Source organism: Astatotilapia calliptera, chromosome 19, assembly GCF_900246225.1.
Source record: "Astatotilapia calliptera chromosome 19, fAstCal1.2, whole genome shotgun sequence".
NCBI lineage: Eukaryota > Metazoa > Chordata > Actinopteri > Cichliformes > Cichlidae > Astatotilapia > Astatotilapia calliptera.
The window spans coordinates 7,962,955-8,018,689 of record NC_039320.1 but is presented as its reverse complement, the minus strand read 5'-3'; the positions used below and the strand labels follow the sequence as shown (position 1 = coordinate 8,018,689).

General features: G+C 42.4%; 2 protein-coding genes across 7 annotated transcripts; both read left to right on the top strand.

The window, feature by feature from the left end:
• Nucleotides 1-215: 215 nt before the first annotated feature.
• Nucleotides 216-10,476, top strand: ipcef1 (interaction protein for cytohesin exchange factors 1). 4 transcript variants are annotated; one of them, XM_026151636.1, is made up of 12 exons: nt 2,169-2,214; nt 3,082-3,109; nt 3,893-3,946; nt 4,339-4,378; nt 4,833-5,002; nt 6,091-6,164; nt 6,292-6,363; nt 6,468-6,532; nt 7,531-7,655; nt 8,140-8,482; nt 8,763-8,953; nt 9,062-10,476. In XM_026151636.1, the coding sequence occupies exons 3-12, from the start codon at nt 3,923-3,925 to the stop codon at nt 9,260-9,262; spliced, it is 1,305 nt and encodes a 434-aa protein (XP_026007421.1). In that variant the 5' UTR covers nt 2,169-2,214; nt 3,082-3,109; nt 3,893-3,922; the 3' UTR covers nt 9,263-10,476. The 4 variants fall into 4 exon arrangements, with proteins under 4 accessions (XP_026007419.1, XP_026007422.1, XP_026007421.1 ...); XM_026151634.1 differs by lacking the exon at nt 3,082-3,109 and having other exon boundaries at nt 216-2,214; XM_026151637.1 differs by lacking the exons at nt 2,169-2,214; nt 3,082-3,109 and adding an exon at nt 218-2,126.
• Nucleotides 10,477-10,884: 408 nt separating this feature from the next.
• Nucleotides 10,885-36,397, top strand: scaf8 (SR-related CTD-associated factor 8). 3 transcript variants are annotated; one of them, XM_026151683.1, is made up of 21 exons: nt 10,885-11,101; nt 12,008-12,091; nt 28,331-28,375; nt 28,487-28,648; nt 28,880-29,036; nt 29,143-29,270; nt 29,372-29,548; nt 29,904-29,983; nt 30,087-30,198; nt 30,295-30,426; nt 30,586-30,695; nt 30,820-31,013; nt 31,129-31,229; nt 31,477-31,590; nt 31,751-31,907; nt 32,225-32,355; nt 32,535-32,697; nt 32,776-32,823; nt 32,939-33,160; nt 33,260-35,009; nt 35,647-36,397. In XM_026151683.1, the coding sequence occupies exons 1-20, from the start codon at nt 11,072-11,074 to the stop codon at nt 34,993-34,995; spliced, it is 4,083 nt and encodes a 1,360-aa protein (XP_026007468.1). In that variant the 5' UTR covers nt 10,885-11,071; the 3' UTR covers nt 34,996-35,009; nt 35,647-36,397. The 3 variants fall into 3 exon arrangements, with proteins under 3 accessions (XP_026007468.1, XP_026007469.1, XP_026007467.1); XM_026151684.1 differs by having other exon boundaries at nt 32,556-32,697; nt 33,260-36,397; XM_026151682.1 differs by having other exon boundaries at nt 33,260-36,397.
• Nucleotides 36,398-55,735: the final 19,338 nt, after the last annotated feature.

Here is a 55,735-nt window from a genome sequence, read left to right as displayed (position 1 = left end):
GTTACACTGCACACAAAGCTTAGTCTGCACTGCAAAGCTCTTTGTTTTTTATTAATATGGATGAATCTTTCTAAGTGTCTCGATTTTTCCTGCATCTTAAATTTGACATTTGGGATATGAAATAAAATTCAAAAAGTGTATTTTACGTAAAACTTGGTGAAGACATTTATGTTGGGGATAAATCGTGTCCTTGACAGGTTAATTTTTTTTATTAAACTACAAAATCCTAAATTAAAATTTGTGCTAAATCTCTAAACTAACGTGGTACAGATCATCTTTATGTGTTAGCAGTATCACTTTGCAGAAGACTGCATCTCTTCGTTCTCTGTTGAATATGCTGTTAGTAGAAAATTGATCGTGCACCTTCTAGCTTTAGCATTTGTGGAAATGAGATGACTGCAGGGGTTAACTGAGGACGCACACAGTGAAACCACACACCCCAGTACCACGGGTTACTGTCAATCCTCCACAGGGGTAAGATGGCTGGACACAGGGAGTCCACGCCGATGCAGGCGTGGTATATGGGAGGCCATCAACCGCTTCCTTTTAGACTATTTGTGTCTATATAGGTTTATATGTTGCAGACCAACTTCTGATTTAAGTTCTTTCAGTCTTGAATTCAGAGCTTTGTGCACCAAAATCAAAATTCAGGACATGATCAGCGGCAACTGCACAGTCAACAACAGCCGGCGAGGGGCATGCAGCGCCATCAAACTGAGCGAGCGAGAATCTGATATCATCTCCAACCACTGCACCCTTCCCCCTTTACACTGTGTGAGAGTCCCCTGGTAAATAATAGCCACTCTGTTTGACCCCCCGCCCCCCCCTTTCTGTCTCACACACAGTTTCTGGGTGGGGGTAAGTAAGTGCCATGACAATTCTCAGCACGGATCATGATGGGAGATTGAGTTGGTGTGACCAATCAGCACTCCCTTGAATCCTTTGACATGAGTCGCAGGCCAGATTATCTCACTTCCACCAATACATAGCTCCAGTAGAATGCACAGAAATGAGACGGGCGTGAATTATCATGAGCTATTAAGTTTAGTTCAGCACGTTTAATTTAAATATTAAAGGCTTCTGCGAGGTTAAGGGCAAATCGAGGAAGTCACTTGATACAGATGAGAAAGATAGGGTGACAGCGAAGCAAAGAGGAAGCCACAAGCCTGCGCGAATGTGAGCGAGATAAAGAAGGCCTCCTCGTCACTTCACACCACTTTCTACTGTACAATGGCAAGTGGAAAGAAATACGAGGCCCCTGTCTATTTAGGCTTAGTAAAAATGGAGACTATAATAACGCAGGACTCAGGAATGTGTCTGCTGGTTTACCGCCAAACGTGGCCCAGAACATCCAAGCCTCTGCACAGATACAGCTCAGGCAGTGATGCTGTGGCTAAAAACTCGCTCCCCACTGAGGCAGCGAAGGGTGTTGATAGCCATGGAACAGCTTCCCTAAGCAACGAGTGGATGGGTGTAAACTGAACCGCTTATATTTCTCATTCTTCTTGCAGGCGGTTGTTGGTGATTTTTATCAACTTCTCTTAAAGTAATAAAAAAATATTTTAAAAAGTGCTTTGTAAGCATCAGTGCGGACTTCCTCTGCATTCACCACATGTGAAATGCTGCTTTTCATACTCAGCGTGAGTTACTGTGAATGTCACAGCTGTTTGAAACAATGATACAATGATGTGTTTTGAATTACACAGGCAAGTCTGTGGAACAGTCCCGTCTACATTTTACGCGTCAAGTACAACAACAGCTGTAAAGACAAATGTGTGTGTTGGGTAAAAATGATGCTTTTATGACGCTCTCACTGAGGTTCCAAGGCTGTTACACAGTTGGGATTTAGCGACACCCTGCGGTCAGGTGGGGTAACTGCGAAAACGAATGGATTTTACTGAATTTAATGAATGAATGAAAGATGCGTGGGGAAAGTGGGGGGGAACATGAAATGCGAAAAATTAGCCCTGTAGTTATATCTGAATTATTGGGGGGAGTCAAAAATATTTGTCACTTTGTCAGTTTCAGTTTGGGTGGTGCCTTCTTTGGAGGGTAACGCCCAGACAGGACCTGAACTCACCTGAAACCAGCCGGCGTCTCTTTGAACGTGCTCTTTGGCTTTCTGCGTATGTTCCTGACATGTTTGGCAAAGTTTGGTCAACCTTTGAGCAAAGGTTTCGAGACAGACTACTTTCTCTGAGGTTATGGTGGAAGGTACAGTGTTTGTTTTACTGGCAGCTCGGACTAATTCATTTGTCCGCAGGCTTCTTTGACTTTGTTTCGCCATTAAGCTACTGGACAACAAGCAGTCAGGCTACTGCTGAACTACACTCAGTAGTTACAGTCAGAAAATCGTTATTTAACATTTAACCAAATTTGTCTTAAACTTCGCAAAATAGTCCTAATAGTATGAAAAGTATTTGGTTGTAAACACGTCACATTCCCCTCTATTCTTTGTGAATGTCATTTCATTGTAAGACGCAGATTTTTTTTCGCTCTTTTGAAATTGTAGGTATTTGTTTCAGGTAGTGGTCGAGAAATTGCGTCATTCTTTTTCTCCCGAAAGCTTACTTTCAGAAGAAAAATCTTATTTTTCAGGTGAAGTGTCAACTTCCTCCTTTAATGGTGATATAAAAGAGCATCTTACATACAGAGAGAATATTTCATTTTTCATCTCTTGCTGCATCTAACCTCAAAGAATAGTTGCGTAAATCTGCAGATAGGTTTGTTCAGTCTGGATCTTGCCACTAAAATTACACATGGTTCTTAACATGTGCAAAAGAGAAAACTCCAAGAGGAAGCTAGTTACTAAACACAGGCAGGCAGTCACTCTCAGTCAGGTTTGGGCAGTGGTTTGTGTGGTGATAGGCATCTACCTCCTACACTCAGCCTCTCAGCTCTGACACCCGGAAAGCAAAGTGATGATACATTTGTGTTGTGCAAGGCACAAATGTACAGAAGTATTGATGAGAGCTTCTAGTGATGGTTTATTATCACTGTCAGAGGCACAGAGGATACTTAGCTGTTTGGACGAACCTTTTAAAGAACCAGGTATGAGTCTTTCTCTCTTCATTGTTCTAGCTGGGGACTTTGGCGAGCTGTGGTACCGGTAAGTGGCTAAACTTGGACAGCTGCAGCAGGGCTCAGGACCCTGTGAACAACTCGCCGCCTGGTTTTGCCACCGAGTCTAAAAATGCCTGTGGGTTACACGTTTCAGAGTACTCTGAAATGTGTAACCCACAGTGTAGATTCTCATTTTCTCTAACTTCACACCCAGTGGGGCAGCACGGTGCTTAGTTTTGTCTCTGATGTTCTTTCTCTCTAACAGTTTTGGCATTTCAAAAAAAAGGAACTTAACCTAGAGGAAGTTGGTCAATAAAGGCAACTTAGATTTCACAACGTTACTGTCCATTTATGAGCTTGAACTGCAAAGTGAGAAAAATCTTTCTGATTCTTTGTTTGGGAAAAAATAGATTTTTGCACGATGTCGTTTTGCAGAAGAGTCCTTTTCATTTTGCTGTGAGACAACTTTCTGTGTGTGTCACATATTAAACAAATCTGCTGACACTGATCATTGTGACACTTGTGCTGTGACTCAGTGCTGATCATGAGCATTAACTTTTTACGTTTTTAACCTTTCTCTGAGCTTCTGCTTCCACAGAACTTCTGCTGTTTCTGAGCATGTTCGATTCAGTTTTTTTCCATCCTCTGAAAAACAAAACAACAATAAGAAAGAGAGAAAAAAAAGCTGATTGGGAAACATTGTCTTTGCTGTACCCGTGACGCCACATCCTTTTGTCACACTGAAGAAATTTTTTTTCTCCTTTTCTGCTCATTTCTGTTTTGTTTTTTTCCAACCTACACATTTTGAATAAGGTGTTTCTTTCAACAGGCTGCTTTCCCCATATCCGTGACTCCTTCAATGGCTGCCGATGACTACAACCCTGTAAGTAGCTCTTTTTTGTCTTTTTCTAACATTTACTCGCTCTCTCTTTAAAGGATTAGAAACTTCTGCTTCCCTATTTATCAGTAACTAATTTGAATGTAAGCAGTATACACCCAGAGTTTAGACACCACCAGGTGGATGTTTTGTTTGACTCACTGGGGAGCAAAGAGAGTTACAAATAAAAGGAGACCAATAAGAAACAAGTCACAGATGCTAATGGAGGTGTTAAACAGCATGTAGAAAGATAGAGAAAATGCACATGACACTCAGTGTGAAAACAGGATGTTTCAGACAGCCTCTTCTTCTCAGTTGTGTGGTCTGAAACTGCTGCTCACCCCCTTGCCTTTTTCTTTTTGACCTCCCCCAACCCCTCCTCTGCACTCCTCTCAAAGGTCTCCCTCCGACACAAATCCAAGAAGAAGAGCCGAGGAGGTGAGTCCTGCCTTATCACCATGTCACTTATCTCAGCCTACAGCTGCAATTAGAAAGCGTAGTGGGTGGATGCGAAGCAGCGGTGCACTTGGCGTGTGCAGAGGGATTTTAGACGAGTTCAGTTACTTTCACTTCACTTCTTTTATTTCTTGGCTCTGTGTAGCCGTGCCTTTGGGTTCTTCTGAGACTCTAACTAATTTGTATATATACTGTTTTTGCTGACTGACTCATATCGGTAACGGGTAGGATGAAGGTAGAATAGCACTTTTGATTTGACTCTTCCAGGATGCTTCACGCGCTTCTTAGTTTTAGAGGTCCATTTGGTTATCGACCAAACTCCGGGAGCTCTTTAGACTGAAATGGAAACGTTTTGGTTGTTTGTGTTTGGATGTTTAAATCTGTAACGTTCTGCTTCCTCTGATGCTGTGACTAAATGCGCTGTTGTCTGGTTAAGGCAATGGTACGATGAGCAGAAGACGGATCTCGGTCAAAGAGCTCGGCCAGCCAGACCACCAGGGCTGGCTGTACAGGAAGAAAGAAAGCAAAGGCTTTCTGGGTATGAAATGGAAGAAGTACTGGTTTGTGCTGAAGAAGACTGCTCTCTACTGGTATACCAACCAGCTGGTGAGTAAAACACCCTCTGACTAGAAGACTAATGTGGGTTTTAGACTAGCTGGTTGCTATTTAGAGATTGCACACAGCGAGTGTACAATTGCACAATCCCTGATAACAAAAATATTTAACACAGATAAGTCTGCTTCTCTATATCAGTTGCATGCTTTTCAACTTCTTCAATTTATCTTGCAAGATTATAAGATATAATGTAATGATGAGAATTATATCAAAAGAGAGAGGAAAAAATAAGGAAGCTATTAAAGTTGCACCTCTTTCTTTTGGTTTTCCACCACTCTTTGGAATATTTTGTGTGTCATCCTATCTGTGTTGCCCTTTTTAAAGAGTATCTTGCATATCTTCTTTATTTTTGCTAATTTCAGGAAAAGTTACAAAGTACAACAGTGTTACACCCAAGTCATCAAAAAAACGCCTTAAAAGAATCTTAAAACTGTCTGATGATCTTTTTTTTAATCATCATAAAATAGTTAAAAATAATCGGGGTAGTTCTTGAGAACTTGTATCAGCTGCAGATTAAGTGCTGTAATCACTCTTTACAGCAGCAGGATGGTGGCACATACACAATGTGTACTTTAGTTTTTGACTGAACATGTAATCCGGTGATTGATGTGGCTTCATGTGTTTTTATTTGCTTTTATGCTTTTTTGTCTCACGCTAACAATAGCAAAAGATGAAACATGACTAAATTTTATTACAGCTTAAGTAACAGACCACAGAATTAACACTGGGTGAGTCACAGATGTGCGCTAGGCAGTCAGGGCTGCAGGTTAGTCATACTGGTTTCCTCCACAGCTGTCTCCTTGCCAGTCTGTCACTGCAGGAATCAGCGAGCGCTGGTGACACTGCGCTTCCTGAATGTGACCGTGTCACTAATAGCCCGCTGCTACATATATGTCTAATCTACATCTGTTTGACTTACTGGCACGATAACTTCAGTCAGACCTGCTGTACGTCACCACCACTCAGTACGAGGAAATTAAAGAAGTTGCCTGTTGCAATTCAGATGCGCACGTCCGTGTGGGGAAGTGGTTTGAAAGTTGTGTTCTAATACTCACTGTTGTTCAATCTGTGCGTTGCAGGCAGAAAAAGCTGAAGGCTACATCGACCTCACAAACTTCATGATCGACAGAGCCATCGAGTGCAAGAAGAAATAGTGAGTCCTCACAAACAGTGCTGGGTGTGATCTATGAAATCACAGTTATAACAGTAAAACTGTCTTTTTTTTTTTTTTTTAACCCTCGAAACACTAAACTGCTGTTCGTCTGTCTTTCCCTATTCAGTGCATTCAAAGCTTGTCACCCGCAAGTTATGATGTTTTATTTTGCTGCCGAGAGCTACGAGGACATGAACTTGTGAGTCAAGTTAACTAAAACAGTGTTTGGAAATGTATACATTTTATGTGCATTATAATATTTTATCAGAATTGCAATTAAGTTGGATCATTTCTTTGTTTCAGGTGGGTGAATAAGCTTGGGCTGGCCTCCATTCAGTATGAGCAAACAGAAGTAAACGCTTCGGCCGGTGAGCACCTGTTTCAGTTCCCCGCCTCTGTCACTGAAGCTTTCCAACATCTCACTTTGTTTGGGTTTTAGTTTAAGAAATTTACTATTTAAGTTTTTAATCAGCAACGGAATCGTTTGTTTTTAATTGTCATATAGCTCTTCAGTACTTTCCAAGCAAACATGCCCACTTCAGCCCCGTGTGGGGTTACTATGGGCAGACCAATATGAAATGTATGGCACACCTGGGCCCCACAGATTTTTACAGCAGATGCTCATCCTGGCACAACCCTCAGGGGATCTATATCTCTCACTCTCAAACCACTTGATCCTTAGATCAGATAAACTGTACTACACTGTGGATCCACTTGCTCTCAGAGGAGAAAAATGAAACACTAAAGTCTTATTAAACCAAATATGGCCTGTTATAGCTTTCACTCATTGACTTCTTTTGCAGTGTAACCCCAGTTTAACTTCCGTTGTACTGAGGTTTTGAACCAGCCGCTTTCTCTCAGCCTCATATTTCTGACAGTGTAATAAAACATGTTCTATGGTTGTCTCTTCTCCACAATATATTTTCTTTTTTGATGCTTCCTTATCATAAATAATGTGTCAGCAAACATGCCCGTGTGGGCCCACAGTGTCTAAATGTGGAGCTGTGTGGGCAAGGCAAGCCCAAACTAATCCCACCTAGATCCTGCTGCAGTTTTGCCGTTCGGGGTCCCTGTAAGACAACTGTTGGTTGCCCACAAAGTTCCCTCTTGGGGGCCCAAAAAGAGCAAAACTGCTGTAAGCCCCACGTGGGCTTACCCACAGAAAACCCATGTAAGGTCCCCAAAGGGCACAACTGCAGCAGGATCTAGGTGGACACGCCCACTTGGGGTAAGTGTGGGTTTACAGCCCCACAGTTCACCAACAACTACCCACTGTGGGGCCCCACAGGCATTTTTCCTGGGTTACATTTGTTGGTTACATGTTTGAAGTTTTTGTTTCTTGTGTGTCTCCATGTTTCATGTTCAGAGTGTTATAGTGAAGCTAGTGATCACGAAGAAGCTGAAACCACAGAGATACCTCCTCCACCGTACTCTGAACAGACCCTGCGGGACTCCTCGAATGCCTCCGGTCCGCCTGGTAGCACACATCAGGTCAGTAACGGTTCTGGCTCGACGCACATCCATCCATAAGAGCCAACATTTATCTTTTCATTTAATATAAGCTCATTTTGAATTTGATGCACATCTGTGAAGGCATCTGCAAACCTGTACAGGTTCTGGAGAAACATGCTACCATCAAGCATGTTGCTGGATGCTTGCTTATTTCAGCAAGAAGATGCCATGCTACTTTGAGAACATTAGAATGACTCTGTACTAAGTGAGGTCACGGTAATAAACAGCCTGAATGCAGTCAATGCAGCCAAATTCAAAATGAGCATATAACTGCAGTTTAATTGTTAATGTTCAGCAAAGATTTACATTCTGTTTAGATTAAACACACGGTCACAACTTTTGCAAAGGCAGCTGTGTCTTTAAGGGACACTACATGTTTTATTACAAGTAAATAAAACCAAGTGGAACCAAATGGGATTAATTAATAGAAAAAACTCTTAACTTAAATGTATTTGTATTTCAGGGTACCCTTCCTCCCCCTTACTCCTCTGCAGTCCCCAGCGAAGCTAACGGTTCGCTCTCCTCACCTGTCAGTACGATCACATCTCAGAGCTCCGCCTCTTCGCTCACCAAGCAAAGACAGTCCTGGTTGGACCTCGTCTCGCAGGCATCTCCTTCTGCTGGGGAAACAGCAGTGGTGTGCTCAGCCCAGGTCCACTCGCATCAGCCTCCACAAAAGGAGACGGCAGAGGAAACAAGGCTGGAGAACTTGGCCACCCAGGACTCCTCGGGCACTGAATCTAATGAGGAAACGCCTTCAGCTGAGGGGGAAGATCAGAGGGAAGTTCTAAGGACGCAAAATAAAGGTGAATATTTAATACATGCAGTTTTTTCTCGTGGCCCACTTCCAGCTCTAAGAAGCAGAGCACGTTTCCTGTTTCTCAGAACTTTGATTAGCATCAGTGATCAACAGAATATACGACTGTTAACATTCTTATTCCTTTTCTGAGCTTTCTATCTGTGACTAATCTAATTGACTCACCTGCATGCCATTTGAATTAATTTAGCAGGCATTTACTCAATGCAACCACTGCATGTAGGATGATGATGATGATGATGATGATGAAGTGTGTTGTCTTGTTGCAGGCAATCATGAGAACGGCTCCGATGAGATGGAGAAGCTGTATATTCACCTGAAGGAGGCCAGTCTGTCGCCGATAGGAGAACGTAAACCATCCACGAAAAAGGAATTTAGGACCTCCTTCGTAAGACGCTGCAAAAACCAGGCTGTCAATGACAAGCTGCACCTTATCAGGACACTCAACAGCACATTAAAGGTACATTTCTCACCTCCCTTTTTAGTTTTTAGTTTTTTAGTTTGCGAATAGCAAAAAAATACAGTTAAATAATTTATGCATATTCAGTTTTTCACTTTTTTTGCCCAGGCGAAAGAGGCGGACTTGCAGGCAATAGAACAGATCCTGTCTGACCCGGAGCTTACCTCAGACAAGTTCAGAGAGTGGAAGGAGGCCAACGGACCTCTGGTGCAGGAGATCTGTGTCACACACATCCAGCAGGTGGCGTCAGAGGCCGCAAAGGCTGAAGCGTCGGTCATAGCCGCTCCTGTGGTAGAGACCAGTTTATAAAGACTCTTCATGACTTTTTATGGTGTTCGGACTCTGAGGACCTCACAGTCACATACATCAAATACACACACACGCACACACACACACACACACACTGCTGTTGGTTATTCACTTGAGAACTCTGTTTATATTCAAGTTCTTTTCAACTAGTAGTTGGATGAATGAACTGTTGTTTTTAGTTCCATGTGGAGACGGTGTATGATAAGCAGCACACATTAAAATGTGAAATGTGTCGTAGTATTATTTTTATTGTTTAATTTGTAGGTTTAGCAATTTTTACAGCTGTTTGTTTTTATAATTTTATGAACCTATGTATAAACTGTATATTTGGAACGGTGGAGTGCATGGAAATAATGTCTCTGTTGTTCTCTGCATGGAAACACTTTGAATTTATCTGTAGTGAATTTTGTTGTTTTTAAACTATTCACAGTCAGTTATTGGTGCCATGCACCTTCAGTGCCTGTTACACATGTGTTACAGAAGCTTTTTCAATAATGTGTGTATGTCGTCGCCCTATATTCATGCTTATTAGGAAGACTTTGCTGACTGAACACTAGGGCCTGCACTAACAGAATAAATGTTGGTCTCAAATCAGAATTTCTTCTTTTTTAATACTCAAAAGTGTCAAATTCATGTGACTGTAATGTAATTTACTGCTGAAATGTAGCGATCACCTCGTTTTTTGTGGAAGATTTTTTTTTTAATCTTCTAAACCAAAACAAACTTTTTAAATTATTTCAGCTACACTGATTTTTTTTTTTTTTTTGGTCATTTCTGCCCATGAACATTGACAGTATGAGGCAAAATCTTGTCTAAAATGTGACAGACTTTATAACTGATAACATCTGTGCATACAGTATATTGAAGTAAAGTGGGGATTTAGCAGTATTAAGGATAACTCTCAGGAAAACGCTCCTGGAATCATACAAACAAGTCTGAAAGACCTGGTACAAGTTAGATAAGTGGATGGTTATAAATAAATTCAGACATTATGTGACTGCACAGTAGGTTTGGACACCTCAGGCCGAACAGGATTTTAATATATGACAGGACCTACCAGAATACAGAGGCATTTTCCCCCTTATGTATCATCTGTTGTATAAGTTAAAAAAAATGTAAATAATTGTGAAGGGATGTGTGATGTTTGTTCTTAATTCTGGAATGAATGTGTTTGTTTTGTATACAGGGAAATAAAGTCAGAAAAGTGAACTTTACTCTTTGTATGGGGTTGGTGCTCTTTTTAAGGGTCGTGTCACAGCTAATCATCTACCTCCATCTCACCCTATCTGCAGCATTCTGTCATACTAAACATGTCCTGCTTCATCCATATATTTTCTCTGTGGTCTTCCTCTTCTCCTCCTGCCTGGCAGCTCCATCCTCGGCATCCTTTGTCCAACTTGACCACTTTCTCTCCTCTTCAAAGCATCATCGGTTGAAACCATTTCAGCCATGCATCCCCAACTTTGTCTCCAAACCGCCCAACCTGTCCCCCTGATGCACTAACCGAATCTTCTCCACTGTGGTCAGTCACAATGAAAATCTTAACACCTCCAGTTCAGCCTCCTGTCTTTCTGTCAGTGCCACCGTCACCACACATCATATCAGGTCTCATTATACACCAACATTCCGTCTGATACGACTCGTTGACGCTAGGAGTCGCCGGTTTCTCTCCACATTCCCCGCTGAGGTTATGCGCCATATTGGCAGTCTCCTCCATCTCAGCAAGCGTCGGGCATGCACGCCTCTAACCGGTTATCGAGGAGACGTTTGTAAATATTTACTGTGGTCTGCCAGTCGAAATACAACACTATGGAGGCGGTCAAAGCCTTTAACAATGAGGTTTGTAAGAGATTCTCGCTAAAAGATTTGAGTATATTGAGGATATGTTGTCTAATTCACAGTCGCGGTAGCTAGTCGGCTAACGTTAGCATCTTAGTAAAGAAGAGGGTAGTGTTTGGCAAGGCCGCTGTTTCTGCACAGCAGTGCAGCGGTAACGTAAAGTCAGTGAGTGTGTACTTCGTATAAACTGGCCACACATCATGCAAGAAGAGAGTTAATTTGTTAGTACAGCCCTAATCAGGGTTAAATTCTGTGAACAAATATAACCCAGCGGCTGCCAGTAGCGCTAAATAGCTAGCTCGCTAGCTAGCTCCAAATTAGCAAAACCGCTTGAGCTAACTATCTGATGTGACCATGGGCAGAGTAGCGCTCATTCACCTGGGAAAGAAACAACAAATGATTGTGAATCAGTACTTTCCAAATTACAGTTAGCTTCCCGGTATATGCAACCTAAACAATGTGAAGTAGCAGCGCATATCCACACTGTTAAGTTTAGCCTTAGCTATCTGAAGCCTCCAAGCGGAGACCGCAGCCGTCATTTGTCTACATAACACGAAGTCTTTGCTTTAGCATGATGATCATTGTAAATAACACCTGCATTTAATCCTAGTAAAAAATCAATCCGCTGTCGACCGCAATCGAATTGTGAGTGTTTGTTTTAATGACGATACTAACGCAAATACCTGAGTCAGAGGCAAGCCCCCGACGTCGCTTTATTGTGAACTTGGGGTCTCTCTGAGCCCCATGACAGCGAAAGCCAAGGTTCTTTAAATTGTTAATAAAAGTTTGTAGTTGGTGAAGGGGGGTACTCATTTAGAAAGCTATTGGGTGGCAGTTTACGGTTCTTATAGGATCACTTCAGTATTTAAACAAGCTGTTCTCTGTCTTTTTCCTTTCATATTTCAGCTGTACTCATTGAATGAATACAAGCCCCCCATCTCCAAGGCCAAGATGACTCAGATCACCAAGTCTGGAATAAAGGCTATAAAAGTAAGTATGCAGTGTTATAGGATGAGGCAGGTAATAGAGGAATAAAGACATGATTATTAAAGAGAACTGTTCCTTGGCTCCCAATGAATATAAACATATGCATGGTCTAGCAACCAACATTATTCTAGTTTTGTTGAGTTGCTCCTACAGTAGAATAGACCTCAAGTAATTTTTAAATCTCAATTTAGGTCACAGCCCACTAGAGTTGTGGTATGTTAATGTTATCCAGTATGAAGATGGTAAAGAAAATGTGGGACCAAAATTGAATTTTTACTCTCAGCTCATCTTCAGTCACATTCTGGTTTGGTCTTTAAATCAAGCATCCAAAACAATATGTGGTTATTGGTATTTAAAGGAATAAAGATGAAAATATAAATGTTGACTTTTACTACAATGGCAGTGCAGGTGGTTGTATGCCCTTTGGCTTAACACACGTAAGACCTCCAATTCTAGACAAAGGGAAACATACGGTAATACATTTGTGCGTAGGAACAGCATGTGGAGTAAAATATACCAAATCAAATATGCTGTAATGACCACGTGTGAATGAGGGAGCAGCCAAAAGAAGCTGCTTTAAAAAAAAAAAAATCTTATGCTAATCTTATGCTGTTTACTGGATAAACTACAAAGGAATGTAGGGTTATATAAACTCAACAGCAGTGTGTGCAACTCATCTGCTCTGCTGTAAAACTGTGTGGTGTTTGCATAACTTTTAATAATAGAACAGTTTAATAAAAGCCCAGGAAAGCTGAATTACCTAAGAATTAAAAAATATATGAGGTGTTGCTCTTCTGCTACCTTTTATGGTTTCTCATCAGCCTTCCGGCAATAAGCAATTTTTTTTTTAATTGATTTTTTTTCATGCAATAGAAATGACTTTATTGATTTATATGTGTGGGAAATATGACGATTAGAGGGGTGCAGTGAGACTGAAGTACCTCGCTAGCCAAACATCCCAGTTTAACAGGGAGTTTCAGCAAAGTCGAACACCAATCAAATCTATAGGTTTTTATCAATTTATGTAGTTTTCTTATAGTATATTTCTAATCAGACATTTGTTTGTTATGTGTTGAACATGGTAAAGTTAACATTTTGAGTGTATGAAAAGTAACTGAACCCAGTGATGTTGAGTTATTCTGTTTTCAAAAACAGGTCATGTATCACATCACACTGAGGTTTTTTTGCCTGCTTCAGTTAATGTCTACATATCAACGTTGCCTGTTACTGCACAAAGTTCATTTATGTGCTAGGCTGTTAGTAAATAACATTTTCAAGCTTGAAGAGACATTTTTCACCATCTGTATTTATAAGTCTCTTCGTTTTAGTTATAGAAGTTTTTTTTTAAATAAAACTGACTTTTCGTTGTGTAAAAGGCAAAGATGTTAGTAACAAGTATAACAGTAGCTTCATTCCTGAGCAGTGAGCCAGCGTGCACAGTGCCAGAAACTCGGGAATTAAAGTAACAGTCATTATTTTTATTTATATAAGTCTGCTTTGTAACTCATCAAAGTTATTTTAACATATGAGATAATTGTTTTATTGCTGTTATTTGAAATCATGGCTGAATTCACAAACTGATAACAGATTTCTTTTATACATTGGAAATTCTACACACGTTATTGTGAATACAAAGTTTTTAAAAGGCTGCATTTGATCAGTTTTTACGTATATTAACACATCAGCAGCCAACAGCAGTGCACAGCGGCTTTAGCACTTCTTGTGGTCTGGAAAATATAGATGGGATGCCTTGAGTAAATCGGTTAGAATTCTAAATAAAACAGATGTTAGACATAAAACATTAAGGTAAATGTATTAGGTGCCAACAGCGTATTAAGCCACATTCAGACTACGGCAGCTTGCCACTGTGACATCATTTAAAATGAGCGTTTTAGCCTTTGTTATCTTACGGGTTTAAAACCCGAAATGATGAATGAGGAGAGCAGGACCTGACTGTGAACCTGTGAACTTTCTCATTGGCCAACAACTTGCCAATCACAAGTTTAGTATACCCTGGTTGTGTCATATAATCTCCAGATTTTACTGATTGTGCTAAATATTCTGGAGCAAATTCGTCCCTTCTGCTGGCTTTGATTGATCTGTGGTCTGATGCATCACTCGGTCAAGGCTCTACAAATGCCTAATCTGACCACTGTAACAGATTTAGACTGATCCCAGTATAAACCAGTCCTATTGGAGTCTTTTGTGTATTTTACACAATTACAACAAACAGAACAATCTTCAGTCAGCAGTTTGTGTTGCGTGAGCATCAAATAAGGTGTGGACGATTTTAAAAAGAATACAGCTTCACATCATCTGCCTTATTAGTTTGGTTTTTGATCATTATTTTCCTATGATGTAGCACCATAACTGCAAATCCTCTGATTAAAAATGATACGCAACCAGTTGTTATTCTGACCTGATTATGTTCAGTGGTACACGTGTAAAAGCTGCAGTACTTGTTTTTTTTTAATTTTTGTTTGCAATATTCACATCTCATAATAACAAGAGCCGAGTGTTATAATTAGGCTGAAATTAAATTTGATAAAGATAGAGCTGGTTATTAATCTGGCTAAATTAAAGGATACATGGCAGTGAATTTGTTTTGGGAGGCGTTTCTGCCCACTGAGACTGAGCTTGAATACTTTTCCATGTGTGGGAAACAGAGTGTAATGTTGTCATGGAAATAGTGAGTTACATTGCGGGATGCAACCAAATTAGCTTTTTAAATATATCTTACTGCTGTCTGATTTTGAATCTATGGACAACTTCTTAGAATGACTTTGATGGAGGAAAGATAAAATCCTACAGTGAGTTCCGACCTCCGCTTTTATTTTGTAGTTTTTTCTGATTTTGAAAATAAAGTGCAGACACATGCGTAGCTGTATAGTTGTTAGCTGTTATAGTGTTGAAAGTAGTTGGCGCCATTTCTGTTCTTGCGTGCTGTTAAATGCTTTAAGCTCTTGTACTTGACTATTATTAGTTTAGCTGAATTTGTAACTAGTTCTAACGTCACAAAATGAACAAATAGCAATAAAAGTCTCACCCTGCTTACTCAACAGTAACTGTGCGTCCTCATGTTGCAGGTGGACCGTTATATTTTAGTAGTTTTGCATGTTGGTTCCTGTTTACAGGTCTGTCAGTGTATCATAAACACATGATGATTCATGGGGATAAATGGGCCTTAACACATGGCATGTAGCCAATACACAGAAAAACCTGTGTGTCTTAAAAACCCAAGCAGAAAATGAGACTCTACATCTGGAGAAATTTTAGAAGTAAAAAAAATCAGTTGAAACCCAAAGAAATGCTGCTGTTTTTAAAAAAATAAATTTTATTACTTAATTTTATATATAGATGATTTATAAAAGGTGAAGGTCATTTTTACTTTTCAAAGTGGGCAAAAAAGTGTTTTCCCAGAACGGTGCTTTTTATTATGCATGCTTGGCTGGTATCCTGCACACTGTGCCTATAATTCGGGGGGTCTTTTGCATCGCTGATCATTAGTCACCAACAAATTCTCCTTAGACTTCATTGCTTAAAGTTGTTCTTATTATGAAATACTCAAGGACCAAAACACAGTTTCCTTCTTTATAAAATGACAGTTATTTTTTTAGTCATTTGAATTCTGGGCCTGACACTTTGAGTTCAGGACACCAGCCTTTAACAAAAGTCCTCTCATGATATATTTCTTTGTCCTGTTTGCACTCTAAAGGAACTGCTCTTCTTGTGGTGTTTCTATGCCTTGTGTTACCTGTGAATAACACCCGTTTCCCCTTCCCTCAGCAGCTCTCCCAGCTCCCCCAAAGCACTGAAAGTGAAGCAGGAGGATGGGGTGGAGAGAGTTACAAAGAGATAAGAGAATCCCTAACCAGCTTAGGTAGGAGTATGGGTTGTTTCACAAGGAAGATGGAAGAAGACTAAAATAATTGAACTGAATTTGTTCCCACACACCCAGAGATGCACAGCTTTTGCTGTTCTGGTTGTCTTGCGTTGGTCGATGTTGGCTTTGAACTCTTGTTTTTCAAATTGAAGTTGCAGTCTTGTTGATTTTCTTCATGAGTTATTTGAAGATATTTGTGTTTGGTGCAGTTAATTAAAGTCAGTCTTCTGTGTTGCTTCATGTTGGATGGAGCTGGAGCGGAAATGTGTTAGCTTTGGGTTTAAGATGCCATCAGTGACTTATTAAATGTTGAGTATACAGTTAACTGCTTGAGTCCTTTAACATTAAATATACACGTTTAGTGCTTTTATCTCCAGCAATACTCAGATTTGCATGTCAAGACTAAGTTTTTATTAGAATCTTAGATTTATTTCATTGAAGCTTGAGGTTTGTCTGGTTCACAGTTTAAAAATTGTAAATCCATGCTTTGGCAAAGCAGTCGTAATTGATGTCTTTTGTACACGCAGGAAGTTTGCCTTTTTCATCAATAACTGAGAAATCCAGTTGAATCTACATATTTCAGATGGTGATTTGAATGAAAGGTTGGGGCTGTTGCTTCTTGTTGAGTCGTGCTCAGATGGAGGAGAGCTTAGAGAGCTTAAACTAGATTGATGATGGCGCTTCAGTGCTGGAGCTGATCCGTAGGATAGGACGGCACATGATTTTAGAAGTTTCTCTGTAACGTTGCTGATCATTTCAAAACAGCCAACATACGTGATAAACAAAAATAATAAATGGAAAACGATGCATATGTGACCAGCCGGGATGGTGCAACAAAGCATCTGAGATGTAATGTCAGATGCTTTGTTATCATGTTACCCATTCAGCACAAATTTCTAAGAGACTGATGTCCACAGGCAGCAGTTTTTATGCTGCCATTCAAAATGAATGAAGATTCTAAAAGTAATTTTCATTCATAGCCAGATTAGAAATGGTCTTTTTAGTCACTGCCAGAGTTAGATTACTCTCTGCTATTATTTAGTGTAGATATCTGTAAGAGGAATGAACAGCAGTGCTACAGAAACTTAGCATCTTCCAACCCAGTGCACTTCAAGTGTTTTTGTACAAAGGACTTCACTGTAAAATCGAAACTTCCAGCACAGAAAACTGTTCCTGTGGACACAGCATCGAATCTTTAATTTGGTTTAATGGGCAGTACAGCCTCAGAGTAAGGTTGCATCTGAAGAGCACTTAACCTTACTGGATTGTTACTATTCTCCATATACTGAAATTGGATGAATGATTAAAGACAGGATTTTAGTTTGTCTTTCAGCGTATCTTGAGTTTGGATAAGAAGAGACAGTCTTGCACTTTAAAAAAGGAAAAGTTACCTTAACTCATGATCATCAGCTGCGCTCTAAAATGTTCTCTTGAAGCAGCCTGACAGACTCACACATGTTCAGACAATTATTTTCACAGCCAAGTTATTTAAAAATTGATGAAAGCGTGGCATTAATGTAAAACCGTTAACGCCTGTAAGGTGCACAGCTACCGGCGACTTGCTACAAACCAGCGAATGCTGCGTTTTTGCCACATTCTTCATTTCGTCTGTGACTAGCAACAAGTAGGAGAGAAATACATGGTTTTGAACCAGCCGGGTTCCACTTACACAGTCTGGGTACGCTTGTAGGTTGCCTATATTTTACCCGTGTTGACCCACTTGGCATTGCCCACCAGCAGCTGTAGATGTCTCGCTCTTTTCTTTGTGTTGTTTGTGTGTATCAGTCTGCCTGTACTTCCAGGAAAAGGACAGCTTTCAACACAAAAAATCTCTGAAACATTCCCCTTTAAACCATGCAATAAGTGATACTGATCCCCGTCTGCACAGAATCCGTTAAGACCTAAAATTACCTGTGAAGATTATTGTGAAATGAATTGGTCTCAGTGGATTATTTTAATTCCAAGCGTCTGTGTGGCCCACAGGCAAGTGGTTTCTTTTGCAACAAACTATATTTTTCTCATTCACAGTTCAGTTTGTACTAAAAGGTAGCAATACGAGAACTGTAACAGCAACCTTTAGCACTGGCTTAAACTATAAGTTGGTGCAAAAATTACAGTTGTCACCAAACTACCATTATTTGAACCAAAAAGACATTAAATATTAAAAGTAACCTAACCTGACAGCAGCTATAACAGTGTGTGTCAGGTAATGAATGATCAGGAATAATTAGGAACCTCTCTGCAGTCTGAGGAAACAACACACAGGGTAGGTGATTAGTTATTACAGGATACAACCGATAAAATCCATGCAAATATTTTGTGAGTTTAAAATATTTTTAGACTGACCTAAAATGACCCGATCTTAAGTCATTTTACCGCCACTGACTTCCAGCCTTGTAATTTCACTGGAGGAATTTGCTGCATTTATTTTTGAATCGGGCTTCATCTTTTAGATTTTTCAGATCCAAAACGCCCATCGGGCTATAACCCGACGGGCGGGGCTGAGATAGATTTTGGTCGCCCGACCGGAGATATCGCTAGTTGTGGGACATCGGGCTAGCGATTTTGCGAGCCCTGAGATCTGACCAATTGGATCACTGCATTTCGCAACAGGTGTGCTCGTAACTCAAATCGCGCACTGTTACTGAATACACAATGAGATGGAAATGGTAAAATAGTCCTATTTAACCTCAGGCGCACGGTTAGATGCTGCTCCAGGTCAGTCGGCTCTCTCTTAAATGATTCCTCTCCATTTTCAGATAAGGTCCCAACTCAAACAATTAGTTCATTACCAGACCTCTGGAGAACTTCAAGACATGTTGAGGAGGTAGTTTAGCCATTTAAACCAGCTGTGTTGGATCAAGGACACATCTAAAACCTGCAGCACACTGGCCCTCGAGGCCCCTGATTTAAAATGCTGCTGCTGCTCCTGAGAACTGGATGCAGACAGAATCTGTTTCCTCCTTTTCTTTTTGGAAACATCAAGACCAGCTTATGATCGCTTCATGTCTACTCCTTTATTTATTTGTTTGTTTATTTTTTTTAACCAATTTTAGCAAAAATCCGACCGGTTCGGTGTGTATATATGTTACACGACAAGTTTGGATCTGGAAATTTCTGAATTTCGTGTTGTTGTTTTTTCACATCACATTCGGTGTGTAACAGATTTACTCTACAGGATACTTCAGATGTACGTAGCTATGAAAGCTGTAAGATTAATTATTAAACGTGAATTTGTATTGAAAACTTTTATTGGGAATTATTGGCAACTGTTTCGATGCCGTTTTTATTTTCTCCTTTTTTAATGGATGTTTTAAACTTAAACGTGCTGCTTCGTTTATGTTTTTTGCATTTGCTGCAATATCAAACGAGAAATTTAACATCTACTTCATGAAGCTGACGCCATTAGCTGCTAGAGTCACACACAGGGACTCGGATACTTTCTTAGAATATTTATTATTCTTAGAATATTTGTATAATGCCAGGACAGTTTGAGAGTGGACAGGAAGGCTGGGGGAGAGACACAGTAAACAAACAGGGGCAGATTCAGACCCTTAAGCTGCATAGCTCAGTGAGCTGTACCCAGCATGGTTACTTTTATGAGAGCTAATAGAGGACCAGTTATAGAAGCTCTTCCCTTATTCAGGGGCCACCACAGCAGGTAGTTGTGCACGTCTGATTTGGCAGACTTTTACACCGGATGCCCTCACTGACACAAACCTCAAAGGGATTTGTGTCGCCTAATAGGCTCGAAACAGATGTTTTCTACACAGCAGAGAGCCTCATTGACTAAATGTGTAATAGATCCACTGATCTAGGATCAGTTATGGCTTTTAAAAACAATTCTGTTAGACAGTAAAGGAGCAGAGGAAATTTCCTTACCTTATACTTATAAATGTGGCACGATGGTCCTTTGTAACAGTGGATTCTAATGTCCCTTCCGTATCATCTCAGGTTAGTGTGGAAATTTAAAGATATTAATCTGAAAAGTCCAGAGTCCAGTTAGAAAATACTGCTGGATATGTAACTTATTTTTAAATGGGTTTTATCTTGTTTATTTACTTAAAGTCTGTTTGAGTCCGACTGCTAAATACAAAGAGATGAAGTTACTCTTTATATGTTGGAAGTATTTGCAGGTTGAGAGAAAATAATTAGGCTGGTTAAGTAGTCTGACAGAAACCCTTTAAATCTGAACACATGTTACACGAATGAAGCAAAAAATTGGCCAAGCAAAGATTTAGTGTTTATTTTAAGAGCTACATGAAAGCATTCATCACATTCCATGTTAAATGCATTATGTTTTAAATCTTGCTGAAAAGTGCGACACTTTGCACTTTGCAATATTTGAGACCCTGCAGTGGCAGAAAAGTCTGCAGAAGTTAAGGTGGTGTTTCTGTGAGGACTGCATGTAGTGGCTGCTGGTGTAATGTAATTACACATTAACAAAATAAACTAATTCAGTTTGTTTTTTTCCGCTGCTACATTTCAGTGCTGTGAAACGTTTGAGCTCAGCCTAAATGATCCTGACTGACATAGAAAATCACAAAGCTCTCTGCTGAGCCGTCGGTTTGAGAGAGACGTTTCATTCAGGAAGTATGAATTGATCATGTCCTAATTTCTATATCTGCAGTGAAATGCCACACGCGTGCTAGCATGTGGCCGATGCTTGTTTGGTGCCTCGAGTGAAGAACGGCATCTCTGTTAAAAGTGGTGAAGATTGCAGCTTTGCTTAAATGATCCCTCTGTCGCACCACCTTATCACTTTGTCTCATGAAGAAATTTGCCAGATTAAATATAACCTAATCATTTACACTCTTCGTCATCATCATGACATCCGCAGGTTACCAAAGTTACTAATAAATGATAAAACCTTTGTTATAGCAGAGTTACAAAGTGCTTCACAATTATTTATCAAGCTTTACAGACATAAAACGGCTCAGGTAGAACTAGAGGTTTAAAAAAGTGAAGAAAGAACGAGGCAGGCTTTAAGGTATCTATCCACTTATGTCCACTGATTATGGATAGTGGTAGACTAGATTATGTGATATGTGGATAAGGTTGAACATGAATGGCAGGGATGAGCTGCACAGTGGGACGTTAACCCTCTGGCTTTTGTCTCAGTCCTTCTCACTCTCACATCATCATGTGCTGTCGAAGAAAAGCTTTTAAAGTAGTTGCTGTAATACTTGTGAAGATGGGTGTAGTCTGATCGCACGATGGTCTGTAATTTGCTCCTTTCAGTTTCTGTCTATTCCATCGAGCATTTTCAAAATGTGCGTGTGGGGGGGGGGGTCACAGTATTATGACAGTAGTACATAATTATGTACAGTGTTTGCATACTTGCCTAAATTCATAATCTGTTCATCAGAAACATGCACGTGTGTTTTACTTACTCAGTACTTTCTAAATGTCTATAGAGGGACACAAACCACCATAATCACAGTGATGCTACTGTGCTGCTCATGTCTTCTGTCTAGAAGTACAAGGATGAGTGCAGTTCGGTAACAGTTGCAGGTAGTGTTGTGCATATCTTTCACACACAGCCTGTGCAGTGTGTGATCAGTTGCCTGGAGACTGGTCCACACTGCAGCAGGTGATGTATGAGCATGTGGTTTTTTTTGTTTTTTTAATTCTTTGGTGTGAAAGTATGTGCTCAGTAGGGTTTCTGGAAAGGGTGGAGAATCTCTGTGAAGAAGACTGTCTGCTAAATGTTCACGACAGTTGTCTTTGCTTTTCATACCCAGACCCAACTTGACTCATTAGTTAAGTTGCTGCTGCTTTTGTTGTTAAAGCTAAATCACAGTTTAAGGGTCACGTAGAGGAAGTGTCTGCCTTTACTGTACAAGGAAGAGACCTTAAAGGAAAGCACAGGGAGAATACAAAAGTAAAAAAAATATATAAATACATCGTCAGCAGACGAATGGAGTGAAGATGAAACACCCAGTTAATTTATTCACCAAGCCAAGTTTTCCTTTCTAATGGAATCTTTTAAAGGACTGTTTATGTGTCCTGGTGCCAGTATTCAGTGTTGTTTCAGTTCGTTATGTGTAATTTTCCATTCAGTCTCCCTACGGCGTCACATCACAAAACAAGTCACCTCTAAACAGTTTAAATGGTCCACTCAAGAGCCAACAATTCCTGACAGACAGAGCTGAACACAGCATCTCAGCTTATGATCCTAGTGATCACAGGGAAGAACCATCGCTAGCAGGTTGCTGGATCATTGGAGGAGCTTATTTTATGTATTTATGTATTTAGGTTTTAATTCTTGTAGTAGATAATCGCAAGAGACAGAACTCTGAAGGAGGAAATAGTTGGTCTTTCTGCAGGGCTGATCTAACAGTGGCATCATTTCAAACAGGGCTTGAAGCCCTCTGTTATCCCCAGAAAGCTGTGTGCCCAGTGTTACAATGGCAATAGTAGTTGAGTTACAGTACTCGTAGTTTTACGTGTACTTTCCGTAAGTTGTCGCCCAGTGTGCACATTTATTAATCTAAGATAAACAACAAAGGTGACATGCTTTGTTTCCAGGGTGCAGTTACTTTAATTAATTAATAGTCTGACGATTGCTTTTTAAAGTAAATGAATAAAGTTACTAAAGTTTGTCTGCAAGCTTGAGTCTGTAAATGGCATACTGCAGTTCTCACAGTCACACCATGTTAAGTCTTCATACTTTACAGTTTCTGCTGTAAATTTCTTGTCTTGAAAATTTCTAGTGGACTTATTTCAGCTTCACTTTCCCTTGCATATGTATAATGTGTATATATTGTAGTTTGCAGCTTCATGTGTTGGCAAAATTTCAAAACTACCACCAGCTTTACTTGTTTAGCTTCACTTGTATCATATCTAATGACTTTAAAAAAAAATGCTGGCAGTTTTAGAAAAAGCTCTACATGATATGTTACCTTAGATAAGTTTAACTTTGACTGCAGCTGAACTTATGTAATTGGAATCACTCCTCCACAGTCCTCTCTGTGATAAAGAAACATCATCAGACCAGCTCCTCTGTTGTACTTTGACTCCATCTGCTGGCTGTTTGCAGAATTGCATCATCAACTAGAAATTCTGACTTTTCTTAGCAGGCTGTGTAAATACTTGTGGTGAAGGGCTCCCTTTCATTTGCTTAACCACAACTGCATTGCTGTTGTGCACTTGTACAAATATACAAAAGACTGAGTCAGTAATAGGGCTGCACGATTTTGCATAAAATTAGAATCACGATTTTTTTGGCTTAGAATTGAGATCACGATTCTCTCACGATTTACTTTTCCAGTATAAATATTTATTGCACTTATTAACTGCACATCAACTTCGTAACAGTTGAGACTGAACATAAAAACAACAAATGTCTCACGCTTTGTTGTTGTACTGCTTGAAATTCCGTCTCCACCGTTGCTCGACGCTGCGTGTATAGAGCAGGTAGCGCAACAATAGAAAAATAGTTGCGGGACGGCACTGCGTAGCGTTTGTCTAGGGTGTTGATCATTTTCCTAAATCCCTCGTTTTGCACCGTGTTGATGGGAGCCATATCTTTGGTCAGGTGATAAGTGATAGCCTCCGTAATTTCTTTGTGCCTGCGGGAGTTCGACGGGTATAGGGAAGCGCTGTATAAGGTTCCCGTTATTGATGTTTGGGTGGTTGACCGGGACGGATTTTCTCCTGTCACTCTCTCGTCATCCCTGACGTGCTCTCCGTTGTTTTTTCCCTGCTAATTTAAGCATCACACGGCACAGCTTCTGTATCACGTGGTATAAGGCTCCGCCCTTGTCATTTGTTGAGCAGGAAGAGTGAGCGCTTGTTTTCATGCAGAGTACGTCCCGGATCAAAATCAAAATGCGGTACAATCGTCGTTGTCTTTTTTTTTTTTTTTTTTTTTAATTGTCGTCATTTGGAAATGAGATCTCACATAAGTATGAATCGAGATCGCGATTTTCTAACGATTGATCGTGCAGCCCTAGTCAGTAATAAATCTTTGAGCCCCAGCAAAGATCTTCCTGATGGGATTTTGTATTTTAACATGGCACTTGTGTATCTAAACCTCACAAGAAAGCTTAAAAAAAATCTTCAAGTTTAATCTTCGTCAATGCACTTTCATGAGTACAATATTAGCATTAGCAGCTGTCTAGTTAAACTAGATGTCAGTGATATGAAGAGATTTTGCTGCAAATGGGTGCACAAAAGTAATGTCTACCAAAAAGTTCTGTATGAAACTAAGTCACTTTTAGTGCTGCACAGAGTTTCAAAAGTACATTTGAAGGTGCCTAACTGGCAAATATTTTTACTGTCAAAGCGCTGAAATGCTGCCTGTTTAAATGAGAAAAGCCTGTGAGGCTGTTACTTTCAAGTGTAAAGTGCTCAGCCAAAAAATGTCCATGAAAGCAAGTACAATGATTTAATCATAATGATTTAAACAAACTAAACCTAACACTGTAATACCCATCTCTCTTCTCTCAATATTAAGCCTATTTCTGACATTTCTGATTTATTTATGAAATAGTTTTTCTGTGCATGCCATAAGGTTTTTTCCTCTGTGAGATGAAATCACCTTTTCCATTAGTACCTACTCTGCTTAACTCGCCACAGTTTTTGGGGTTTTCCATTAGGTCATAGTACCCGGTACCAGGTACTAAAATAGTACTGCTCGGCCGATCTACCAAGTGATCCGATACTAAAATGTGACGTCATCAGATTGCATGCCACCGATTGGCTGGTCAGTGGTGTCACTTGATGAGTCATGAGTCTCTCGTTTCCGAAAATCAAAACCGCCATTTTTGAAACAACGCTGTGGTCCCCGAGTCTGACGAAAAGCCACAGACCGAGCAGTGATCGACGTCCACCTTTGCTGTAGCGTTCGTATCGCATACTAAATGCGCCACAGGACGCTCAGCAGCGTTGCTATGACGATGACCATTCACATTTAAGCTGTACTCTATTGTAATGGAAAAGCAGTCGATCCAAGTCGAGTCGTGGCGAGTTAATCTGAGTAGGTACTCCAGGGAAAAGGGGCCTAACCCTCACAATGTCCAGGTTAATTTGCGGGGAGGCAAAGAATTTAGTGCTGGTAACGCAGGAAGACATCCCATCAACAGACCAAAACTGTTGGCCTGTATTTAGACTACAAACAAGACTGGCAAACTGTCTTTTAAAAAACATGATCTGAATCCTTTTACTGAAGCCAGGACAGGCTTGTCCTCATCCTGACTAGTTACCAGGGTGCTTTACTGCTTACTCAGGTAAGGTCCTGTAGCTTGAGTTGTTGCTCTTTTGGTCTGAGTTTTTGGGGAATTGAATGCAAGTACATAAACAATGGATTTTAAACAGTTTGGTTCACAGGGGCACAAACCTGGGACATGTCATACAAAAGCAGTACTGGCCATACAAGTCAGGACTGTTGCTGTTCTTGTTGTTATACCTGTGCTGTATACCTGCAGGACTGGTCTGCATACATTTAATTCAAGCAGTGTGCTTTACCTTATTTAACAGAAAACTCTGGATTTTGCTGATATTTCTGACCTGAATTTTGAATTTGGCTAAACTAAATAGCACTTTAAAAAATTGTTACTTTTTTTAGTAAACCCAGAAATCTTTTTTGTTTGGCAAATATTTGTTTATGTGGAGTAAAAACCCCACTCTGGCCTGCATATATAACAGACACTGGCACATCTTTATAGATGTCAGCTGTGCAGGCCAAAATATCTAAGAGTTGCTAAGTGGTGTAAGTTGTAAATAAGGAAGAACCTTTCAGTTTCAGAGTAGTACAAGTATTTGACATTCTGGTGTTTGGATTAGTTTAAGTAATCTAAGTTACTTCTAGCTCTTGATTTATGTTAATTTACAGAAATGTATGTGGGACTTTTGAAGTCTAGCATAGATAATCCACTCTGCCATCCATGGGTGGCAGTGTAAACTAGTAAAGTGTTAAAATAAAGATGGGAGATAAATCCAAAGAAAAATCTCACTAAGCCATCAGAAGTTCTTCAGTGTATCTTGACACACATTTTCCAAAGTAGGATGTCATTCTTCAGTTCATGTTGATCTAGGGCTGGGCGATATGACCCAAAATTCATATCTCGATATTTTTTAGCTGGATGGCGATATAAGATATATATCTCGATTTTTTTTTAAAGCCATAAGTTAAGAACAAAAAGAGAGTTCTTAGTCACACTGTGTCCCAGATGTCACACGGGCACTTTTATTTACATACAGCGTAGATGTACATGAAGAAATTACTCAAAAATAAATTATCAGCATTTATTAAATAATCATGGTCCATAAATAAAAGAAAACAATGTTGTTTTTGTGCATAACAAAAAGCTCACAATTGTGCAGTCAAAATGTAAACTAATAGACGCTGAGCATAGTAACAAAGAGACAGATTTCACAGCTGCACCACGTCTCTGAACAGGTGCCGTTTGTGGTCCTTATACACACACAGTACGTATCACTCCGCGAGGCTCCTCCTCGGTAGCTGTAATCCTCCGACAATCCATCAAGTGGTGCAGCTCCGTAGCTTAGCAAAGTCATATTAAAACATTTTTTGACAGATTGCCGAGCGCCGTGTACCACATAAAATCGGTTCGCGGTCAGTAAGCACAACCAGAATTCATACATAAGGCGCACTGTCGATTTTTGAGCCGTGCAGCCCCTCCTGGCTGCATGTCGTTAGCGCGGTTAGCTCGTTAGCGCGGTTAGCTCGCTAACACGTTGACGCCGTCCAGCCCCACGCACGGTAACTCGCTAACGGAGATTTTCCGCTTTCATCTTGTCATTGCCTGCAGGTGAAGCTATGGGGGAGGGGGAGTTGTGTTCAGTGAAGGAGAGGCGAGGCAGAGTAACGTTGCGTAGAGACGGAAGTGGACGAAAGAGAGGCAAAACCTGCGGCTCCACAAGTATAATTATAACGTAACATAGACTATATCGATATAAACGATATTGTCACATCTTATATCTCGTATGAAAATATATCGATATTTTTTAAAAAAACTCGATATATCGCCCAGCCCTATGTTGATCCATCGTCATCTAAGAAGAGACCCTTCAACTCAGGATCTAAATGTTCCAACGTAGGATGAGGAGGGGACTCACTAAGAACACATTTGTATAAATTTATAGCTACACTTAAACTTTAACACACCTGTCTAGACAGTCTATATATAGCTCTGCTATAAATCTGTTTCGCACACAGGATCTGCTTGGGCAGTGAAGTGTTTTTATTTTTTTTCACGTATTGGAGACGAAGACAACAGCAGCAGAGATCGATTGCTAGTGGATAGCCCCCTGAGTCTTATTTGAAAGGTTTGGCTGTTTTCAACCCGCTACAACCGGCTCTTCCCATCCTGCGTTTCCCTACCAGTGTGTGCCTGCCCCAATACCGGCACCGCCAGAAATAGAATTCAAACCTGTGGGAAACATGAGCGATATTCCTCTGTGTGGGTGCTGGAGTGTTTTTGCTGACGCAGTCTTATTTTGCCCTGCACTGACACTCTCCCCTGAGGAAATGTTGCTCTTCTGCTTTTTCTTGCATATCACACTAATGCACAGTCATCAAGGTCATAGAACGTGGAGCTGTTTATGGTTTATGTCTGTGCTGGAAGAAGATGAACCTCTGAAATCACTGAGATGTTTGTCTTTCCAGCGTGACAAAAAAAAAATCAGTCTTCCTGCTCAGTGTGTTAGTGCCTAATTGTTCCATACGGTGGACTGTGTGAAAGCATCTACATTTGTTGTTACTCTAATCTTTTAGTCTTTAGGGTTTAATTTGTCACTTTGCCTGTATTTTAATTATAGAAGAATATCTATACTAGTAGTGCTACTAGTTGTCTAACTCCAGAGTGTCCTGCAGGCTGGTGTGATCATTACAGTGTTTAATCTGTATTCATGAGTTTGCTCACTCCCGCCCTCAGCCGTAATTTTGATCTTGTCTGCAAAGCTGTTAAATTTCATGACTTTATATCGTGCAGTAATTGCGATGTTTGTTCACAGACATGAATAATAACAGCCACACTGTTGCAGATAGTAAAATAATTGTTTTTTTAATTATTTGGCCCTTTTAGTTTTTGAATTCTTGTTTAAATCCACAAGAAAGTGATGATGCTGTCTCCATCTGTCATGTCTGTTGTATCCTCCTTTAACAGAACTAAGCTTTAAAAAAGCAATTATTTATTTATTTTCTTTTTTGTGCATGTCATTAATTTGTAAATCTGAGGAACGGGGAAATAAGACGATTTACTTAAGAGCCTCCATCCAGTCTCTTTTATGTTTTTTTTAACCCTCAGTGCTGTTCCCCTTTTGTTACTGTGCTCTGCGATGTTGTTGCTCAAGTCACTCAAAATATTTTTTTCTCTTTGCTTTACTTTCAGTTCTACAAGCATGTTGTCCAGAGTGTAGAGAAGTTCATACAGAAGGTGAGTTAATGCTTTAATTAGAACCATGAGCCACATCCAGGCAGGTGCAGAGATATTCGTATGTTGCTCTGCTGTTCATATAGCTCAACACCAGCTGTCTTTCTTCGACAGTGCAAGCCAGAATACAAAGTCCCAGGGCTGTATGTCATCGACTCGATCGTCAGACAGTCCCGACACCAGTTTGGCACAGAGAAGGACGTATTTGCCCCGCGCTTCAGCAAGAATATCATCTCAACGTTCCAGCACCTCTATCGCTGCCCTTCAGATGATAAGGTTAGACCATTTTTAATAGGTTTTCTGTTCCTCTCTGTGGCTTCTCATTTCTCGGTTTCCCAGGACATTATTGTGACTTACAGGGCGTTCGAATGAGTGCGATCTGTTTTGTGAATGAGTATGAATGTCTCGTGTGTGATCGGTCACAAAAATATTTAAAGATCATGTGTCTGAGAGAAGGTTTTTGAGTAAATAATTTGTCTTATTGTTTTTGTGTCATCCAAATTCCAGAGTAAGATTGTGAGAGTCCTGAATCTGTGGCAAAAGAATGCGGTTTTCAAGAGTGACATCATTCAGCCTCTGTTGGATATGGCAGCGGGGATTCCTCCTCCCAGTGTCACACCCGTCATGCCCAGCAGTGCTGCCCCGGTCAACAACACTACACCCGGTCAGTAGAAGCACATTAAAGTTCAGATTTGCTCTTCTAATCACTGCTACTGTGGTGTTTAACATATCTGAACACGGCAACCTTGTGATTCTCTCTGTGTATCCAGGGACCCCGGCTACACCGGCCACTCCAGCCAACATAGTGCAGGGTCTGCCTGACTGGGCTTCGCAGATTACCAACACCGACACTGTGGCTGCTGTGGCCCAGATCTTGCAGAGTCCCCAGGGACAACAGGTAAGTGAACACATCCTCCCAAAAAGTGTTTACATCAGAGCAGCATGTGTAGCTGTCGGAGTAAGAAGGTGTTTAACTTACTTTGTTGTCGCCTGTTACAGCTCCAGCAGCTGGTGCAGAGTCTGCAGATGCAGCAGCAGAAGCCCCAACCGTCCCTGCTGCAGGCCTTGGATGCTGGCCTAGTGGTGCAGTTGCAAGCTCTGACAGCTCAGCTCACTGCGGCAGCTACTGCCAACAGCCTCAACCCCCTGGAGCAGAGGGTCTCCTCTTTTAATAAGGTAATGCTGCAGTCAGCAGCTGTGAGTTTATTTTTATGCTTCTGTGGCAGCCAGAGCTGGAGGCGTTATGTTTTTGAGTTGGGTCCATGTATATATGCACATCTCGGTTTTATTGGAGTTTTGTATTTGCAAAAACATTTGCATTCATTGAAACAAAAAACACTTTTCTTTTTGTAAGAATTCATTGGCCAGCGAGAAAGAAATGAAACAGAAATCTATAAAAGAGTTAAAACACAAAGTTAGTGGAATTTTGTATGTAAACAAAGGTCTTGTGTGCATGGATGTTGTTGAAGGCATGCATCCTTGCTTCATTTGAATTCTCTTTACTTCTACTCACATTTTGTTTCTGTTGCAGAAACTTTTGGGTCCTTTTGACTTTGGGAACGATTCAGAGCGTAATGAAGAATCTAAAAAGGACAGCTCAACATCTCAACTGTGAGTTCAGTGTGTTTGACGTTTGTTTTAGTCCTTCATTAATAGTGATTCTGCTGCTTCCACCTGAGAGTTTGTGTCTAATCACGCTGCTGACTGCTTCCAGGCCCATGGTGTCAGAGCCCATTAACAGCTCCCTCTTCCATCAGTTGGCTGAGCAACTTCAACAGCAAAACCTGGAGCAGTTTCAGAAGCAGCTGCTGGAGCATCAGCAGAAGGTAGAGCACACACACACAGAGCGGCCTTCTTGTTCAACATTATGTTTGTTCTGGATTTATGATTTGCTACAACTTGCATTCTGCATTTTTTTGCAGGCAATGAACATAGAAGGGCAGGACTCGATCTTTGGGCAAGAGAACTCAGTTTCGAATGCTCAGAGCAGCAGCCAGCCTCAGCTTCCAGAGCCAGAGAATAAGATCGACGACTCCATAGACAACCAGCAGCAGGTATGCCCGTGGGCCATTACTGCAACTTTACACTAACTTAGAGGTTGGTGTATGCACTTAATATTTGGAAAGAAATGCATGTCTAAAAGCAGGACTGCATTAAATGATTAGTTAGCTCTAGAGATGGGCTTTACCTGAAATTACCCATGGGTTTTCTAGGACATGGATCTAGATGAAGGCCCGGATGGGATGGAAGAGGAAATCTTTGAGGCTGAAGAGAAGAAGACCTTGAACACACGGTCTAGAACAAGGTCAAGGTCACGCTCCAGGTTGGTTTGACTTTTGATACATGGGTTTGATGTTTAAAAGGAACATGCTCAGGGTTTAATATTAGCATGACAAAAAGTCAGTATGGAGAGAATTCCCAAAAGGTTTGGCATTGTTTCTCCCCAGGTCTCCAAAGAGGAGACGGTCTAGGTCGCGCTCCGGCTCACGGAAACGGAAGCATCGAAAACGGTCGCGGTCACGCTCTAGAGATCGCAAGAGGAAGTCCTCGCGGTCTTATTCTAGTGAGAGACGCGCCCGAGAACGAGAGAAGGAGCGGCAAAAGAAAGGACTTCCTCCCATACGGTCCAAGACTCTCAGTGGTAAGAGGAAGTCATTGTTCTGTTCTGTTAAATATTTTAAGTTTACCACCTGCAAACCTTTTTTTCCCCCTGATGAGTAAAAGTCCCATTATTTTTTCCCCATCTCGTTACCTAGTGTGCAGCACAACTCTGTGGGTGGGCCAGGTGGATAAAAAGGCCACTCAGCAAGACCTCACCAATCTGTTTGAAGAGTTTGGCCAGATTGAGTCCATCAATGTAAGCAGACCTCTCCCTCCTTTACCCTCTAATTTTCTTGCAGTGTGTAGTTTTGATCTCTTAACAAGAAACGTAATGACGGTGCCCCAGCCTGTCATTACTGTAGCTGTTCCTAATGATCTGTCCTGTGTGTTTTTTAAATGCCTGTGTTACTATCCTTCTTTCACCAGACACACAAATCTGCCAGTATTCTCCGCTACACTCTTTTGCTCTCTTTAACCTCCCCTGTCCTCGTGTCTCTCTGCAGATGATCCCTCCCAGAGGTTGTGCCTACATCTGTATGGTCCACAGGCAGGATGCATACCGTGCCCGTCAGAAGCTCAGCACCGGCACGTTTAAGATTGGCTCCAAAATCATCAAGGTCCACATTACCTATACAGTTTATTCCATTGTGTTCTTTGTTCGTTCTACACGGTGAAGCTTTAGATTTAGGTGCACATGGTTGTATATTACAGGAAGCTACTATTAAAAAACAATAATAATAATCTGTTATCTTGACCTTTTGTGCGTCTTTGATCCAGATTGCGTGGGCTCTGAACAAAGGTGTAAAGCAGGAGTACAAGCAGTTTTGGGATGTGGACCTGGGTGTCACGTACATACCTTGGGAGAAGGTAAAGCTGGATGACCTGGATGGCTTTGCCGAAGGAGGAATCATCGACCAGGAGACTGTCAATGACGGTAAGAGGAAAGGAGCCTTTCTTTGGCACAGACTCAGGCTCTGTTAATTCTGTGGCGGTGTTTGTTGAAATAAAAGCAGGACAAACATGCGAGTTTGTGCACAAATGATGAAAACAAAACAGTTATCCAGGCAGACAAATCTTGGCATTTCATCATCTAAGTGAATTTACTCTCTGCTCCATTCCCTTTATTTATTATCCACTGGAAAACTCGGTGAGGAATAAGATTGAGTTGGAAAGAAAGAACTGAACTCCTTAATCCAAACAAATAATTGAACAGTATTTGTTTTTTGTTTTTGTTTTGGTCTGTGTCTGCAGAGTGGGAAGCTGCCAAGAATACTGAACAAGCCAAGGAAGCTGCAAGTCAGCCAGTAAGCACTGAGACTACAGCAGCATCTAACACCCAAACCGAGACCTTCAACCAGCAGGTTACCATGATGCCAGTGCAGGTACAGTCTGCCTGTAAACTGTAAAAGGAGTACACCTCCATGATTTGATTCTGATTAGTTTAGCTACACCGTTGTAAACCATTAAGAAACTTTGAGTTGCTGAAATGTGTTAAGGGATTTGTGTATCATAAAACTTGGGAGGTTACACTATTTTTCTTTTAACAGCGTTTTGTTTACAGTCTTATATCCCTCGTATTCAGCTTCCGGTTGCACAGGCAGTTCCCAGTGCGGTCGGTTTGGTGCCTCCTGCCTTCCCTGTCACCATGGGCATACCTCCGCCAGGTTATGGGCCGCCGCCACCCTTCATAAGGGCAAGCTTCAATGCCTCACAACCTCCGCCAGGTAAATGATGCACGTGTTGTAAAAAGATGAGGCCAAGAAAAATTGACCAGCTTACACAAATGATTCTTTCTTGTCCAGGTTTCATGCAGGCTGCTCAGACAGCAGGAATGGCCTCAGCATCTGCCTGTGAGTATCTATATGCTTCACCTATGACCAGTACATGGATGTGAGTTTGAAAGTGGAGCTCCCTATTAGACTGTCAGGTTTAAATATGTTTTTGTTTTGTTTTTTTTACCTGTAGCTCTGGTTCAGCCTTCAGTGGGCTCCAGCCAAGATGCTGTCAAGGATTCACCATTCGGTGCTATGATTCCTCCAACAAGCACCATCCCAGGTAGCTTCATGCCCTCGGCTATCCCAGGAGCTGGCGTGTTCAACCCAGTGGGAGTGCAAACTCAGCAGGCCGCTAATGAGAAAACACAGTCTGCAGAGGGCATGGATGCTACTGCAGAGCTCACGCTGCAAGGTGACACATCGTTAATGTGTTTGAATAGTTTTATTTCTAGTATTCATTTTTATGTCTCCTTTTTTTAACAATTCTGTCTGCACTTGTGTTCATCTCCAGGCATGCAGAATGCTGTCCGCAGTGGAATGGGTCTGCTGGGCATGCACCCTACAGCTTCCCTCACCCACCCCCTGCATCAGTCTGGACTGAGTGGGCAGAGGATGCCCGGCCTGCTGCCTTTGGATGTGCGCCCCAACCTGCTCCAACCCGGAGCCGCTGCTCGCTTCCCGCTGCTCATGCAGCAGGCCCATGCCCAGCAAACCCCTGGCCTCCTAGACAGTCCAATCCAAGCTCAATCCCGCCCCAGGGCTCCCTTCCCTCAACTGGACCCCTTCCACCGGCCCCCCAACATAACCAGTGAAAATGTATCCAAAACAGAAGATGAGTCGTCCTCTGGAGCTGACGAGGGCAAAGACCAGGACTACCGCTTTCCTCCGATGGAAAAGCAGAGCACGGGTCTGCTGCGGACCCCTCCCCCAGAGCATAGGGAGCCCCTTGCAGGATCAGGAGCAGGCGTGAGACCACCTTTGCTCCAGACCCCAGGTACTCAGCCAGCCAGATCAAGCCTCGTAGGCCGTCTGCAGGCCCTTGCAGGGTTTACACCCGATAACCGCTGGAACCAAGCCAGAGGGGACTTTGATGAACGTGATGGCATGCGAGGAGGCCCCCAGGCCCCAGGTGGTCCAAAGGGCTTCCCGGAGGCTGGTCCCACACCTGGGCAGAACTTCCCCAGCCGCTTTGATAACCGTCCCGGGACAGCAGCCGGTGTTTCTGTAAATGCTGGAGCTGTTGGGGGGCCACAGGCTTGGAACCGTAGTGGTAATGCCGCAGCTCCTTTTGAGAGCGAGCTCCATCAAGACCTAGATGAAAGAAGACGCCCATGGGACAGGCAAAGAGATAGAGATGAAAGAGATTTTGACTTCAGGAGGGAGATGAATGGTAACCGCCGCAGCCGCGAGAGGGAGCGCGAGAGAGACAGGGGCCGCGACCGCACCAGAGAACACGAACGCGAGCGAGACCACGACAAAGAGAGAGACCGCGAACGTGGAGGCTCAGCACCCCTTCTCCCTCTGCCCACACCTCTTCTACCAACTCCACCTCTCAATCCTAACCTGACACTGAACCAAGGCAAAGTGCTTGCTCCGCTTAAACTGAACCCTCAGATTCAGCCACGATTCCAGCCCCCGCTTTTGCCTCAAGCTCAGGGCAAGCTCCCTCTGCTGGGTCTTAATCAGGCAGCGCCTCAACTTCAGATCAGGTCTCCTCCTCCATCACAGAACCAAGCAGCCGTGCCCGAGCCTGAGTCAGAAATCCCAACTCCATCCGAGGCCCCCCAGGCACAGCCGACACCCTCGACGCTTTCGCACGACCCGTCATCTGACGGCGAAGGTCAGAGCACATTGACTGAGGCGCCTCCAAAGTCAGAGTCGTCGCCACAACCAGAGACTTCTCCACGCACAGATTCACCATCCCAGCCTATAGCCCAGTCCGCCTCTCAGACCACTGCTTCTTCTGACAGTGAAACCCCTAGCCATGCCTCACCACCTGCTGAGGCATCGTCCCAGGACTCATCCATGGCCTTCACACAAGCTGCCAGCCCCCCCGAAGATACGACTCACTCTGCGGAGGAGCAGAAAAGTGGACAGAAGGATGAGGAGGAGTCACAAGAGAGACCCTCCTCTCCCCAACCGCCGGGGGTCAGTGGACCGGAGCTGGACAATGATCAGAGTGAGCCCGTGGAGGATGCTGCAAGTCTGCCAGTGGTAGACACTGTCACAGACACTGAGGGGACATAATCATCACTCAGTAGGTAAAAGATCATTTTGTAAAGTTGTCTCTTCTTCTCTGTACTCATGTCAGCAAACTACCACCACCACACGGGACATGACGAATACTGACTCACACTGTCTGATAACAAATGATTTTATCCTCACAGAAACCAGTGTACTTAAATAGAAGGCTCATTAGCTGATTTATGGTTAGAGACTTTTGTTTGTATTTTATTTCCTTTTTTCCTTTTTTTTAAGTTGTAATGCCACACCACCCATTTTAATTATGAGCTTGGTGAATTTTATCAAATTGCCTGCCAAAATGTTTCAATTGTATATGGGGAAATTTAGCTTTGACCTTCCTATGGAAGAGAGTAAGAAATCCTGGCTGTTCGACAACGGATTGATATACTTGAAAATGGCAGCTGTTGGCCCAATTTCTGTCTCCTCTTCTTTTAAAATGCTACTGCAAAGTTTTCAATGAATGCTTTTGTGGTGTCTTGCAATGCTTTTTTTTCTTCTTCTTTTTTTTTTCTCCTGAGCAGAACAAATGGCCTCCATACATTAAAACCAGAACAGCTGCTTATAATTGGAAAAAAAAATGAGCATTTTAAATAGAAAACATGAAAATGTTGTATCCCCAAAATAAATGTCTGTAATTTGTTTCTAATTATCCAGTGAACACAAACAGAACATTACATGCCCGGGGGAAGAAAAAGAAAAAGGAGCAGAGGGATGTTCTGATGTCGGCTGCATATTGTTTTAGTTTGAAATAAACATGCTTTGTCTGTTTAAAACACTTGCTTTAGGACTGTTTTCTGACCCAGGACCAGTGGAAAATGCTTTACAGACTCGTGCGTGCACACACACACACACACTGTGTGCTGTCACTTCGGTCGATTTGATGTTCTTGTAACTCAAGTTGCTGCTATACCATCCATCCACAGAGCACTTTGTTGGATGCAACCGTGGGACTTGTAGTTTTTTTAGTCTGAGGACTTCAGCCTGTATGTTTCCCTAAGCTTTTTGCTGGGTGACTGTTGAGGATGGGATTGTGCCTTTTTGACTGGATTTGTCGTTCACGATGCTATCCAACACTACTGTGCGATGTACATCAGACTGTGCGTGCAACTCTGCTTTAGACAGCTCACTGAAAAGAACGCTCCCTGCACAGAATTGACTGACCTACAGTTTGAACGGTGGCTGCGCCGTTTGTGCAGCGCCTACCTAGAGAACAATATATCCTCCATCGTTCTGTGCATGCAGGCCTGTAGCCATGTTTTAACCTTCTGTCTTCTCTTGTTCATTTCATACCTGTAGTGGTTTTCTGTTGAGACGTACCTCTAGATATCCATAGTCTGCTGTTCTCTCAGACCAAATGTCTACTACAGGAGTTGTGATGTTGAATAAAAGTTCAAGGTGCATCAGACTTTCACTCCTTACTGTCATGAATTCCCATTCAGGCTGACCAGAATCATTATTTTGGGATTAATAGTCCAATTCACGGGATTGGATTGCATCTCAATAGTCTGTAACATTTCAAGCACCACCCACCCGCTCTTCATCAAACAGTAGGAACTCACCTGGGTTTGGTCACGTGACCACAACCCGTGATGGATCCAACACGTGCATGAAGCTAAGACAAATAGTTTCATGCGTGTTAGTCGTTTAAACTGAGTAAATCATATAAATTGAGTTCTTCACAGCTGTTTTTATCACAAAAATCAGTTTAGAGAACCAAAATACCAAAATAGCATTTTGAGACCCGACAGACTGGACAAAGGCGAATTCCACACTGCAACACAGACATCCAAGCAGACGCCACACGAGACCTGCTGCCCTTTATATTTTTTATAATTTAAAAAAATCCACACAACAAAAGGAAACTAATAAAGAAGGCCGGCTAAAATACCCCCACCCTGCCGGAGAGCTGGCTGCTACATCTGGTCGATGTGCTTACTCAGCACGCACTAGCACCCAGCTCCTCTGCGCTCATTTATGGCCTCACTAGGGTCCGAAAAAACACGAGCTGGAGGATTCATTAAAACAATCGCCTCCATCAGCGTGTCTCCTGGCACCATCTCAGCACTTTTTATTGTTATAGAGAAATGGTGGACAAGAGCAGTGCAGTGTGCTGCTTAATGTCTCTACCTCCACTTAAGCTTAGTCTCTTAGTCCAAACAATAGTCAACAAAAATAGATTGCATGTAGAGACCCGAGTTCTGGTAAGAATATCCAGTTGTGTGTCTATGACTCAGTCCATAAAGTTCTAGCTCCCACCTGCCTCCCAAAGCCTGGGCAGTCAGCCAGGTCCATCTTCCTGCTGACCTCCCGAAAGAAAGATTAGACAGCCTGGAACTTTCAATCAATGGCTATCTGTACTCAAACAGACACACATGTGCACAACAGTTGGCTAGGTCTTCCATTCACAACAATAAAAATAAATATTCGCTGGACGGAGGTCAAGCAGCTTCAGTTACATGTCTATGGCTGGGTAAAGGGCATGCCACAACTGTAGTGTGATTTATTTAGGAACTGCAGCTTTCAAATAGGTCCCGGGTATGATTTAGGATACTAGCCTATGTGAGGTTTCCTTTCTCTGCACGCTGTCCCACCTGCCTCCGATCTGAGTCTAATGCCGTTTACTGTGCCAACCCATGCGCACTTCATACTGCATATAAATTCTTTGCCTGACCTTTACCTTTTAGCCCAGCATGGGCACCAAAACTGTATTTAGTATTTATTTATTTATTGTCATTGTCAAGAACAATGAAATTGCGTTTGGGGCTTCCATACAACCCAAAAAAAGAAGAAAATAATAAATACCCCTTAAAACCCAAGTGTACATATTTAACCCAGTGTGACTCCAATGCAATAAGACAATCCTTAGCAATAATGTTCGTAGAAATTCAGACAAAGACCTGAGAAACATGACAAAATACAACAATGCAACCCATTCAATATTATTGTACTGTGAGATATGATATCAGATATGATAGTTATCTATTTAAGAAAGAGGGGGGGCAGGAGGGGGAAGAGAATAAAGATATGATGCACCAATGCAGACCAGTTCATTGCTATTAAGAAGTTGGATATGGTTATTGTCCGTGAGAGGGGGGCAGAGAGTTCAGGAGCCTCACAGCCTGTGGATACAGGCTGTTGGCCAGTCTGGATGTTCTGGCCTGTATAGACCTGTACCTTCTCCCTGAGGGCAGCAGATGGAAAAGTTTAAATACTAAACTGTAATGGCATGGAATAATGGTACATTTCCAGTTTGTACCCTGGCAGAAGCGCTAATGTGTGGTTTTGACTGCAGGTCAGATACACAGAAGTTCCCTGCTGTGAGGAAGTTAATTAGACACAGTGCTAGCTTTTGGCTTGTAAAAGGCTTTTTACTGTGTTGTGGGAGAATCATAAACATTTCCTACCCTAATAATGGCTAAACTTCAAGCCCTAATTTGTTCTATAAAGAGGATTTCTCAGCAATTACGCGATACACTGGGGGTCCATTTTCACAACCGCTATGGTGCTCCTGCTGCCTTAGTATTATAGCAGTGCCATTACTCCGTCTGGCCATTTGGGGTCAGTGTGGTGCTGCAGCACTTGTCAGTGCGCCGGCCTTACTGTGCTCAGTGCAGACCGGATTCTTTGAGTGTGACGGCTCAAAATCTGCAGTGCTCACCTCTCTTACCTTCTGTTCTTCACCATCTCAACAGCACCGTGGCAAAATATCTACATAAATCCCCCTCCTTTGAAACAACAGTAACCTTGATGTAAGGATACGGGCGAAGGAAACCACTGATCCATACGGGACCTTCATTGTGCCAGGTCCTTGAAATGAACTCATTCCATACCTTTTTGGGATCAATACAGACGTGTTGTGATAAATGGAATGAGGTCTTTTTAGTGTGAGACTGGGCTGATTTCTGCAGCTTCACAGTTGCTGCATTCTTAATTGATTAAAGCTATTGATTAGGCCTCCTAAAGCCTCCAGACTAAAATGAGCCTTTATCTGCCATGGCCAGATACCCAGATATCATATTCACTCACTGTGCAGCCTGTGCCAGATGCAGAGAGCCGGAGCGTCTCTGCTGGTGTGACCACTCGCACAAATTCATGAGCACCAGAGATGGAGTCAGAGCAAGAGACAGAGCCATCTATCTCCCATCCACCTAGTTATGCAGGAGAGGAATCCCCTATCTCAGCTCACAGTCTGCAGCCACAGTAATTACTCAGCTCTGTGGGAGTGCGCATAACTTTTCCTCTGCTTTCAAGAAGCCACTGCCCGCCCGGCTTCCCGTTATCAGGGCCAGCAGACACTCCTAGACTGGGAGGCGTCCAAAGTTCTCCTCACCCAGGAACTTGGGCTCGCTGCAAAAGAGCAAGGTCATACAGCTGTCCCACTGTGCCACAGGAAGTGTGCGTGCAGTTAGAGCAGCACCGGAGCTGGATGTTGGTGAGGAGATTCGCTCAAGGCCACATCAGCAGTGCCTGTACTTGCAGCATACAGGTATAAGCAAAGCTCTTCGGGTTTTAGCTTTCTGTTCTTTTAAGCATGAATTTTAATGTGCAGAGCCACAGGGGAGGTGGGGGTTTGTGTTTTATAGCTTTTAAAGAAGGAAAAGTTGAAAGTACGACGCCGAGGCTGTGATGGAATTCATCATGAGAGAGACAAAACACGGCCTCGGGTGACTGCACGTCAGTACTTTGCAAATTGGATGAACGGTTATGTGTTCGTGCTGTTTACTCGGACACATTTGATGCTGACAGCTCGCGTCGTGATAGAAACGTCTGTGCAATTGTACCCATCAGCCTCACCTGGACTGAGACAGCCTGGAAATAAAAGATATTCAGTAAATTCAGATGTATCACATTTAGATAAGGCTGATGATTCCCTCTCACGGAACATTTTGTCTCATTTTTTGATGAGACTTTTTTGTGTCATTCTCTCGAGATGAACAGAAATTTGATGGCAAGCAGTCTGTTTTTTCCCCCCAAGACTGCTGAGAGGAGGAGAGCGCGCCTGTTTGCGCCAAGTCAGTGTGTATTTGCATACTGAAGAGGTGTGTGTGATGGGGGGGGGGTTAAACGCTCGTCACTGAAGACCTTTCTATACTCACATCCTTTGTATGTGTCTGTGTGTGTGCGTGCTGGAGCTGTCAGTGTGACGACTTGGTGCAAACACACCGGGGCAGAGACACGGGCCTCGCCGTTTAGGATGCGAGCAGCTCTTACCTCCGTGCACGCTGTCAGCGGTCCTATCTTTCCTGCCCGTACCCTCACTTCAAAACACACAAATATCAGTAAACATAGGTGCATGTAAACAGATCATGTATCTGCTAAAAGTGGCTGCCTTGAAGCGATTACACGAGCTCTGCTGGTGCTTCTACTTCTCGTCTTCAGCTGTCTCTGCATTTCTCGAAGGGTGAACGTGGGGTCATCGGGGCAGGGGATGTTAAAGGGCGCCACTGTTGGGAACAGAAGGACTATAGGAAAATGAGAGTTGTCATGGAGGCAATTACAATCCACAAACACCTGATTCCCCCTCTCTGTTTTGTTTTTTGTCCAACCATGGCTCACAGCAGGCACAGTGTTGTGCTGGGTGATGGGGAGCTTATTAAATCTGCTAACACAGACAACAAATATGCATATATGTGTGCTTGGGGAGTATGCAATAGGGATGAGGCGGAAGATGCTGAGCAAGCAGGGAGCGGGCTGTTTGACAGCGCAGCACATTGTGCCTGAGAATGGGGGGAAACTGGGAGATGTGTATCAGGAAAGACAGGCAGGTACTGGATGCAGCCCCCATCACTCTGACATTAGTGGTGCACACACGAGGGTGAGCCCGTTAAAATGTCGTACGCACTCTTTAACCAAATCCCAGATCGGTTTTCTCATTATGAAGCCGCCTCTCGTTTTTCTGCACTCGTCTGCAGCGACACGAGGTGTGTGACACACACATTCGTGCAGCCTTAACACACTGCAGGCCTTCTGTATTTGTTTTACTCTCATGCGCCGGGTGTTGCCTCCATTCACGGGTCTGTCATCATTTGAGAAAGACGACCTTATAAAAGCTGCTTATTAAAGGCTGACTCAGCTTCTTCCTGCAGATGTGACACCTGCTTCTTAAACCGCCAAAACAAGCTTCATTGTTTCCATTAAGGAGGATAGTGAGTGTGCGTCTACCTGCCCACACATGAATAAACAGTCGCTGTTTGTTCCCCACCCCGGGCCCTTTTAACCCCCACTCTTTTTAACCACCCCTCCTTGCCGTTTCCAAGCAGCAGCTAGCTGGTAATTAGCCCTGAAGGCCTCCTCATTGTCTGCCTGTTTGTTTGGTGAGAAGCAGATTCCCTCCTGAGAGTCGGAGGCGTCACTCACAAGTGTGCACAAGAGACGGAGCAGACGGTGTCAAGTATAAAAAAAGAGGAAATTCCAGACTCACCAGAATGAGGCCGGAGCGAGGGGTGATGGTGGTGGTGCGTGGCATGTGATCAAACCTGGTAATGTGTTTCATGGACAGACTGCAGCACTCGTAGATGTTAGAACGTGTAGACCTGATGGAGAGTTTGAAGGCTGAAAGTAGCGCTAGGATCAGTATATTTCAAATTCAACATAAAGTCAAAGCTCCTGAAACAGCTCTGGGATCAGGAATAGCACCTTCTTTGTCTTCTTTCCAAATCCCCCACAGAATACCACACAGTCATAAATCTATTACTTTATAATGTCAAAGTCAAAGGCCTGCTGCAGTTGTACCTTATTATTTATATTCTTTAAAATATCAAATTCTTGTATTTATTCTTGTTTTTATCAAAGAAAGCCGACTTGTTGTACTTTTGAACATTTTTCCAGGTGTGTGAAGTATTCTAGAAATAGACCATTCATGTAGAAATCCCTACCACCTCAGCAGCAAATATCTGAATTAAAAAACAAGGTATCATGGAATATGCTGCAGTCTGATTTCACAATAATAAATACAGCAAATAACATTTTCGTGAAATCGATACAAGCATTTGTGATCAGTTCTTTCGGTTTATTCAGATGTTCATTTTCTTTGTTCCTGTTCACGTACGACAGAAAAAAGAGAAGAAAGTACATCATCTTTTTAATTCTAAGGTTTTGTCCTTGACGACATCATAAAGCACACCTTTACTGCTTCCATGGGAGTTGCGAGGGTGCTGCATCGGTGTGAGCACCTCTGAGCTGTGTGTTAGCTCAGTGCCAAAGGAGGAAAGACATCAGCAATGATCTTAGAGGACCTTCCCATCAATTCTCAAGGCATGTGAAACCATTTCCAAAACAATTTAAAGTTCATCATTCCACAGTGAGAAAGATTATTCACAAGTGTAAACATTAAAAAAGCTGGGGAAATGCATCCCAAGAGCTCCATTTCAGACTTTACAGGCCTCAGATAGCATGTTAAAGGTTCAAGTTAATAATATGATTAAGAAAGGACTGAACATGTTTGGCTTGTTTATAAGGGCTCAATAAAGAACACGGCAGCATGGCTTAGGTTTGCAAAATTACATCTTAAGAAACCAAAAGACCTCTGGAGCAATGTCCTTTGGACAGACGAGAGCGAAGTGGAGACGCTCGTCCATGAAGCACAAAACCAAACTCAGCACATCAGCACAAACACCTCAGACCGGCTGTCAGCACGGTGGTGGAGGGCTGATGATCTGGGCACCCAGCAGTTTGTTGGGTTGACCACAAACTCCTCTGGATACCAAAGTACTCCAGAGTCAAATGTGAAGAAATCCGTCTGACAGCTAAAGCCTGGTGGACACCGGCTCGTGGAGTGAGAACCATGACTTCAAGTTATTGCAGCTGAGAGAGATTCTGCAGGCTACAGAATCACAGGGTGGACTTTTCACTCGTTTTCTTCCTGAATAATGACACGCGGCCCACGTCACCTCTACTTGCAGCCCGGATGTTGATATGAAGAAATAGTTTTAAAAATTATTATTCGAAAAATGATTTAATTAGAAGGCAATATGACCAGCGTGTTACAGACATGGCCCTTTAAGACTGTAGCCCCATGGGCGGTGTAGTCCTCGCTGCAGGGAGAACGTGCGCCCCTCCGTGTGTGAGCGCGAGGAGTTGCTACCGAGCAGAAACGGGAGCTGGAAGCATGTAAATATAATAATAACCACTGCAGCCAAACAGAGAGCCTGACAGCCCAGTTGGAAGTAAGCTATTAAGACTCGACTGTACACTGTGTTCGTGTTTTTCTCCAAAACAATAAAGTTCGGCTGGAGCAGCCTTTCAACGCTTCTTTCTGCCTCTCGCTAGCAAAGTTGACCCAGACAGTAAAGTGAGTTCCCGGCTACGAGCCCGTCATGGAACCCGAAGTATTAGCCGGAGGTCTCCTTACCGCGGAGCCGCGGACCTGTCCGAGGTAACAGAGTGCAAACATGTTGAAGGCTGTGTTAGTTCAGTGAGAGATTTATTTGGAAAGAAAACAATTTTCACTTGACTCAAAAACTAATGTGTACGGGCTTCCATACTTACGCCTGCATATTTGTTAAATACAAACAAAATTATAGCAAAAGTGCTGCCACGTGTCTGGCCAGAAAGAGCTGTTTATTTGGTAGTTCAATGAAAGGCTTCAGGTAGTCAAGAGTGAGAAAAAATTGCGTTCATGTTTGCAGTTTTTTCTTGTTAAACATTATTTGAAATTAAATAGAACAAAGAAAACACTACATTTTAGGAAATATTAGTGGGTGTTTTCTTGTTTGTTTTCTTGTACTACTTGAACACTAAAGTGGCCCTCCAGTGAGATGACGGTGCCAGAAGGGGCCCCAGGCTCATTTGAGTTTGAGACCCCGGGTGTAAGATGTCACGTGTTGTTGTTTATGGGATCATATTAGAAGCTAGAATCTCCTGATGCGTTAAACCTTTGCACGTCTTTTGAAAAACTAAAAAAGTTCAGATATGGGACACTTTGCGTTACCAAGAGAATTCTTCTCAGTTTAGCTCCTTAGAAGCAAATGGTTTTTTTGTGGGGGTTTTTTAAAAAATGTTTTATTTTTTATGGATTGTTCATACTTCTCAGTTAAACCCAAGATCAAAATGTGCGCGTGTTTCCTCAGGGTGTGGTGCTATTCATCCATCTACATTGGTCTGGTGAGAATTACCCAGGTTTGGAGCTACTGTGTTGCTCAAAGTGCAAAAAATGCATTTGAAACACTATCTGGTTATGTCTCTCTCTACAACTCATGTGGTCATCTGTTTCTATGCAACTCACTCCCCTCCAAAGGTTGGGGTGTGGCCAGCTAACATGAGGGCGGTCACCATCAGTGCTGACGTTCTGTCTCGCTGTCCCACCACAAGCATCTCATCGCAGATAAATGCATGCTCCCTTTGGCACGGTGGTGCAGTTGGCAGGTGTAGTTTCATAAGGAGAAGAAACTGCTCACAACAAGATTTCTGGAAACAGATGTTGTTACTTTCTTTATTCCGATATATTTTTTCATAGGCATAGTGCCACTTAGTTCCATTATATTGAAGAGGAGTCAGACATGTTTACGCCACATGTCTCTGAAACCTTTTAGATGGATAAGCAGCAACTACAGAGGAAAAACATGGAAATCAGAGTTTGCCGTCAATCATTCCTTTGTTTTTTGTTAATATGCATAAAAAAATACTGAAGAGGAAATTCTCCAAACACAGAAAAGTAGATCCTGAGTCCTGAGTGGTTAACCCCGTGTTCAGCGCCTCAAACTTCCCTCCTGCCGTTTGTCCAATCTGCCGAGTCTGTGGGCGTGTGTGCGGCTCTGTCGATATCGCCCGTGACGGTTCCTATGCCGCCCCGCTGATGGGGATTAAACATTCATCATCATGTTTATTAATGACCAGCAGGCATCAGGGGTCTCCAGGCTGTCACACACATGCTGCAGACAAGCTAAAGCTCACGATTTCTGGCACTTTCTCTCAAGAACTTGCACACAGAATAATAAACACACAGCTACCTGCAAAGGTGGCTTAAATATTCATGAACCCCTCCCTTTGTTGTTGCTTGTTTTCAAGCGTTTTTGATGGTTAGAAGTTCTCGTGTGTGCAGCTATCGATCCACTGGCCTGTTAAAGAGTTAAAGAACAGATTTTGTGTCTCTCTGGAGCGCCAGCCTCTCCCATGGGTGGAGGGATGGACTGAGAACATCTGTGATGGCCGACTCCTGCAGAGACACACCAGTGTGTGTGTGCAGGGTTGAGTGGTCTGTTACCTATAGAAGCTTTAGAGGAAGCGCACTCCCAGTTTATTTCTTCCTTTCTCTCTCAAATAGACATGTAGTCATTTCTAAGCAGGCGGCTGCGCAGGCAGAAACCAAGCTGCCATTTTTATTCAATAAAAGCTGTGTGGCTGAAAATCCTTTGAGTTTATTTGCATCTCTGCATTTTAACCATTTTCATCATTCACTCTTCAACTCGGAGACTCGGAGATGTGCCCTCCTCTTAGGTGATACTCATAAAAACGACATACTTTGCACCACAGCCTCTGCAAATGAAATGATAAATGAGTGATGAGCAGAAGCGCACTGATGCTGCACTGCTCACAGCCTGCCGTCTCATTCTGTGTGGTTGAGCGTCTCCCTCCATACCTTCATTATTATTGTGCTCTGCTGCCTCCCCTTATCCTTTTTTTTTACTCCTTTGGCCAGTCGTGTCTCATTTTACTTCTCTGCAGCTCCATCTTTGTGCTCCACTCTCCATTCTCCCCAGTGAAGCGTGTCACAGTCTGGTCAGATTTCTTGGTAACGGAGCCTCTCAGTGGGAGATGCTACCCAGATCATAAAACTCGCTTAAAATATAGTTTGTAAAGCTGTGCATTGTGTGAGTGAGGCTGAAGAGCAAACTAAGGAAACTGATCTCAAACAAAGTCAGGCTTTTAGTGGAAAAAATAGCAGTTGGCTGGTTTTTGGACCGGTTTAAATATAAACACAGATTTTAAAATGATTTCATATTCTTAGTAGATCTGAACTGGAAAAACAGAACAGGTAGAAGGCTGGCTTTTAGAAAGAAAATGCTGGCATTAACCAAATATTTGTAGAAACAACAACAAAAACTGATATATACACACTCTGGCCACTTCATTAGGGACACCTTTCTAGGTGTCCCTAATGAACACAAACGATTCCTGAGAATTTGTTGGTTACGTCCAAGATGTGAATCTCCTGTTCCACCACATCCAAAGGGGCTCCGCTGGATTGAGATCTGGTTACTGTGGAGGCCGTTTGAGGACTCGGTGTCATTTTCAAGAAACCAGTTTGAGATTATTTGAGTTTTGTGACGTTATCTTGCTGGATACCTGGTGTGTGTCCTTTTATGACCATACATATGAAGGGATGGACATGGCAAACTTACATACATGCTTCCCTTAGCTAGTATTACTAGAGAACACTGCATACATTTTCATTATTATGCAGATGATATCCATCTTTATTTATCCACGAAGCCAGATGATACAATAAAGAGATTTCCTGCTTCTAAATTCAGATCAAACTGAGGTTGTTGTTCTCGGCTCTAAAACCCTCAGAAATACACAATCCAACCAGATGACATTACCTTTCCCTCCAAAAACTCTGCGGCGGGCCTTGGAGTCGTTTTTTGACCGCCTCTCAGAATGATGCTGAAAAACTACTTTGTGCATTTATCACTTTTCTCCCATATTAATGTCTCTTTATTGGCTCACTGTTAAATTCAGGTTCACATTTAAAATCCTTCTCCTCACAAGGCCTAGCTCTGTAATAATAACAATCAAGCCTCATCTTATCTTGAAGACCTCGTACCACATGACCTCATGTTTGTCTTTTTCAGACTGTCCTCTGTAAACAGAGATGGTTGTTTAGGAAAATCCCAGTAGATCAGCAGTTTGTAAAATACTCAGACCGCCCGTCTGCGCCACGTGCATTCATTCAGTCTGAACTTCAGCAGGCTGATGTAACCATGTCTACATGCCTAAAGTCAATGAGTTTCTGCTACGTGATTGGCTGATTAGATGTGTAGAAATATCAATGCTATAAAAAAGTAATATCACAATTAATACTCAAAGGCTGTCCTTTAATTTTATAATAACTGCTGTATTTGCTTTCAAAACATTGTAGTTTACTGTGTTATCTTGACTGAAGGGGTTTAATGAATATTAAGTATTAAGAAAAAGTGAAATATATGAAAGCTACCTTTCAGGCTATAGCTCTAACCTCCACCAAACAGAGGAAGGCAACACTTAAAGCAAAGAAAGCACATGAATCCCTGCTTGATCGCTCTCTTGATTGCTTGAGCGTTTTAAAGACGACCGTGGCATTACAAAAACCTTACATAGTCAATATAAAGTAAAAATGTTTCCATTTGCTTTGCTTTTTCTGACTAATTTGCATTTAGTTACTATGCTATACCCTGACTACGTGAATACATGTGAAGATGTGCATCAGATTTTTAGATTTTGTTTCGTCTGTGGGAGTTTACAGGCTTTTGAGTCGAAACAATAAAACCTTTTCTATGTTAAAATGTCTGATTCTTTAATCTAAAGGGGGTTTCTATTCCATTTCCAATGTTTCAGCACAGCACATGTAAAAAAACAAAATAAAAATCAGACAATAGACAAAACAGGAAGTGTCTGTGCAGCATAATGCAGTCCGGCACAACATCCGATGAGGCTTTTATGCAGCTTGAGTCACAAAGATAACTCATGAAACGAATTTAAACTCAGCAGAAAACTGAACGTGGAAACGAAGACGAGAACAGGAACAAACGCGTCAGTGGGAGTCGGCAGAGGAGGGTCACCATGTTTGACAGGGTAACAGAGGGATTTGTTTCTAATGAGTAAACAGACAGCGTACACTACTGCCAACCCACACACACACACACACACATTCTGTGTTGTTGTGTGGGAGAAAATGAGAAACGTGAAACTTGCACTCGTCTCAAAGAGTTTCTCTGTTAGGAAGAATAAGTGTCAGTGAGGTCTGGCTGTTGGTTTGGGGGGTGGCAAAACCTTAACTGCACAGAGAAAAGAGGGGAACTGGGTATCACATGTACCGTGTAAAGGTTTCCTATCCTTATGAAGTCATATTGAGCAAGTAAGGCTGGCCAAAATAACAGAAACATTACTTATGGGAGGACTTTAGTTTCCATCATCATAATTAACATAGTCAGAAACATCAGCAAAGTGACCTCTGAGCCAGTTAGTGTTTCATGTGTGGGTGAGCTGTGTCGTGGTTTATACTTTATCAGATATGGATTCATAAATTTTCTGCCCAGCTGATACAGTATAGCTGATGTAAGCACAGTTTATATATAGCCACGCCTCGATACTTTCATTACACGTGTTTGAAGGCAGGATCGGAGTACACCGTCACAAATCGACTCAACTCTCCCAAAACCCGATTGCTGAAATGACCCTGTCACTAATGAGTACTTGCAACAAGCTAACTTGTTAAGTAGTAGTTTACCAGCTGCACTGCCATAGATCCACGTGCTTCATAATGATCTTATTTTTGATTATTGGAGAACAAAAGCAAACCAAACTCTAGCAAAGAGAAGCTGGTTTTAATAGATTTCTAATGACGCTGCTGGACCAACGTGCAAAGAACCTTGGGAGAAGTTGAGCCCACATAAATCTGCCTTGCTTCTTCTCTCCCACGTTTCACACCGGTCCGAGTATATGAACCTAATTACACTTGAACTTAATAGTTGACAAAGCAGTAGCTTTTATCTTTCAAGGCCTCGTTGAGTTATGGGGCCACAAAGAAGTCTGTTCACATGCAAGTATAATCCCAACCTTAGTGTTGCATGTGGGCAACTTCGCTAAGATGATAATGCTCTCATAAACGCACCTAAAAATGATTTAAATAACTAAATATGACTGAAAACAAGAATTAAACCAAATGGTTCCCATGACCTTGTGATTCAACAGCACTAAACCTGTCTGGGGTGTCCTGCATATTCCCTAAGACCTGGAGCGTTTCCCTCCTGCAGATATCCGCTTCATTATCCACTTAGATGTGCTTTAGTATTTTTAACAGCACACAAGAACAAGCGGAGCCAGCTAGAAGCGTTTCTGTGGAGCATGGAGGATTTTCACGTCACGTCATACACACACTGTGCTCAAATCAAACATGTGAGTGTGCAGACGCAACACAGCACACAGGAGAACTAATCTGATTTCACAGCCCAAATGAAAAGTGATGCACACATACACACATCCATTAGCTATTATTAGGTAAATAGGCTAATAGGTAAACACACAGAGAGCTGCTACGGAGACCACAAATGTCAGAGGGACAGCAAGAAGCGCTTGATTGTAGTGTTAAGTTCTGGGCGTGCTCACTTAGGGCAAACACCAACAGGCAGAGATGTGACTCCTTTATTGGAAGTCACACCTGGAGGCGAAAACTGCCTGCTAGTCATTTTTATCAGGTTTATTTAGCCAAATGTCAGGAAGTTAATCGATCAGATACTCTAACGACTGGCTTCTCGGTTTGTTCGCAGCTGCTAAACAAAGTGTAGAGCATGGCACTGCACGCAAACACTCTGCACCTGAACACGCTGTAGAAATGTAGTGACAAAATCACACCAGCCCCTCCTTCTCCACTGTAGCTCTGGCTGTCAGTTGTCGGTTATTTAATCTGTATGAGTGGTTCGCCTGACATTGGAAAATGATTTAAAATAGATTTATGTCATAAGATCACCTACCAAACTATTACTGCTCGTCTCTACAGTCCTTCGACGCTCCTATGACCCTAATATTAACAGCCCACGGATGAACTTTAGGTAGCTCGATGTCATTACATAATTACCACTCACCTTTGAGAATTTCGCCTCCTTCTTCTCCCAAATGGCTCACATAACTGACCTGACATTCTCATCCACAATGCTTTACAAGCTGGACACGGCCAGGTCTGCACACCGCAGCACTTGGGGAGACCTCCAGCTACAAAACAGAAACGTCCTGAGTGCTTTTTTGTTCACGAAGCTCCTGCAAGTCAGAACAGTGGTTGGCCTCACTATAAATAAACATTTCCACCTGGAAAGACTAAGAGAATAATGCTGTAAGACGTTCTAGAATGATCTTTATTATCCCGGTCTCACAGACAAACTGTACCATCTTCAGTGTAAGATTAATACTTTGATTACAGTCCCCAGTTTGATGGTGCTGCTGACGCATCCCGACGGGATGAATGCTAAGAATCTATGGTGATGATAGTGTATAAAAGTGAAGGTCAACCTGATGAAACTTTTTAATGACAACTCAGGAGACAAAAGCTGCAGATCCTAAATATATGGAAAAATGATCCTCAGGAAACACTTTGCTCATTTTGGATCACAGTGAATACAAAACTGATTCCATTTTGGACAATTAAAAGTCCGAGTGGAGGATTATCCTGGGTGTATTTGAAGTCCTTAGCATACATGGCATAAAAGATGGATGAAGCTACCATGACTTCAGCCATTGGTCCTGTTTCCTGTAGTCCAGATAAACATTTCCACCTTCACCACCTGTTTGGCCGTGAAACCGCACATTCATTGGCTAATGACTTGTCACTTAGAGTTCATTCACCACTGAATAAATAATCCTGCTTTGTGAAACGCAGAACGAACCTGCAACCACACAAACTCACTTAGATAAAGAAGTCTTCTCTGGCACTGGATAAAAGTTACTCCATTAAAAGTTATCGATAAAGGTAACTAGTTAGCTACAAATGCTAACCATTGCAGCAGAATAAATCCAGGCCTCGAACTTGTCTGTACACATCATTTTAAGGTAGAGAATCCAAAGTGTGACTTGTTCGTTGGAGGGATCGGCAAAAGCAAAGCAGTCTTTTCTTCTTTTAGTGAACTTTATCTTCACAGATTTCTCCTCTGAACTAACTGAAGTTTATCCCTGAATGCTCATAAGCTGAAAACAAAGACGCAAACATGCTAACGTAATCTTACAATCACAAAGGATGATCTAAATGTCTCCCTCCACAAGGCCTGTAAACAAACCAGTCCAAGTGGTTTGGAGGAAGGTATCAGCTTTCCAGGTCCTGCTTTGTCTAATAACGACATGTCAGACAGACCCCTCCCCCCAGCTGCCCTTCCCTTAGCTTTGGTGCCCTCTGTTACAGTGCATCGCACTAGTAGCTAATAATATTGTGCTAAAGACCCAGAGCACTGTATCTGTTTCCAATTAAGAGGTGAAATGAGCAGGTTTTTAACAAGGTGACTGTAACAGCGCCCAGCTTCCCTTCACATGGGTGTGAAAGTATTTGTCAGCAGGGAGTGAGGAGGTTATGGGTGTGGGAACCTTACCTTAGTGGGCACGGCAGAGGGACAGTCACAGTCCTAATGATGCAACAACAGTTTGGTTCTCATGCTTTAGACATTGCAGCAGACATCCTCAAAACACACTAATTACTTCATATATTAGCAAAAGACTAATTTTTTGGGTGAGATTTGCTGCGATAAAGATCCATCCTGAGACTTTCTGCTCGATGTTGTTTGCGTCTTGCTTGTTTTCAGCTCGTCTCCTTGCTCTTATTGAGTTTGAGCAAGTTGAATTTAGCCCAATACAAATCACATTACACTTCAGAGTGAATGATTGCATTTAGCTCATTGGAATCAGCCTTTACTGTTTTTTACTGAATGAAGCTTTTGATTTTTAGGCATGTTTGTTGGCTTGAAATGTGTTCGATCATTTGACTCTGTGTAAGCTTGCGATAACTCAATCAAACGTCCCTGCGTTTGCTGTGGATTCCCCTCCACTGGCCTGCAGGACTGTGGCTGCAGGAGTGAAGAGGTTTAAAGCAGCTTAAACTGTCACGCCAGCCCAGAGCTACAGACTGTTTCCTTATTCTCTTTCACTGAGTCTATAAAAGATGAGGCTTGTCCAGTCTTGATCTGTCTTTCATAAAGTAATCTCTCCAAAGTCCCTCAATCATTTATATGCTTTGCTCTCTCGTGTGGGATATATATTCAGCCACTAACATGCTCTTAACTTTGTCAGTGTCGAGTCTGCCCCACATTCAGACAAAGAAAAGGACAGCCGTGTGTACTTTGGTGCATTTTTAGACCAGGGCCTGATGTCACGCTAACCGCGCGCCGGGTTGTCCTCCATCAGTCATGCCCTCCATGAGCTTAGACATGGTACGGTGCCACCATGCACCAACTTTGACGTAGCCTGGACGACAAACATGTTTTTGTTTCAGGTCTGATGGTTTTCTTCCGGAGCTGCTGACTGTAAAAGCAAGCGAGAGCTGAATGTTTTGGAGCTGGTGCAGGTGGGCATGGTTACCTGAGAGAAAGTGGTAAACAGGAAAAAAGTCAGTTTAGATCAAACACAGAGGCTTAAAGGGATAAAGAAGATGTTGTATTTCACAAAGTTCTCCTTGTGCAGCACTGCAGCCTCGACGGTCAAACTATGGAGCAGCTTTAAGATGCTCATCAGGTCTGAGACAGGGCCACGCATCCCGTTATACCACACGCTGGATATACTGTACATACAGTATGTTACATCAACAAGTAGTCTGACGAGGGGTTTGTGCACGTTTTACTATGACATGGCCACAACAAATCACTTCCTGTTCTACAGTTTTAAAACTCCCGATTGGCTGATTCCTTTCTTAGTGTTTTATTTTTGTTGCTGCTCATCTGATGCCGTTGTGGGTATTTACCATAACTAGTCATGTGAGTTGTGATGTGCACGAATAACATCAGTTGTGAAATAGTGTCAGGATGTTTGTTATCTTCATGCTATAATAAGCTGTAAGCTTTTGAAGCAGTTTATGGGCTTTTAAAATGTCATAATGTCTTATATGTTTTCAACCTGTAGCTTTGTATTGTGTTGTTTTTTTACATCGTATCATAACCAATCACAGCCGCGTGATTCTCTCATGCATTTCGTATGTGTGCAGAATCCGTAATCATTTCAATGATGACTGATGGATAACATAATGCTGTCTTAATAATCCCTGCTTCAAAGCTCTGGGAGTTGTGGATATCCTTTAACAACTTCGCTGCACTTACCTTGAAATGATTCATTTTGCAGATGGTAATGAGTGCAAGTATAGATGGATGGAGGCAGGCAATCAACCACAGAAAGAAAACTATGCTTTCCCTGAGGCAGTTTTAGGGAAGTTGTATGTGATGACATTCTGCAAACTAACATGGATTACATCCTGTATTTTAAAAACTGGGTTAACAAGAACCATTTTATTACTTTTTGTTGTTATGCTGGCTTCAGGTGCCGACACTTAGCTCTATACTTATCTTACAGTCCCATCCTGTTTATCACACGGCCGTCTCAATCTTTTCTCACAAGCAGGCAAACAAAAGAGTAATTCAGCTCATCAGTCTGTAGGAGTCTCGTGATAGTTTCTTCACCTACAACTCAAGTGATGAGCAAACACATCCAGCTCCCCTCACTGCTCGGTAACGAACGATCGTGCTGCAGACAGGCAGTCAGACAAACACATGATGCAACGTGTGGAGGACACGTCTGTCAAATATGTCGTTTCCCACACCGCTGAATCCATGCAGCTTTATATATCGTCTGATATCAGCCAAAAAACAGTATATTCATCATCTTCAACTCTGACACATATCTTGCACGTCCACAGTTTGAAAAGCATTTTAAATGATGCTCGACTCAAAAAAAGAAATAGAATTACACTAAAAGAACTGAGGGTTTAATAATGTAAGTGCATGTAAATCAGGGGCTTTAAGTGCTGTGTCTGTCCTTTAAAGACCCTAATAACATTGCTGCAAAAGGGTGGCCGCTGTGACACACTTTGCTTGTCTAAGCCATTGATTTCTCATTAGTTAGGCCCTCAGGAGTGTACAAGCTATCACTTGGATCAGCCCTGTTGTATTCAATTAAAAGCCTTTCCAACACACCCTGGCTTTTTTCTACCTTATCTTTAAGTGCATATTTTTTCTGTTGCGTGAGCTGCTGCCATGGCCTCTTTAATTTTGGCTGCCATATTTAGAAACAAGTAAGGAGTTGTTTCAGGGTGTGGCAGTGGTGGCTCTGATTATAGCCCTCCCTTTGTCTCACATGCACCTTATGACATCTCCTTCTTTGTGTTCATGAATGCTGCGCACACAAAAACCGTGTTCCCAGCACCTTCTGCCTAACCCTGCCAGCCTTTCAGACAGCTCTATGAGAAAAATGTCTTCCAGCCACAGCAAACCATTAGGGCTCACATCTCAAATCAGTTTGGTAATTACACATGGACGCTGAACAGGCCAGCTCTCACATCTCAGCACCTCATATAGTGGTAATAATGGCCAGATCACAGCCTACAAAAGGCAGCTATGAGAAGGGTGTGAGCATCGCTTATCGGGGAATCTGCAGCCCCCTCCCTGCGTCTCACGTACAGTAACACACACTCACATAGAAATGCACGAACTGTGACGATCCTATTAGAGAAGCTATAATGGCAGAACAAAGCGATGACAGTCGGAATAGCTGGACCGGGGGTGTTGAGAGCCTCATTTAAGAGGCGAGGAAGGAGGACTGAGGTGTGGATGTGTGTCACTATGTGTGTTGTGGAAGCCCACATTTCTGGCTGAGCTCAATGCTTTTTGCTCCCCGTTGTGTTTTAAAGCAATAAACTGACAATACCAATATTTCATTTCACCGGCCCTGTCCTCACTCCTCGGTGTGTTCGCAGGAGTGGCAAAGTCAGGACCGTCGTCTTGTGCCAGGCCGACAGACAAACACAGAGGGGATGATGGGCGGCAGGATGACCGTCAGAGCCAATTACGTTTAATGAGATGTGGAGTGACCAGAGCTCCCGAACGCTGCCAGATGACACAGGGAGCTTCCGAATGTATCCAGGATTCTGCCCTGGAAACATTGTGTGCTGGGATTGGTAGCATGTCACTGGAAAGGCTGATAATGGTTGCCCAGTTGATTATTGCACTACGTTTGATTACCAATAAAAAGATGTGAATCAGTTCAAACGCAACAAGTTCCATTTGTAATGATTCACATTCCCTAACAACCTAATTTGTCTCTGAAATCCTTTGACACTCCTGCAGATGCATATTAAGATATGTTGATTTCACAACAACATGCTTGGTTAACTGGAGCTAAAATCCCCAAGGCTATGTACATCCAACCAAGGGGGATGAAAGGCTGCTTGTTGTGATGACAGATCCTGATCAGACTGTGATGAAAGGAGTAGAAATACTGTATCTGCTTCTACGACAGGCACCGTGGCCACAGCTGTAAACTGGCTGATATGGAGACTGGACAGGGCGGGCTGGGCTGGCACACCCGGCCAAAGAGCCACGTTATGAAACTCAAGCTTTGTGCCAGTTGCGAGGGAGTTTTAAGGAAGCAAGGCCGTGACGGTCATGTTATCAGTAATCTGAGACATCTCGACAAAGAAGGGTAGAAAGAAAATGGAACAAAGGACTTAAATTTAGTCCAAGAGAAACAGCGACAGTGGCAGCTACCGCATGATTTCTGAGTTCCTGAGGAAAACAAACCTGTTCCCTATCACACTGCCTATCAGTTCATCAGACCACGTGACAGTCAGGGTTGTCACTGTTATGTAAAAGATGCCTTCTTCACCTTTTCCAAGGCAGGACATGCTTCAGGTGAAGGACTGTCATGGAGAAAAGGCTTTAAACTCAACTACTTGCCCCAAGAAAGTTTCGTTAATGCTGGATTTAAACCTTTGCAGAATGATTGAAGAGTTCAGAGGAAAGAGTGAAATGCTCACGCCTGTTCTGACTGTGGTCATAAATGCAGATGGAAACAAATAGTTTGGTGTCAG

Excerpts from the sequence above, each read along its gene's own strand:
- scaf8 (XM_026151683.1), top strand. The coding sequence starts at position 11,072 with ATGGAGGCGGTCAAAGCCTTTAACAATGAG. Across the intron at positions 11,102-12,007 it reads TCAAAGCCTTTAACAATGAG|CTGTACTCATTGAATGAATA; the intron begins GTTTGTAAGAGA and ends TTCATATTTCAG. Across the intron at positions 28,649-28,879 it reads GCTGCCCTTCAGATGATAAG|AGTAAGATTGTGAGAGTCCT; the intron begins GTTAGACCATTT and ends TCCAAATTCCAG.
- ipcef1 (XM_026151634.1), top strand. The coding sequence starts at position 2,140 with ATGTTTGGCAAAGTTTGGTCAACCTTTGAGCAAAGGTTTCGAGACAGA. Across the intron at positions 4,379-4,832 it reads CAAGAAGAAGAGCCGAGGAG|GCAATGGTACGATGAGCAGA; the intron begins GTGAGTCCTGCC and ends TGTCTGGTTAAG. Across the intron at positions 8,954-9,061 it reads CACTCAACAGCACATTAAAG|GCGAAAGAGGCGGACTTGCA; the intron begins GTACATTTCTCA and ends TTTTTTGCCCAG.